The sequence below is a fragment of the Nelumbo nucifera genome, chromosome 6 (assembly GCF_055504915.1).
Source record: "Nelumbo nucifera cultivar China Antique chromosome 6, China Antique-T2T, whole genome shotgun sequence".
Classification (NCBI taxonomy): Eukaryota; Viridiplantae; Streptophyta; class Magnoliopsida; order Proteales; family Nelumbonaceae; genus Nelumbo; species Nelumbo nucifera.
In genome coordinates this window covers 34250210-34322298 of record NC_142654.1, presented here as the reverse complement: position 1 = coordinate 34322298, position 72089 = coordinate 34250210, and the positions used below count along the sequence as shown (strand labels likewise).

At 38.1% G+C, this 72089-nt stretch overlaps 2 protein-coding genes and 1 pseudogene across 2 annotated transcripts; all 3 read left to right on the top strand.

Annotated features, from left to right (window-relative positions):
• The first annotated feature begins 5530 nt into the window (after positions 1–5530).
• LOC104606447 (protein NRT1/ PTR FAMILY 7.3-like) lies at positions 5531–10569 on the top strand. Its single transcript, XM_010271667.2, has 5 exons — positions 5531–5680; positions 5985–6132; positions 7688–7905; positions 8641–9203; positions 9317–10569. Exons 1-5 carry the CDS (start codon positions 5654–5656, stop codon positions 10197–10199), a joined length of 1839 nt encoding a protein of 612 aa, XP_010269969.1. The 5' UTR covers positions 5531–5653; the 3' UTR covers positions 10200–10569.
• Positions 10570–27191: 16622 nt separating this feature from the next.
• LOC148790754 (large ribosomal subunit protein uL10z pseudogene) lies at positions 27192–27745 on the top strand (annotated as a pseudogene).
• Positions 27746–39355: 11610 nt separating this feature from the next.
• Positions 39356–69082, top strand: COX10 (cytochrome c oxidase 10). The gene is made up of 7 exons (XM_010271666.3): positions 39356–39800; positions 52352–52481; positions 57645–57782; positions 57890–58023; positions 66498–66623; positions 68233–68336; positions 68491–69082. The coding sequence occupies exons 1-7, from the start codon at positions 39445–39447 to the stop codon at positions 68880–68882; spliced, it is 1380 nt and encodes a 459-aa protein (XP_010269968.1). The 5' UTR covers positions 39356–39444; the 3' UTR covers positions 68883–69082.
• The last annotated feature ends 3007 nt before the right edge of the window (positions 69083–72089 follow it).

Here is a 72089-nt window from a genome sequence, read left to right as displayed (position 1 = left end):
AACATATATGCATGCGCATTCGCTAGCTATAGTTACAGATGATGAAACTTTAGATGAACTTTGACATTCACCCCTCGTGAACCTGTGGTGAGGTTACAAAATGGAATCGTGGACTGTTTGATCACTGTATATAGTGGTTCGATTTTTGGTAAGACCCTGTTTATAGTGCTTTATGTCATAATGTTCTTCCCTTCATCTGGATAACGTATACGACCATTTTTTACTAATTAAGTTCATGATTTGCCACTTGGCTATACTTCGCCTTGTGTTGTGTTGTGACATAATCCACCATTAGCAAATGAAGCAATAATTCGATAGTGGATATTGAATGCCGAGTACTCTGTGTCTTGGATACAGTGATGATTGGTATGTGATTTCTACTAACTCTAAGTGACTGTTGATTAGTCTTTGTATTGGTTGTTTCTTTTCATGCTTCTGTTCTAAGGGACCTTGAGGAATAAAATACCTTATTTTATGGATCGGACTGAGTAGTTAATTTGAATCGAAGGGTTATAATAAGTTAATAAATGCATCTTTCATTGGATTGTTAGAATGAAATACCTAATTTAATAAAAGTAAAGATGTCGAGTTCAATGGATATGGCACTGAACAGAATGGAATGGTAAAGCAGGATTCATATAGTGTAGCAGATTTAATACGGTCGGGAAAAGACTTGGATAGATTTAGATGATTATGATGATAACGACGATAATAATGACAACGACGACGATAATGATGATGATGATGAATATGAAAGAATGAATCATGTTGAATCCATGAAATGACAAAACAAATTAAGGGTACTAAAGTTGATGCTAGAATGAAATACCTAATTTAGGAATAGTGATGATGTTGAAACTAATAGAAATGACCTATCAAACAAGGGTGCTAATTAAAGTTGTGGCACCACGGAGGAGTCTCAACCAATTGACATGTTAAAACGTGCTAATGACTGGGAGGACCAGAGAAGTTGTCTTTGTGTGCCTTAATCAATCAATGATGTATCAAGCTCCAGAAGACCCTTAATCTAAGTAACTTCTTCTATGGATGACGATAATCAGGTCGTCTCCTGACTCTGATGTTAACGAAAGTGACAATTTCTTAATTTTTTTTTTCTTTTTGTGGCCGAAGTGGAATCTGACACATTGACACACAACGATTTGACTAAATAAAATCTGATAAAGTTGGCGACACAGGAGCCATGGCTGCCGATGATAAGCTGCTTTTTGATAGAAAATTAAGATCTTGTTTTCTGGTTATATTAATGGATATAATATATTGCTGTGAGAATCCAAATTGGATACATGGTCTGCCAGCTGCTGATGATAAGTCGAGCATCAGCTGAATACGAGCAGCTGCTTTTCAGTGTTCCACTTGGTAGCTAGAGTGTTTGATTTAATGTCTCACCTACTTGTTTGAAATTTATTCCTACCCACATGAGAAGACAGATTAAAATATGGAACCTGTAAGTGTAGGACCTCATGTTAATGTAAGACAAGAGAAGCATGACTTAACTCTATCGATTTCAGGACCCATGGTGTCTGAGCTCTGAACCTGTAAACATCCGGCAACTAATTCCCTTTAGCCGCCGGTCGTGAGAACTGAGGAAGGTTTTTAGCGACATAGGCATGCAGTCAAATTAGTCTGCTTCTTACTTGGTGTCAGACTCAGAAAGAAAAGAATCAGCTACCCTCTCATGTACATCAACCAAATTGCAGACCAGATAACGATGGCATCAACTAGTGATGGGTCAATTTTCAATATCTCCGACGAATATTTCCTTTCTTCTCTCTTCCAGCAACAAAGAGTTCCCAGGGTTCCAAGTGCTCAACTCCATTCCAAAGTCATACAGAATAGAATTTCATTTTGATTTATATTCAGTCTGCCATGCTTTTATCATCATCGTCATCCTTAATTGCAATATATAATAAATGGGGCCGGACCGATAGAATTAATTCCTTTCAGCCAGCCACCATCTCATAACTCATTCTTAGAGAGAGAGAGAGAAGCCCCAGCCCAGATAAGAAAGTTTCTATAAATCCAGTCTGCCGACCGACTGTAGTCCCATCACTTGCTGTTCTTTATAAAGGTAAGTTTGGAACATTTTTCGAGTTGGGATTTCCTGTCAATAAAACCCGTTCCAACATCCTACCAACTTGATCTAACACCACACATCTCACTATAAAACTGGGGCATATATATATTTTGTTGGTAGGTGATCCGAATTCCATTTGATCTCTGATTGCCCGCCAATGCAAGTATCATTAGGGTTTATGTAGCATCTAAAGAGCAAACGTCCTCATGATATGTGGGGATTGGCACCTAAGGGGGTATTTCATGGTGTAGATGAGAAATTGGGTGGTGTGGAGCGGTCCACACCACTCATTATGGACAAACTTCTATACAATAAATCATAAATGTTTAATTTTTGCATTTTATATGATAAATAAATTGAAAAAGGCATCGATAACTTAATATTAACCAATAGATATTAATTTTAATAAAAAATATAACAAAATAATTAAAAAATAAAAAAAAATATTATTTTATTGATAAAAACATTAAAAACTCAATATTTGAAAAAAAGAGTGGAGGGAGCACTATTGGGCTTATGCTAGAATTAATATTAAAATTATTTTATTGATATAATATTAAAAAATTAACATTAAAATTTTATTATTTTAACATTTAAAAATTAAAAATAAAAAAATATATATAAAAGAGATGTATTGTATCAAAATAATTAGAATGTGAAAATGTTATTAACCGACAACATCCATGAGATATATGTGTTTCCAAGATTTTGTCTTATGGATGGGGACAGTCCACGATATGTTGTGGACCACTCCCGTCTACAACCAACCGAACATCATAATCATCCTATGGCATAGACCGAAATGGCGGGCCATCCACGAGATGACCACAGTTACAAACACCACTAAGTCTATATGTATAAGGAGTGTATGTAGAGTATGTAGTTAGTGGTTTATCCCCAGAATTTAGTGGCAAGACTAAATCATTAAGCCATTAAATTAGGAGCTCACAACCTACTTATTGATTTGATCACTGAAATTAAGACAAACCAACAAGTTATTCATCGTTGTAACTTGAGCTATTATCAAACAATGCATTAATAAATATAGGTATGGTCATTGGATGCTTATACTGATCATTCTAACAGCTGTTATATTTTAACAGTAATTTCTTGTTGTTTTTAGCTTTTTAAGGGGAATATTGATTTGGGCACGTCCGATTTGTTGATCAGCTGAACACGTACGTCCAAAGTGGAAAGACGAAGAATAAGAAGTATTCCTCTGAGTTCATTAAAAAAAATGTTATACAAGAGTACTTTGTCTATTGAAACATGTATTTGGACTTATTAGTGGTGTGCCCCCTTCATATAAAAAATGGATGTGCCCGCATGTTCTTTTTCTGGAAAAAGCTGCATAATACTTTAATAATAGTCTATATTACTGAATACCAAGGTGAAAAGCATTTTAGGTTTTGCTGATTTTCTCTTTGTTATATATTACTAAGGAGAGAGCTACCTAGCTAGTGGGCAATTAATTACTTTCCTCCATAAACAAAACTGGCAGCCTAATTAGCAATTAACCAGGCATCTTCCTGTACAGAGAGAATATATGGAGGTATTTATCCCATGCATTAAGGTTTTGGCAAATTCAAAAGATCAAAAGTCGATCTTTTTTCTGTTTGGTAATCAAAATCTGGAAAGATGAGAAGACATGTGTGGAAAGACCCAAAAAGATTAAAAATGTCCAATTTTGAGAAGCTTCAAATGAAATTTTGTTGTCTTTAAAAGTCTAATAAACCAAGTCGCTTATCAAATGGTCTTTGTCTTTAAAGGCAGGACCCCAAAAGCTTAATACGTCCTTTGGTCATCTGAGCTGTTGGAAGATCTTTTTAAAAGGACTTGCCGAACAACACCTAGGTAATCTTTAAATTAAGAACCCATTTGGGCACTTGAATCAGTTATGATTTTAGTTTTTTTCTCCAATACTGATTAGGACTAGATTATCACATATTAAGAAGAGATTAGAAGACTAAACACTGGGGTAGTGGCATCCAACTAGGGTATCTAAAAGTACAATCAACTCTATCCTTTGCATAATGTTGTTCTAGACGAATGGAAGATATGCTTCATTGCTTTGTTTGTCCTCAATACTGTTCAGAGAGAACATTCGAAAAAAAAAAAAAAACAAAAAAACAAAAAAGAAAGAAAAACTATTTCAGGAAGGATACTGCAATAAATGGTGTAATTAATAAAACCAGACAGGAAGCATAATCCTGGTTCAATTTGCTTCCTTGTTGATGTTTTAGGTATCTTATTATGTGAGGTCATTGATGCAATTCTTAACAGTGTCAAGATCTAGTTCAGGCAACTCTAGAAAATGATGTCTCCAAGTTTAGATCAATTGCTATTACATCTGAAAACTGATGGACTCTCCTATTAGCTAGATATTAAAGAAAATGTAGACAATATATATATATATATACCTTCTAAAAGACGCTAGGAATATATCTAAGTGTTGGAAAAAAAAGTGAAATGGCATACTAGCTTGCACGAGTGGGAGATGTCTTAGCAACTTGAAGCACAGAAAGTTTGAAAATTAAAGCTGATCAAAAGAAATGTGATGCATTTGCTCTATTAGAAACTCCAACCATTAAATTTAAAGAAGGATCTAGAAAATCCATTTTTTCAGAGAGATAGTGTAACAGTGGAATCCTGTGGTACGAAATACTTGAGGAAAAGATAAAGGTAAAAAGATGCAAAATTAAAAATAATTAATTTTATAATTATTCCCTAGGATAACTTCCCCTTTAACTACCACTCTAGCTCTTTCCAAATTATATAAATAAGTTATATCTTATTATACTTTTCTTTTATTATTATTATTATTATTATTATTATTATTATTATTATTATTATTATTATTATTAAATAAACTGAAAAGGTAAAGTCATGGTATATATTAATTATTAGTAATTATGGACAAAGGTTCAAAGTATTCATACAATACAATGATACATACGTGTGATATGCAAAAATTGCATATATATTGTACAATTTAAAGTGGGAAAAGGTATTAACCATTGAATATGACCACTTGTCCTAAATTCTTGTATGAAAGTTACTAAAAATTAATATGTATCGACCGATACGCATCGATATATTGGCGATATGATAGAGCTTGACTAGGGATTGAGCTTGTCATTCATGAGTTTATTTATCATTTATGAGTCAAAAGACTTGACAGTGAGAAATACAGAGTTGTCTAATTAAATCCGTCTATATCTAACCAACCCAATGAGAGACAATGTGATATTTGAAAGTGACCCCATCTTAGCTTTCATCCATATATACAACAAAAACCCCACGTTCCTTCCCCCTCCACTCCCAAAAAACATCATCTAATATATAATTTTGGATAAATTGGCCATGTGGATCTTCTTTCTTCCTTGTCAGATCTACACCGTCCACTCAACCCCCTCAGCCTCTATATATACACCCAGATCACCTCTCTTCTTTCTCAAACTTGTTCTCTTCTCCCGCTCACCACCTCCACCCACCCCCTCTCCCTCTCTCAGATTTGCTTAGAATCTCAAAATATACAGTTTCTCCCTGAGGTCATCAATGACTTGCTTTAAGGCCTCCAAGAAGGTTAGCTACTTAGCCATGGCTGATATGATTCTATCTTCTTCTTTCTACTATAAAAAACCAGTCATACCTTCTGCGTTTCTTTAGCTCTCCTTCTCCTCACTGTGTTTTCTGTATATTGTTTATTGGGTCAAGCTTTTCATTAATGGGAGGTGACAAGCTTGTGTCTTTGATTTATTTTCTTAAAAGTTCATGAACTGATCAATCTGGTTGATGCACGCATTACTTTACATTCTGGAGACATGCAATGCAGTTAGTATGCTCATCAGTTCCTAATATTAATTCTTACTCAAACAAAATATTGCAGGCTAAGATCAATGAACTGGTAGAGGTAGAGGATAGAGAGATGAAAGCAGGAAAAGAAGATTACACTCTTGACGGAACTGTGGATCTACACGGCCGACCTGCAATCCGAGCAAGAACAGGACGATGGGCTGCAGGAATCCTCTTACTCGGTACTATTCCGAACTGAAGAGAATAATTTAATAACAAGATCAATATATTAAATGTCTTCTTTTCAGTTTCTTTATCATTTCTATTGCTTAAAAAAATTTTTTTTTCCTCGTAAGTAGCTTTCCTAAACCAATCTTTTTAAGATATTTCACTAATAGTTCTTTAAAGGGAAAAAAGTCTGGTTCACCTTCTTCCCCCAAAAGAAGTCCACAGTGCATGATGAACATGTTCTCATTTCTTTCTCTCTCTTCTGTGCTTTTAATTTGCATAAAATAGCAGCTTCTTCCATCCTTCATGTACTCTGTATTGCTATATCTGAGAAAGAGACAACAGAAATGAAGGGATTGTTTGGTAAATCAAATGTGTTGCTCTGCTACTTCGTGCTTCTGGGCCTACGCCACGAGAGAGAGACGGAGAGATTCAACAAATTAAGCTTATAATTTGGTCGTTAATGTATGGGTCACCTGTATCGTGACCCATCAACCACAAGAGATATATGATTCAACCTACTTTACATCATATCAGACCACCTTTTTTGCACTAGACATCAAAAGGGACGGTGGTGATGGAATCACATGGATGTCACATGATGGAAACATTCAAGGGAGAGAGGGGAGGGGGGTAAGACAACAAACACATCAAGATGGGTCCCATTAAAAGTTGTCATAGGTTTGATTGAAAACGATCGACCTGCAGATTGAAGGATTCCTACCATTAGATTATCCGCAATAGGCCCCACCTGAAGGATAACTCCTAAGGGAACTCGTCTATCTAGGCTTTCGTGGAACACAGACTGGGTCCTGTTGCATGGACCCACAGAATTGTCTGGAACGCCTAATTTCATGCATGCCTTGCATTGAAAAGCTCACCACACCAAATATTTAACTTAGGGCCCGTTTGAGAGGGCTACCAAAATTAGTTTTACTGGAAGTTTATTAATTTCTCCCCTCAAAAGCTCTTTTTCGGTTTATTATTACATATAGCTTGACAGCTTTCCATGTGAAATCTACCAAACCGCTTCACGAAAGCCCTCCCAAACAGGCACTTAAGATTACGTAAAGTAGGAAAATTCTGTAAAATTTTTAGACATCAGTTGCATAAATATCTGGACTCCGGAGAGCTCCCAAATATTAATTCATAAAAATCATATGGTTAAAAGTCATACCCAATGGATGGTCTTGATCTTTCGATCATCCATCCAAACACGATGCAAGAGCTCACAGGCTCTTATTCACTCAGGAAACCCTATTTTAATACATATTGACCAAAATGCCCATATAGACTAAGAGCTCACTGTAGCCCATATGCATATCAACCACCTACAATGAATAAAGCCTTCTTCTATATATGCATCTATATCTTATTATTCGTCCACCCATGTTTGATTCATCAAAAATGGAATCAACCTTCTGAGTTGACTGCAGCTCCAACCTGCTTCCTAGGTCTTTGATTCTACATGCTGCTCTATAATTCTTGAACCAGAGAGAGTTTTCCTTTAACACTAAAGACTAACGAATTAAGTTTCTGAATATCTATCTGTTTGACGATCTGCAACAGTGAATCAAGGGCTGGCTACACTGGCTTTCTTCGGAGTTGGGGTGAACTTGGTGTTGTTCTTGACCAGAGTGTTGCAACAGGACAACGCAGATGCAGCAAACAACGTTAGCAAATGGACTGGAACCGTTTACATCTTCTCTCTCGTGGGTGCATTCCTTAGTGACTCCTACTGGGGAAGATATAAGACCTGTGCCATCTTCCAACTTATCTTTGTCATAGTAAGTAAAACCATTAAGAGCTGGTTTCTTTTTCACTAAAGAGATTGACAAAGACAAATGATGATTGAGTTGAATGCAAGGCAACTCATGACTCAGTTCAGCCGACTCATTTCTTTGGCTTAGTTGATCTTACAGGAGGAAGGAAAAGGAAAGAAATAAAAGAAGAAGAAGACCTCTCTGTTTTCCCAAGCCTTTTTACTTGACCCTGGTTCAAACTGGACCTGTAGAGACTTGGCTGAATCATCTATATTAATAGTTTTTCTTAAAGATCAAAAGAGAAAAAAAAAATCAAGGACCGACTTAGCAACCTGGTTGCAACACTTGAGTTGATCTGTTAATTATACAACTCAGATCAATTAGCAGAGAAAGTACCCATGCTTTTGCTCTAAGTGTCTCTGTTAATCACTTGGCTATCAAGTTCATCATGTCCGACGTTATTCAATTTCAAGTCGGCTCAGAACAAGCAAACTCGTCAACTAGCTAGTTGATTGTTTACATATATCATGATTCATGAGTTGCCTTGGAACTTACAGGTCTATATACAGTTATATTCATACTGTCAGTCTCTCTAGTGGGTACTGTCTAATTAAAGCTAGAAATAAAGTTTCATCACCTCCTTTATTATGAAGTTTTAGAACACCAACTGATTGCTTATTTGTTTATCTACTACGAAATTGCTCACAAATTAGTTTATCTTGATAACTAGTTGTTAAAGTGACTGTTTTCTGATGACAGGGCTTGGCATCATTATCATTGTCATCATATCTCTTCTTGGTAAAGCCAAGTGGTTGTGGAAATGAGCAGAAGCCATGTGGATCCCACTCCAACTTCCAAATTGGCTTATTTTATCTATCCATCTACCTGATTGCTCTAGGAAATGGAGGGTATCAACCTAATATTGCCACCTTTGGGGCAGATCAATTTGATGAAGGAGATCCCAAGGAAGGACACTCTAAGGTTGCATTCTTTAGTTATTTCTACTTGGCCTTGAACCTTGGCTCCCTTTTCTCAAATACCATACTGGGGTATTTTGAGGATGAAGGAATGTGGGCCTTGGGGTTTTGGGCTTCAACTGGCTCTGCCTTTGTAGCTCTAGTCTTGTTTCTGGTTGGGACCCCAGGGTATAGGCACTTCAAGCCAAGTGGAAACCCTCTCTCTAGGTTCTGCCATGTGGTTGTTGCAGCAACAAAGAAATTGAGGGCTGAGTTTCCACCAAGTGGAGATAATCTATATGAAGTAGATGGGAAGGAATGTGCAATCACTGGGGGTAGAAAGATACTCCATACTGAAGGATTCAGGTAACTTGACAGATATTATTATTTTATATGGTTTTTCTTTTGATAGCAGGACTTTGGCATCTTAAATCTGTAGACCATATTAACTAATATTTCTCTAATTCATGGGGCACCAGATTTTTGGACAGAGCAGCAATTATTACATCAAAGGATACTACCCCACATAACAAAGGCTGTCACAGTCCATGGAATCTATGCACAATAACTCAAGTTGAAGAAGTGAAATGCATACTGAGACTTCTCCCCATTTGGCTATGCACAATACTCTACTCAGTGGTCTTCACTCAAATGGCTTCTCTCTTTGTCGAACAAGGCGCAGCTATGAAGACTACCATTTCAAATTTCCGGATCCCTCCCGCAAGCATGTCTAGCTTTGACATTTTAAGTGTTGCAGCTTTCATATTCATTTACAGGCGAATTCTTGATCCATTTGTTAGCACACTAAAAAAGGCTTCTGGTAAAGGGCTTACAGAGCTGCAGAGGATGGGTGTTGGGCTAATTATAGCAATAATTGCAATGGTTTCTGCAGGAATTGTGGAGTGTTATAGGCTAAAGTATGCAAAGCAAGATTGCAAACACTGTGAAGGCTCAAGTTCTTTGAGCATCTTCTGGCAAATCCCCCAGTATGTGCTTATAGGAGCCTCTGAGGTGTTCATGTATGTGGGCCAATTAGAGTTCTTCAATGGGCAGGCACCTGATGGATTGAAAAGTTTTGGCAGTGCACTCTGTATGACATCTATTTCACTTGGGAACTATGTGAGTAGCTTACTTGTGACCATGGTCATGAAGATCTCTACTGAAGATAATATGCCAGGATGGATTCCAGGAAATCTTAACAAGGGTCATCTAGACAGGTTTTACTTCCTCTTAGCAGTTTTGACCACTCTGGACTTTCTTGTATATGTGGCATGTGCTAAGTGGTACAAGTATATGAAGCTGGAGGATAAGTGTGTTAATATGGGTGATGAAGATGAGAATGACCAAATCTGGAGTGTCTAGTTTCAAGGATTTCAAATATTATTTCACTGTCAAAGACAAATTACTTGACTGATTAAATAAAAGGGAGTTGGAGACCTTGTACTTAATTTTAGGAACTGTAATTACCCAAAAAAAAAACACGTTCACTCGGCTACTTGTACACACATTTTCACCCCAACCCTACTTAGCCCAAGCAATCTAATTGAGAATAAAGATGACCTCGGTGGCTAAAGTGATTAGGAATGGGAGATATGAGCAGCAGTGATTAAGGTTCTTCTGTTTTCCTCCCCATTGTACACATGTTTCCCTTGCTAAGCCTAATGGGTATATGTTTGTGTGGATTTTTAATGTAAAAGAGTTCAAATGTATGTAGAGCAGCTTAATTTGTCAACATTAATGTCCCATTGTAAATTGCTACTTCTAAAACTACAGCTCCAAAGCATGGAAATGACCCCCAACCCATGAAAATAATGATCTTTCTTTCATAGTCTTCTTCCCCCTAACAATTTCAAGTAGCATGTCAATACCAAGAATTAAAGATTATTCCTTAACAATGAACTCTAATTTTCATTCTCAAGATTCATGGATAGAAAAGGATTACTCAAATTTAACACTCTTTCCAAGGTCAAGCTCTTTTGATGAGGAGAGCCCTTGGGACATGCTCAAGAAGATTAAATGTATGCTGTGAATCATGTATTTCAATGGATATAATTGCAATAGTTTAGACCCTTTCCATCATGCACACCCATCTTTCTGGGGTTAACCAATTCTAGTGATTTGATAACCCGAGTCATTCTCTTGGGATGGTACTAGTTGACTGATCTATCTCACCAACTGAAATCAATCCGCCTATAAGATTTTGAAGCATTGAGATAGAAATTTTGAAACATCAAACTTATGCATATTTCTTCAAGTTTCATGGGGTTGATCAGAAATCGGACTCGAGTTCAATGGCGCAACCTCTGACGAAGTGGGGACACAAGGTGAATGACAGACGAAGTCCACCATCTCACTAAGGTCGGCACTAATGTCCCCGAGCTTCTCATGGGGAATGTGTGGGACTCACCCCTCAAACCTTGCACTCTCTAGCTCCCAAACTTGCTCACTTGCTTTTCACCTCATACAATTATATATGACCAACTCGGCCTAGTCAATCACCACTTTCTCTTTACTAACTTGAGCGTTGAAGTGCACTTCTCCAAAGAATTACCTTGGGGTTTCTGACTTCTAAACCATCATAGTTCATTCAATTTAGAAACAAATCATCTGCTATTTGTCGAAAAGTATCAGATTGGTGTCGTGGATAGGAAACATGGAAAAAAGTCTCTAGATCCACATGCCCAACCTCCTCTAGTGACAATGCCTCCAGTGAACTACTCCACTAGCCACTCCGACCACTCTAGAAACAACTCCACAAAGGGCTTTCACACTAGCAACAATGCATCCCCACCCTGTGAACCGGCAAATGAACCAGACACTTAAAGTAGTTCCACCCACTCTAACATTGGGTCAAAGACCTCCTTGCCACCCTCTACACTAGAGAACTTGATGAGAGGTGATTTGGCCCAACCTAGTAAGTAAAGGACACGTGGATATGACCTGCCAGTGGGATGACAACTCAACAAGGAGAGCCTTGTCAGAAGTTTGGGAGCCAAGGTCTTCGGACACCTCGACACCAAGGTCACTTCGGTCCGAAGTGACACGCAATCGACTCTAGAAACTTCTCAATGGATTCCGAATCTCCCAGGATCATGCCGTATAACGGCAGGTCTTATCCTCTCCCTGCCCGAATCGGGTGGTAACGATAGACTTCATTGACTGATACGTTACTCTCCTTCTAAAGCGGAACGGATCCCATCCATATGGGTCGAGAATCCCGGAGCTGTTTTGTGAGACCCACGACAGCTCAACTATATAAGGACATCAACCCCCCTGGACCCAGGTACGCATGATTAAGTGCATTCTAGCTCTCCTACTTCTCAAACTCTCAGCTCGCATATTACTATTACTGACTTAAGCATCGGAGTGACCCCACCAGGTTAGCCACCCTGGGTTCTTTAATTCCTCATTTTCTTTGCAGTTTAAGAGACCTACTTGGTGACAAACGTCCGAGATGCCCTACAGATAGGAGCATCTAGATTACGCACCATCAATTGGCGTTGTCTGTGGGATACGATCAAAAGGTCATTTCAATCCCAGTCTCAACCTCAACCTCAGTTTCACTCTCAATGGCATCTTCTAGCAATACCGGAAAGGGTTTCGACATGAGCGTCACCGGGGGCCAAGAACAACATACAACCATCCCCCAAGGTTCCTCGGTGACCATCGGTCAGTTCACTATCCCCCTGACAGCTTCGGGGGTCCCATCACTATCTGTGTCACAGACCACCCAACAAGTGAATGTCCTGTTCTCCCAAGTGAACACCACATTCTCAAAGCCTTATGTGATCCCCCCTAGGGTCGGGCATTCACAATTCAACGACCTCGTTCAGAGCATCTGGACGATGCAAATCCAGATGCAACAGATTCACCTGTTCTAGTAGTTCCAACAATATTATTTCTAACAGCAGTACCAGCAGCAGTTCCCACCGCTGCAGCCGAACCAACCAATAGGTCAATATCAAGGAAAGATTCAGAACCAAAATCAGCAACGGACCCATCCGAGCGTCCGTTAGTCTCCCCCCAGGGCGAGAGAACCTCACAGGTATTGGTCCCTCCCAGGGGACGAACCCCACCTCGGGGCAAAGTAGGTGAACGGCGTACTCCCCCAGCCTCTCAAAGGACAAGTCCGAGCTAAGCCAACCCAAGAGGAATAGTCGGCAACTTCCGAAGCAGGAGAACGTAGATCATCATCTCGGGGCCTGAGGTGCGGGCTCAAGAGGAGACCCCTTGGCACCCCGTGACAGCCAACACTGGTCTCGCGATGAAGAAGAAGTGGTGAGAAGGACCCCCGATCCACCTCGCCCAGTCATTTGGAGCAAAATTGAAATACCTGACAACACCGGAGCTGGCAGCACAAATGCCAGGCCAGCAAAGCAGTAGTGGCAACGTCGTAAGACTCGCCGTTCCTCAGCCAAGAACTGCTCGCCAACAAAGCCCAACCAAACGATACATCGAAGTAGAGAAAGAGAAGAGATAAGCTTGGTGGACACAAGAATGGCACCTGCTTTGTTGAGCCAGCCATCCCCCCCATCACCCGAGCTCCTAACGTCCCCGATGCCGAAGGATTTCAAAGTACCACCATTGGACAAGTATGACGGGTCTTTTGACCCATCCCAGATGCATCTTGCTGGTGCCGATGAAGCTTGTATGTGCATGGGTTTCTCCACTACATTCAGGGGTGTAGTTCAAACCTGGTATAGGAACCTCACACTGGGCTCTGTCAAAAGCTGGGTGTAGTTCACAAACATGTTCACAGCTCACTTCATTACTAGTAAGAAGTGCCCAAAGTCATAGGAGAGTCTTCTGAATGTGGTGTAGAGGGACGGAGAATCAATTCGAAGCTATATCAAGCACTTCAATGAGACCTGTTTGCAGATACCGAACCTTGATCCAGTAGTATGCCTTTTTGCTGCCCATAAGGGAATTACCCACAAGGAATTCAAGTGGTATGTCATAGCAAACAAGCCAAAGAACATCACCGAGTTCCTTAGGCTGGCCGATCAATTCATAAACACTGAAGAAGAGATCAATCAGAAGACGAAAAACCAACAAGGTGAAAAGAGGAAGAGAGAAGAAGAAGGAACGAGCAACAATAAGCAAAAAAGAAAAAAGAGCAAGTCCCCGAGGAAAAGAAGCAAATCGCCGTGCTTAAGGAGAAAGTCCCCCTCCCAAAGCTACAGGCCGGGTTGGCGTTCCAAGACCCCTCCTGTAGAGAGAACCAACTACACTCCCCTTAACTCGAAGCGATGAGAGATCTTAATGGCCATCAAGGACTCCTCCATTGTCAGATGGCAACCCAGGCTACGGGGAGACCCAGCGACCAAGAACCCAAATGTTTATGCCACTTTCATCGGGACCATGGTCACAGCACGGAGAATTGTAGAAACCTCCACGACGAGATCGAGGAACTCATCCGCCGCGGATATTTGAAAAACTATACTCTGCGTGAGGAGAAAGGGCAGGGGACCAACAGGGAGATCGGAAGAAAGATGCCCCAGAGACTAGCAAACAGAATGAATAGCCACCTCGGCCGCTACCAAAAGAAAGACCGATCCACGGGGTGATCAACATGATCATTGAGGACGATGCTCGTGGGATTCAGTACCCTAATGATGATGCCCTTGTCGTAAAGCTCATCATCAACGATTTTGAAGTGAAGCGGATCTTGGTGGACTCAGGTAGTTCGGTTGACATCCTCTTCAAAGGGACTTTCGACAAGTTACAACTATAGCAAACCGACTTGAAACCGGCGAATACCCCACAATAGGGTTCAACAGAGAAGAAGTCAGGCCTATCGGTCGGATCACGGTACCGGTGGAGGCGGGCATGTGGCTGAACATCGTGCGATTCGAACATACCTTCCTTGTGGTTGTGACTCTGTCCCCCTACAACGCAATCAAAGGTCGGCCCATCATGCACGCTTTACGTGCAATAGTATCAACCTACTATCTAGCGATGAAGTTTCCAACAGATTACGAAGTAGGGGTCATACAAGGCGATCAACTCGAGTCTTGTAAGTGCTAAGTGGCTACCGTCAAGGGAAAAGCAAAATTGGCGAAAAACGTCGAACTGGAGCAACCAACGGACTGTACCGAGGAGCGAGCTGCCCCAATGGAGGAGATAGTCCACATACCGGTCTCCGAGACCGAGCCGACCAAGACTCTCCAGATCGGTGCCCTGATAAGCGAACCGCTCCGAACACAACTAGTAAGTTTCTTACTTAATAATTTAGATGTTTTCACCTGGCCCGTGGCAGAAATGCCCGGAATCGACCCTTGCGTGACAACTCACAAATTAAATGTGGACACTTTAGTCAGGCTAGTTAGACAAAGAAAACACAATCTCGCCCCGGAGCGGTGGAAGGAAGTAGATGTGGAGGTCGGGAAGCTGCTCACCACAAACTTCATCAGGGAGGTCCAATACCTGAGTTGGGTCGCCAACCCCGTGCTGGTGAAGAAGGCCAACGGCAAATGGCACATGTGCATCGACTACACTGACCTGAACAGAGCCTACCCAAAGAGTTGCTTCCCCTACCCAGAATAGACCGTCTGGTAGACGCGATCTCAGGGCATGAGTTGCTAAGTTTCATGGACGCCAACACCGGCTACAACCAGATTATGATGGACTTAGCTGACCCGGTTAAGACTGCTTTTGTAACCAAACTTGGGTTGTACTGTTATAAAGTCATGCCCTTTAGTTTGAAAAACACTGGAGCAATTTTCCAGCAACTTGTAAACAAATTTTTTTAAGGAGGAGTGTTACATTGATGACATGGTCATGAAGACCCAATTTTCTAGATCTTTAGTTGATGATTTAAATGTCATTTTTCAAATTTTAAGGAGGTATAATATGAAGTTAAACCCAAACAAATGTGTCTTCGGGGTCTTGTCGGGCAAGTTCCTCGGTTACATAGTGAACCGACGTGGCATCAAAGCTAATTCGGATAAAATTAAGGTTATTTTAGATATGCGACCACCCCAAAAAATCAAGGAAGTCCAACAACTAACTGACTGGGTAGCTGCCCTAATCTGATTCATGTTTAAATCGGCAAGTCAGTGCCTACCATTTTTTAAGGCACTAAAAAAGAATGAAAATTTTGAATGGACCGAGGAGTGCCAGCTCGTGTTTGATGAGCTGAAAAGGTACCTAAGTACCGCCCCTGTTCTACCTCGACCTGAGGAAGGAGATGAATTGAAGCTGTACGTCTCCGCGAATGACGAAGTGGTCAGCTTGGTACTGGTCAAAGAAGTAGACCGGGTCCAACGACCAGTCTGCTACGTGAGTAAAGTTTTGCAGGATGCGGAAACTAAATATCCCGACATCAAGAAACTGGCGTACGCGCTAGTAGTAGCAACTCAGAAACTACGCTCATACTTCCAAGCCCATACCATTGTCGTCCTTACTAATAAACCTCTGAGGCACATTTTACTTAAGCCCGAGGTGTCAAGGAGGTTGACGAAGTGGTCCATCGAGCTGAGCAAGTATGACATCCGGTTCTAGCCACATCCAGCAATCAAAGCCCAAGTCTTGGCGGATTTTGTGGCAGAATGCACGTTCATCACGTTGGCCCCTGAACTGACTGAGCCCGCTAATGTGTCAATGGCGTCAACCAGTGCGGCTCCGGTCCCGTTTAGAGCAGTACCGGCCTGGGATGAGGAGCCCTGGATCCTCCACGTAGACAACTCGTCCAACTAGTAAGGAAGCGGTGTTGGACTGATACTATACGGCCCGAGCAAGGTGAAGCTAGAGTATGCTCTTCGATTCGGATTCGATGTTTTGAACAACGAGGCAAAGTATGAGGCACTAATTGTTGGGCTCAACTTAGCGAAAGAGATGGGTGTTTAACACCTTGTGGTTTGCAGCAACTCGCAGCTAATGGTAAACCAGGTCAACGGCGATTATGAAGCCCGCGATGCAACTATGGTGGCCTACTTAGCCAAAGTCAGAGAAATCCTACCAGGCTTTCATTCCTATTTCATCAAGCAAATACCGAGGTTTGAGAACGCTGAGGCTGATGCCCTGTCACGGCTAGCAAGTACCAGCGACAACACCATGCGAACTATGTATATAGAGGACCTGCCTCAGCCCAGCATTCTTGGGGGGGCAGAAGAGGTTGCTCCCATGTTGCAAGCGGAACCAAGCTGGATTGACCCACTCGTTGATTATCTGCTCCATGGGCCCCTACCTGCAGAATGATGTCCAGCTCGGAGGGTAGAGAGTCAATCAGCTCGGTACGTCCTTATAGACGGACAACTGTACATGAGGTCCTTCATGCTCCCCTACCTACATTGCTTGTGACCCTCAAAAGCCAAGTTCATACTTCGCGACATCAATGAAAGATTATGCGGAGGACACTTGGGGGGCAAAGCTTTCGCCCAAAAGGCATTAAAGTAGGGCTACTATTGACCCACTATGAAGGCAGATGCACTCGAGCTCGTCAAGAAATGTGATAGCTGTCAGAGGCATGCCAACATCCTCCATCAGCCTGCTGCCGACCTGAAGTACCTAACTAGCACATGGCCCTTCGCGTAGTGGGGAATCGATATCCTTGGTCCATTTCCGCCGAAAACTGGGCAGAGGAAGTTCCTGGTCGTGGCAGTAGACTACTTCATGAAGTGGGTGGAGGCAGAACCGTTGGTAAGTATAACGACCTAGAATGTGCAAAATTTCTTTTGGAAAAACATCGTGTATCATTTCGGATTGCCCAGAGTTTTGATATTGGATAATGGAAAGCAATTCGAGGACATCAAATTCCAGAACTAGTGTGTCGAGATGGGGATTCAGCAAAATTTCACTTCAATAGCACACCCACAAACTAACGGACAGGCCGAAGTGATAAACAGGGCTATTCTCCGCGGACTGAAAGCTCACCTTGTGCGAGCTAAAGGGTTGTGGGTGGACGAGCTGCCTAGTGTTCTTTGGGCCTACCGAACTACCATCAAGATTCCGACCGGCAAAAAACCCTTCAACCTCACATTTGGGACGAAAGCTATGATTCTAGCAGAGATTGAAGTACTGACGTTGCTCCGAACAATGACAAGCTCCGGACCAACTTATACCTGGTTGAAGTACGCGACCTGGCCTACATTCGAACTGCGGCTTATCAATAGCGAGTAGCTCAGTATTATAATGCCCGGGTCAGGAAGTGTATTCCGAATTGGCGACCTGATCCTCCGTAAGGTAATGGTACCTGAGCCCGACAAGGGTAAGCTCTGTTCGAATTGGGAAGGTCCATATCGGGTGAGACAGGTGTTCAAAGAAGGGACCTTTTGAGCTCGAGACCATGGAAGGAAAACAGATACCCCAAGCTTGGAACGTTGACAACCTAAGGAGATGCTATTTGTAAAACTCCAATGCAACTGAAAAATTACTAAGTCCACAAGATCACCGAGCTGATCTTAAAGACGATGAACTGGAGAGAGGACCCTGAGTCACTCCCAGATGCCTAAGAGTTATGGTGCCGAGCTGATAGGGGACCTCGGCATAATATAAGACCCAGTCGCCTCTTCGGCATGGGTAGAGAAGTCCTAGTCGCCTTTTCGGCATAGGCAGCCTAGACCCAGTCGTCTCTTCGGCATGAGCTTACTAAGACCTAGTCGCTTCGGTATGGGCAACCAAAAATCCTAGTTGCTTTGGCATGGGTAAGGGCAAAAGTAGCTCGGGCACAGACAGGTCGGGTATATAGCCTCCAGTGTTTGTTCACCCCCGTGTACAATGACGTTGGATTATTCCTATTCGAGTCTAGCTCGTCAGCTCGGGAGTAATCTATACTTAGAAAAATTTTGCACGCAAGAAATTTTTGAACTGTTGTATTTCATTAATGAGGCACTTCGAGTACATAGCAAAAAAAAAGAACAAGAACAAGAGATTACAACTATAAGACCGAGCTCGGAGGCTCGGGACATTGAGTATATACAGGGGGTCCAAGAAAAGCGGCAAGTTACATCAGTCAACTGGGGGTTCCTCATCCCCAACGGAAGCATCAGCAAGCTGGTCGGTCTCTATATGATCCTCGGCAGCACCACCTCCATCTCCCTCCTTCGCTGTCCCATCACCGAGGAGGTCATCATCGCTCTCCACTTCGGAGCCCAAGTCATTAGCAGCCTCAGCAGCCATCTCCTTTGTGATCTTTGACGTCATGGTGTCACTAAGGTCGAGATGGGGGAATTCACGCCGGGTCAACCATCTGCTGAACTTGAAGCCTTTACAATAGCCCGTTGTTCCGGCTTTGACCAACAAATCATGTTTCTCCTTCACCAGTGCCTCGAGGTTCTCGTTCTCTCTTTTGAGAGTCTCTTTGCGCTCCTCCAGCTCCTTCTTCTCCGCCATCAGCAGAATCAACAATTCCTTCTTAGCTCGGGCGTCCTTTTGCAGCTTGTTGATTTCGTTGCGAGCTAGGTTCAGTTTGGAGTGAGCATTTCGAGAGGACTCCTCGGCCTCTAGAGCTCACTTCAGGTTCACTTCAGACTAGTAGGCCAGGGCATGGATCGTAGAGTTCACCTGCCAAGAGAAGAAACAAAATCTAAGTATGGAGAAAAAGTTATGAAGAATATAGTCCAAAGGTCGGGTACGTACCACCATGCAATGAGTTGCTGCTCTGGCCCTGAGCTGAGCTACCAGTAGATCAGCCCAATGAGTAACCTTCTCAGCAAAGACCGCATCCTTGCTCTTGAGGAGACTGAACTTCGAAGTCAAGATACTCCGAGCTGAAATGTCACCATAGAAGGGGGTGGCCACCTGAGTGTGTTGAGGCTCGAAAGACATGGTCTCCTCGGGCAGGTGGGGGGGAGAAGCTTTACCTTGGTCCTTCTTGACCAAGTCGATGACTGGTGGCTACTCGGCAACCGGAGGATGCTCGAGGACGACGGTGCTGATGCTGGAAGTAGTGGAGCCTTCGTAGAGACGAGCCTTTTTGGGGGCCCTCTTCTTTTTCCCCTTCTTCATGCTCCCAAAAAACTCGTCAGCAGGGATGTTAGTCATGGGAGCTGCAAAAGGTGACGAATAGGGTAAGTCACAAGATCGAAATAAAACAAGACGAAGAAAGCAAGTACGGCAATTGTGATGACGACCTACCAGGAGGACTTAGCTCGGCTTGTACGAGCTTCTCTTTGGTCATGAAGTTCTCGAACTTTAGCCCGAGCTTCGCCCAAGATCGGACTTCCCCCCGTGTCTTTTGGTCCAATCTGACGTCGGGGTCCTGGATGGCAGGCCTCCAGTGAGTTGGAAACGGCCACCCCGTAGTGTTACGGACTACAAAAAAACAACTCTTCTAGGCTGGGACTTTGTTTGGGAGCTCATGGCAACAGTTTGTACTCAGGGCGAGGAGACATATAATAGCTTCGCCTATGCTCGGGGAGAACACAGACTAAATTTTTCTTTATGGGTAAGATCAAGGAAAAGGTGTTGAGGTCTAAGGGTCAGTTATAATCGTGGAAAAGGGAGATGGTACCTACAATGTTATGGATCAAGTTGGGATGGAGTTGGTCTATGGCGATGTCGAAGAATTTGACGATCTCGACTATGAAGGGATGAAGTGGGAAAAGCAGCCCGGCTATGAGCTGCTCCTTGAAGACCACGATCTCGTCATAGCCATGATCCCAAGGAAAATTGACCAAGGGAATGCTATACACTAGGTTATCTGGTAGCCTATACTAAGCTACTAGGGATAAGAGCCCCTCCGCTGTCTTTGAAGACGGGCTGAATCTGTCCGGCAACTGACCCCGACGCGAAGTGGTGGCTGACCTGTTGGAAGCCTCACGTTCTTGATGAGGTGGGTCCACCTCGGATGGGTTGGGGTCCACATCCTGCGCTAAGGTACCCACCTTGGTAGGACGAGACTCTGCAACTTGCGTCGAGGTGCCCACCTCGGCCCTAGCAGACTCGTCACTCCCATCTAAAAGGCTATCTAAACTAACACTAGACATGTTAAGTTAATGGAATAGGACAACAAAATTGGAAGCAAAGGAAAGCGAACTCACCAAGAAGACCGAAGAAAGTAGGACGACCTCAAACACGGGGATAGTGGTCACCGAGCTGGGAGACTTGGACGACGATCTCAAGAAACTCAATCACGCGGTTTGTGGCAAGGAAAATGGGCCCTTCGGCCCTTATTTATAGCCAGCATATCCAAGGTTCAATGGCCAAGATCTGCATGATCCAACGGCTCCTATGAAAACCGGTTGCATGCCACCCGAGGTTGAAATTAGTTGAATGCACGTTTTGACGTCCGTGGAGTTTATAAACAGTGTGATGTCCGCACGTACCTGATACGCGATCTGGGTCATCTCCTAGTCAAGCCAAGTGGTCGTGCAGGTCCGACCAAAGAATCTCCCTCCACACCACCTAGACACCGTGCCAAATCCACGTGGGCTCGTTATGAACTCCCCATGTCGGGTCAGGACCCCTAGCATGAGGAGTGGGGGGAAACTGATGAGGGGTGATTTGGCCCGACCTAGTAAGTAAAAGACACGTGGACACGACCTGCCAGCAGGATGACAACTCAGCAAGGAGAGCCTTGTCAATAGTTCAGGAGCCGGGGTGTTCGGGCACCTCGGCACCAAGGTCACTTCAGAGGTGACACGTAATTGACTCTAGAAGCTTCTCAGTGGACCTCCGAATCTCTCGGGATCACGCCGCGTAACAGCAAGCCTTATCCTCTCCCCGCCCCGATCAAGCGATAATGATAGACTTCATTGATTGGTATGCTACTCTCCTTCTAAAGCGAAACGGATCCCATCCACATCGGCCGAGGATCCCAAAGCCGTTTCGTGATACCCACGGCAGCTCAACTATATAAGGACATCAACCCCCCCAAGACCCAGGTACGCACGATTAAGTGCATTCTAGCTCTCCTACTTCTCAAACTCTCAGCTCGTGTATTACTATTACTGACTTAAGCATCAGAGTGATCCCATCGGGTTAGCCACCCCGGATTCTCTGATTCCTCCTTTTGTTTGCAGTTCGAGCAACCTACTCGGCAACAGACGTTCGATCTACCTTACAACTAGGAGCATCCAGATCACGCACCATCAGAACCTTAACCAGTTAATCAATTCGTGCTAGAACGAAAGGGATAAGATGACAAAGCACACAGGTCGCTATCTAGAACAAGAATGACCAACCTCCTTTACCTCACTACAATGTGAATTCTTAGTAGAATCAAGCACAAAACACCCAAAAGGCCAAAACCCTCAACACTCCAATGCTCGGATCCCTGCCAAGGACCATGCCAAACCCCAAGTCAAGCCTCAGTGTTCTCGTGTAGAATCAATCTCAACTAGGGGCATGAGAGGCAATCAGTCCCCAAAACTGAGCCAAAAGAATTAATGATGGCGTTGGGTCCCACCTCCAGGATATGTGTCAATGGCTCAACACCATCGAGAGGAGCCACCCCTCCCACGGCTTGGGTGACCAAGGAACCAGTCTTCACCAAGGAAAAAATGGACAAGGTTGCCTTGACTAGTTTCAAAACAACCCAATTCAGGGCTCTCATGATGCTACATGACACTTCAGAGGAAACCACCACTTTAATGGTGGTGAAGCAGAAGAGGGATGAGACCCTCTAAGAATTCTTGGTGAGGTTTAACACTAAGTCCATCCAAGTATAAGACTCTCTCTGATGAGACCCTTTGAGAATTCACTTTGTTAGACAAAGTGAATATTAGGGTTTAGACTCTCTCTTATGAAAATTTAACATGTCGGCAGTGGATTTCAACTATATTTGAAATCTGATTTGTAAAATATATTTATATGTTGTATTGTTATTTTATGAAAAAGCAGTGCAAAAGGTTTTAATCCCATATAGGGTGTAACATACACTACATTTTGTAGTTAGGGAAGAGGTTTTTCCCTATGGGTAGTGCTCTAATGATTATGGGCAAAGAGGTTAGGAGTAAGAGACCATTATAAGGCTGATTACCTAATGGGTTTTATTTTGCATAAATCCATTATCCTTGGGTCTTCATAGGGTGGCTGAATCCAAGAATCATTTAGGTGTAAATGTTATGCCCAAATTGAGCCCAAGCTGATTGGGTTAGGGGTTCACTGTCCTAAACAGTGAATTCGGCCTAACCTCTTCTAGAGGTAGGGCCAAACTCTTATGGACTTGTGTAAGACCTTTGTGGGTCTCATGTCATATAATATTCAGGCCCAAGGTGGCTATGCAACACATTGGGACGTGAACCATTAGAGAAAATGGGCCTAACGTCCATTACTAATATGATTAGTTAAGTGATCTTGTCATGTGACTTGAGTTGAAAATGGGCGTAGATCTGGGTATGAAACACCTATCCCCTTAGGAAGATAATGCCTATCAATTAAATATAAACTCCTTATCCAAATTTGATTTGGATCATCTCCTAATTAGATCAGGAGAGTTCTCTATATAAAGGAAAATGAGGGGAGAGTCCAATTCAGCTAATTCTCTCCACTCTGTTGTTCTATTCTCTTCTCCCTTGCCTTCTAGAAACCCTAGTTTGACTTAGCTTTGATAGGGGCTAATTTCTACCAGTCCCCTACTATGCTTTTGCAAGAAAAACACTAGAGCATATCAAGTTCACATACCTAGGCCACATCGATACAAGCAAGTTGGAGACCAGTTTTGATGAAACAGTGTTGCTAAATCGACTTCACATACACACTGCACCATCTTCAGTTGGAGGCTGATTTTGGGACTAACATTGGGCATGAACTAGTACTCTAGGAGCTGCACATTGTGGTCTTCGTATCAGGTATGATCAGTTTAAATTAGGGGTTTCAAATTTGGTCCGATTCAGTGCAAGATCAATCCCAAAATTTCAAATTTTAAAATCATTGGGAAATTTGTTCCTGGGTCAACTTAGAAAAATTTTAAAAATTCAGCCAGCCACAAACCTGATTTCTAACCCTTCCAACATATTTATGAGGACAAAAATATAATTTGAACTACTACTTTTATTAAGTTCATTATATTCATCATCATTAAGTCCTATATTTAAGGTATTAACACCCATTTACTTTCATTAAATCTTATATTTAAGGCACATTAAATAAATGACCATTTTGTAAATTTCTTGACTAAAACACCTCTATTTGTGAATTTAATCCCTCCTTAACTATGTATGCAGAAAATGTAATGTCAATTACTATTACTTTCCACATCATTAAATTTCTTGTCATTAAGGTTTTAACTCTCATCCTCTCTCCTTAGATACTTCATTTGAAGTATTTTTGTTTCTCACCAATAAATTCTACAAAGTAAAACTATATCTAATATTCTTAATAATGTAAAACCTATATTCAAAACCAACAAGAAAAATAATTAAATAAACCACCCTTTTGTTTGAGTGGCAAGTAAATAGTTCAACTATTGGTGTCAAATGGATTAACCAATGTTTTCTCAATTAAATAATAAAAATTTAAAATATAAATATAAATATTACAAAAATTATAAAAAATGCTTTGTAGTGGCAAGTAAATTACTCTTATTTTCCACATCATTAAATTTCCTCTAATTAAGGTATTAACTCTCATCCTCTCTCCTTAGTTACTTCATTTGAAGTATTTTTGTTTCTCACAAATAAATTCTACAAAGTAAATCTATATCTAATATTCTTAATAATGTAAAATCTATGTTCAAAACCAACAAGAAAAATAATTAAATAAACCAACACTTTGTCTGAGTGGCAAGTAAATAGTTCAACTATTGGCGTCAAATGGGTTAACCAATGTTCTCACAAATAAATAATAAAAATTTAAAATATAAATATAAATGTTACAAAAAATATAAAAAATATGAAAAAATTTAAGCACATCTCTAATATTATCTATTTATCATATCAAGCAACATTAAAAGTACTAAATAAAAGTACTTTTATTTGATGGAAATGTAACACAAGATTTAAAACAAAGCCAAAAATGAAACCATTTCCTATTCAAGTGGTGGTTAATGGTTCAATATTTTAGGTCAAATGGATTAACCCATGATATCATAAATACATAATAAAAATTTAAAAAATATAGAGGTACAAAAATTATTAAAAAATAGAAATTTTGTAAAAAAAAAACATTTGAGTGTATCTTTAATATTATGAATTCAGCATATTAAATAGAAATAAGTGTGATAGATAAGAGTTAGTTTTATTAATAATAAAATTATTTTTGCATCTAATTAATGGTCAACGGTCCTGAGGGAGACAAATTAAGTGGGCTTAACTCAAGCTCGAATCAACATAGCTCATAATTTTAAATAGGCTAGCTTCGATTTTCGGTCCTCGACTTAGGCCTAGGATTAAGTTCAAAAGTTTGGGCTTTTTTTTTATTTTTTTGAGTTTGGCCCAGCCCTATCCCTTAGGTAGCTAAAGTTAAGCCTGATTATATACATATAATTATAAATACATATATAGCACATATTTGCATACATGCATTTATATACAATTTTACATATACATTTTATGTCAAATTTTGCATACATGCATGTATATACAATTTCAATGCAGGTTGGAGGTTGGGCCCAAGATAAATAGATTAGGCTTGACTTTGGTTTGAAGCCTAAGGTCCAATGCATAGGGTTGGGCCTGAGTTTAGCTTAAATTCAACCCAACCTACTTGACTTGCATCATAATGGTCCAATTGTTTGGGTAAGTGATTAACCAATGATATCATAATTAAATAATAAAAATTTAAAAAAATAGGTAAAGACACAAAAAAATAAAAAAATACATAAAATTTATAGAAATTTTTGAGATATCTAAGATATTATAAACTATCATATCGAACAAAAACAAGTGTGATAAACAAGAATTATTTCTAGAATTAATTAAGTAAATGTGAAAATTTTAAAGTCACCCAAAAGTGAGATAGTTTTTTTTTCAAGTCAAATAGTCCAACACATTGTCTCATATTATATAATAAAAACACAAAAACTAGATAAAAATAAAAAATATACAAAATACAAAAATTTATGGACATCTCTAATATCATATATCTATCATATTAAAAAAATAAATATGATAACTAAGAAGTACTTTTATTAACGGTGAATATGAAATATAAATCAAAATACACCAACATGCCATGATTTTATTACTTATCCGTTCTAAGTAGTTCTAATAAGGGTCAACATTGAAATTATTAATGTTTATGAAATTACCACGTGCAACGCACGTGCATATTTACTAGTACAACAAGTATATCGATGTAGAATACAAATGATAGTTACAATAATGCCTTTACAAGACTGATATGCAAAATACAAATTAAACTATCTAGATGTAAGAGAATGCACAACACAATATGGGCTATTACACTTGAACAAGTTTCTTAGTGAAATTGAATATAGCACAAATAACTATTCCACTTTTCTCACAAAAATGAAACTCTTTTAACTCAAAATCTCTTCACTATTTTTTGCTCTCTTTTTATTTAGAAATTTACTCTCAATGCAATTCCTCACAATCTTTTGCTCAACTCATATATGAATCGAAGCTACAAAGCATATGACTGTTTTAGTCATTGGGAGAGGATCAATCTACTTTAAGAAACATTCAAGGCTTGATTCCAATGATGTTAAAGGCTTATTGGAAAAGGAAAGAACCATTAAGCCTTCAAATGGTTAAAAGTTGATTTTTCTTTATGAAGTAGTTAACTATTATGACCAAATAGTCAACTACTTCATCCTATTAGATATCTTGAAATTCACTACAAGAAAAAACGTTTATAGTGGCATTTTTATAACATTTTTTCATATAACTATTACAATATAGTCATTTCCAACAGTGGTTGTTGAGAACCATTGCAAGAACTGCCACAATATTCAACATTTTCCCTTCTCAATTAGCATTTGTTCATATAACACCACTACAGGCATATTTAAATTGTATATTTTATTTATAAATATAAAAATAAATACATACCACCACTATTCGTCTCCAAAACTCTTTCACCTCTCTCCTTCTCCCTCCCAACACCATTGATTGAAAAATCTAGGGCTTCCTTGGGAGATTATTTCATTTTCAATGTTGAAGTCCACCTACGGCTCAAATACAATTCTCAGGTTTGTGTCTTCTTTGAACTTTGCTTTTTTATTTCCCTATTCTAAATTTTTTTTCTATTTTCTCTTTTGGTTGTTATTCTAGATTTTTTATATCCCTTTTTGTTCGTATGTGTTGGTGAGCTCTAGTATCGTCTTGGTCCTCCTCCATCAATTCTAGGGTTTTTCTTCTATTTGTCTCTAAGGCTCAGTTTGGGAAGAGTACAAATACAAATATGTACAGTGCAAATACATAGAATATAATACAAAATATAAGGTTTTGCACTCTACATCTTGCATTTGTAGTACTTCCAAACTAAGTCTAAAACTCAAAAGATTGTGCAATGGCGCTTAAGCCTTCGAAGACTGACAAGAAGACCTCATACAATCAAAAGCTCTGCCAACTTCTTGATATGTACATTTGTAAGGGATTTCGTGGTGATTCCATTGTCTTTATGGGAAAGAATACCATGATGAAGAGGTCAGTTTGGCTTCATACCGAGAAGACCAGCAACAAGAATTTTTGGACTCATGTCAGATTTCCTTCTTCTAGGTTCTCAACCTTCCCACCAAGATTAACAAAGGTACTATTGAGGTTGTCACACTTGTTGTGCTAGTAAAGAAAGGAGACAAGTTGGATCTCCCGAGGCAGCTCTTTTGAAAAAGTTAGGGATCAGAACATTCTCTTGTGGATTAAACATTTTGTTTGTATATGGCAATGGGTCTATTTTTAGTCAAGAAGTAGTGCTGGATCTAGATCTCACAAACCTCATGGAAAAGATTGTATCAGAAGTATCTATGGTGGCATTGACACTGGCAGTTTCATACTCAAAACCTTGTAGCAGCACCACACATGTTTATTAATGCTCACAGAAATGTTTCTGAGCAAAATAAGTGAAAGAATACTTAAAAGGAACCTTCAAAGTTTGCAGTTGAGGCTGGTACTACTGCTTCATCTCCTTGAAAGAGGAGTCAACTAGGGCCCAACCCTAAGTTCTAAACCCCCAACCCTAACCCTAACCCAACCCAACCTTCAACCTGACCAACTAGGGGTGATCATTCACTTTATTCAGTTAAAAAACGAACCGAATAAACCAAAATAAAAAAATGAAAATCGAACCAAAGCAAAAATAACCAAACCAAAATTTTCAGTTCGGTTTTCGGTTATTTTGGTTAAAAAACGAATTTAATTAATATATATAATATTATATATTATGAATTTGAATTTCATTATAATACATTATATATAATATATTAATATATAGATATAGCATATTGTACATTAAGTGTTATATATTATATATTATATATTACATATTATATAATAAATTTTAGTTAATTTGGTTTTTTTAGTTAACTGAATTTCTAAATTTGAAAACCAAAACCGAAAACCGAAATTCCTAAAAATCGAAACTGAAATTTCCGATTCGATATTTCGGTTTTAACCGAATAATGCTCACCCCTACGACCAACCCAACCCTAACTAAATTCCTTCAACGCTAACCCAATCCAACCCAAAGTCAATTTCGGGTTGGTTTGGGCTTGGGTTGGGCCCAACCCAACCTTCTTCCCATCCCTTGGAACTTCATAGAATTTCTCGATTTTAGATCTTAACTCAGCTTTTGCTAGATATATTAATCCTATTTTTCATTAGTATTCATTTGTTGACTTTTTTTTGTTATTTTGGTACAAATTTCAGAAAAACAAGTGTTAGAAATGACTATAGTTTATTATGAGTTATGAGTTATGATAGATCTTTTATGGAGGGCAAACAACATAGAGGAGATAAAGAATAAAATTTTCAAAAAGCATAAAATAATGTTATTAAGGTTTTTGTCTTCTGATTAGGATTAAGTGAAGTGATTATCTTAAAAGAAATACATGATACAATGTGGTGGGGGCTATACAAGTATCATGCATCTAAACAATTCAATGTATGTTATATGTTACATATAACATATATTTATATATGACATGTGCTATAGAGTCGGGTTTGGGTTGGATCGGGTTGCCTAAGGGGTCAACCATAACCCAATCTAAAGTGAAGTTGAGTTCATGATTTTCAACCCTAACCCTAACCCGAACATCAACCTGACCCAACCGAGCCCAACTTTTTTGGGTTGGGTTCAGGCCAACCCGGCCCAAGTTGCAGCATTAGGGTCAATAGAGGACTCTGACGAAGATATGGGTTTCAGCTTCTTTGACAAAGTAACTTCTGTTAATTTTGAAAGATGGAAAATTCAAATTAAAATTTTAGTTTCTTCCTTCCCTTTCTTTATTTGTTGAAGGCTTGTTTGACATCGTAGATTTCACTTGATTTTTTAGTTTTGGTGATGTCAGTGTTTCAAAACCAATACAAGCCTAGATTCTTGTTTGGCTTCCTCTTGCCAATTTATTGTGAAATGCCACATCTTCTACACGTGTTCTCTTCGTTGTAAGACTTTTGACTATATCATTATGGCCATCACTATCTCTGTTCAATTACTACAAGTCTATGATAATCATAGTTGTGCATTTTCTGGTTTATAACTCCAAATTGATGCTACCACTATTATTATTAGTAAGTCCTAAACATCTCAAAATAATTTGATAGGTCTTCAATGGATGGAAAATTTTGAGTTTATATTTTATGTTTGTAACTTAAATTATTTTTGTTGGAGTATTGGACAGAGCATTGGATAGAAAACATCTAGAATTGGTCTTAATCACTCTATCAGAATAATTGATATATTATGTTGGAGTATATTGCTTGCCTAATGGTATTACAATTAGCCACTCTCTATCAAAATAATTGATATATTATGTCTTGGCCAAGTTCTAATTTGTGATATTCATAGGAACTCTAGAGATCTAGCTCATTCAAATAGGAAGAGGCCATGTTTTACATCCATTTGATGCATCTAGGAATGGTAATGGGGCAGGGCGAGGACGGGGAGCCTCTCCCCATCCCCATCCCCGCAGGAATCCCCATTCCCCGTGATTTTTTATAATGTTAACCATTTTGTTTTTATTTTTTATTTTATTTAAAAATAAGAATAAAATAATTAAAATTTATAATCCTATTAGAAAGTATTCAAACATATTCAACCATATTTTTAAAAATATTAATATATAGATGTATGTGTACATATATATACATATATAACATATACATATATATTAGTGGGGATCCCACTGGGCAGGGGGTGCTCTCCCCATCCCCGTCCCCGCGGGGGGAAAATCATCCCCATCCCTGCCCTATTTGGGGTAGATCCCCATGGGGATCGAGGAAATGGAGAAAATTGCCCTCCCTAGATGCATCTCAACTTTTTGTATTAAAATAATCATATATTAATGGTGATAAATATTCATGTTTTCAAATATAAAACCTTTACTTTTTTATTCAATGTATGGAAAGGGAATCTTTTTTTTATTTGTAATTCTTGGGTTTGTTCTGAACTTTCTTTATTATTCTCTTGTTAGTTCTATTAGTAAGGGACATTGCTTGGTATAATGGTAAAATTAAAAACTTGCAACATATCACTTCTTATGGGTGTTGTGACTACAATTCATAATTTTTTGACACCATCTATTGATTTCAGCAAGTGAAATTAAGTTGAAGCATTATAAATCAAGAGAAAGAAGTAGCTTTTTGCAAGGAAAATATTTATTAAAGCAAAGCAATAAAAGACTAGATAGAAACAAACTCTTTGCTAAGCATGATAAGCTAAGAAATCAGGGTTTCAAGTGTATCATGAACATTCATATGATTTGGAAGTGGCAAATTAATCCTGTGGTGGGTGAAAGTTTATTCCTACCAAGATGGCCATGGTTTTGCTTCCTTGTGGAAATTCTTGGGTTTGAGCCTGAGGCATAGGCTTATACACTTGAGCTAGGTGGCTTCCAATTTCAATACTCAATAGCATCAGTTAAACCATTGAATTTCTTAACTTGGTCTTTAGATAGTTTGTTGTTATTTCATAATGAATTGTTGCTACCTTGGGAGGTTGGGGAGGGGGAGTTTCCAGTATTCATCACTCTTACCTTCTTTCTAGAAACAAAAAGTATATGCCTAATTTGGTATTTTTTTCATAAAGAATACACATATATAAATCATACTTGATTCATGTCTGAATTTTATGTATTAGGAGTTGAGGAAAAAAGGTGCTTAACTTGCTTGAGTGGGACTTCCTTTTTCTGGTTGTACCACATTATCATTTATTAATTCATTCTTTATCACGGTGTAGTGACAGAGGTGGTCTTGTTGTTAGGGGAGTACTTAAAGGAGACTTGGTTTAAAGATTTTGTATGGTTATCTAAAGTAAGCTATAAAGTTGTTAAAGACATCCATAATTAATTTGTTCTTATACATAGTTACACAACGAAAAATGTTTTTAACTATCTATTACCTTTCTAGAACAGTATTATCTAGATGTTTGAGTTGGGCCTAAATTTTTGAGTACTTTGCAGGTTGGATTTACAATAGGTGTTTGGAAATGTACCAGCATGTGAAATCCTTCCCCACCATTCCATAAGAGTAGTTATGGTTCTCCTACGTTGCAAGTACATGCTAGTTGTGTCCATACTCACTACATCATAATGCTACATTTTTAAGGGTTTTCTCTACATTTGTCACTTCATGATTAGAGAAAAATCGTTTTCCTTTATCTGAAAAATAGAAGTGTATAATTACTATCATTTAATTATTGACCACCCTTTAAATGAGAATTGATTAATAATATTTAATAGCTCAATTAAGAACTAAAGTTTGGTAACCTAGAAAGTCATCTTTTTTGCAAGGCTTAAGAACAAAAGTTTCTCTACTTCTCAATTAGCTATGATCTTGTTATGATATTGAAAAATGTTATCAAAAGAAAACTAGGCTTAAGAACAAAATGTTATCTTCTATATCTAACCAATCTTTTAAACAAATGCATATCTCCAATGTTTCAACTATCATCCAACACCTTGTTTCTTGCACTAAAACAAGATTTCGTTGCTATTGTGAACACTAGAGGGCTTAGTAGATCATGTGCCATGACAATAATTGCTATGCTTTCCACCAAGCTAAAATATCAAAATTATCTATTTTTTCAAATGTGAATAAACTTAAAAAATAATTTTTCAAATGAAAACTAAGTGCGTTGAAAGATGAACTTGAAATAGAAGAAGATGATGAGATAACAATGCCTCTATTTATTAAATACCACATCTTAGGTCTACTAGATATGGTACTATTTTTACTATTTGGTTCAATATGTGGCATTGAACTAGTATTTTTTAATATACATATATGTATATATTATTCATTTCAAATAATATTTGTTTTAATTTCTTTTTTCTTACATATATCTATTTGTATATTTTCATTATATGAATTAAGTATTATTTCTACACCTTCTAGTTTGATACTAGGATTTAATATTGCAACTAAGCAATATAAAGGAGAAATATGTTCCCAATATTTTTTAAATTTAATTTTTATTTTTCAATAACATTTTTTAAAATATTCTTCATTCTATGCTTTGCAAAACACTTGATAATTAAATTTAAGTTAGTAATTAAAATAGAAGAAGTTGGATAATAAATACTAGAAAAATGTTTGTGCAATATTTAAATATTTGTAAAAAAATATTTTATACAAATTTCCATACCCTAATAAAAATCAAGGGCAAATTTCTTAAACTACCCTTATGGTTTAGCTAATTGACTAACTATACCCTTACTATTTAAGTTGCACCACCCTACTATTTCTAACAACTGACTAGCTCTACCCTTACCGTTAACATCCGTTAATGTTCCGTCAAAACCTATACACACGTAATGTATAATTTTTATAATTTTTTTAAAATCCAATTTTTCCCTTAATTCCTCTCCCTTCTTCTTCTTCTTCTTCTTCATTGTTTGTTTCCTTTCAACAACGATAAACTGAACTCTTCACACCTTCTTCACAGTAGTCGTTACCAACAACAATCCAGGGTGAAGATCTATAACTCTCAAGAAATTAGTATAAACTGAAACCGATCATGAGCACAAATAATAACTAAACCAATCATAAGAGTGAGGCAAAAACTAAAAATGGAAAATTTTAATTCAATAAAGATGTCCTGTTTGATACATTTCAATTGTCTTCTTCAAGCCATCGGTGCTTTGGAAACATTTACCTAAAAAGTCAACAACTCTGAAATCATAAGAAACAAAAAAACCAGAGTGGATAGAGAGAACCAACAACCCATTTATTCACTATGGAGTCAACGGTCTAGAGAATCAGGCATGGCAGCCATGCGAAGCTCCTAACCTGGCATCTAGAAGGCTCAATTGCATGAGGTACCTCCAGAGCTTCATATCGGTTACAAATCCTAAATCAAAGCGGTTTTTTGGGTTATTCCCTTCTAGGTTCTCTGAATCTTCGTACAAGGGATTCCATGATAAAAGAGATAGCTGAGAAACTATTTGATATTGCTAAAGCTGATAAGGTTGCTGCATCTACTACTCGTGCAATGGGTGAACAAAGGAGACTAGCCTGTGTAGAAATTGAGTTGTTTAACAAAAGATTCAGAGAAACAGCTTGAGTCATCTATAATAAAGTTGAGGGTATCTAAAGAAAAGAATGCAGTCCTAAGTAAGGAGAGGGTTTGACTGTTAAAGCAAATGGACTCTACTCTTCAAGAGTCCATCCTAAGCCCATTTTTCACTAACTCACCTTCACTAACTTGCTCTCTCGCCAAATCTCAACTGGTTGAATCCTTGATTTTGTCAAAGTTACTAGGAGACTTCGCTGAGGCCATTGTAGACTTCACTAGGGCTCTAGCATCAGAGTTACTAGGAGATCTCAAGCTATCCAACTTTGCTTCTATTCTCTATCGCTACAACAAGTTGCAACGACCCAATATCGCTCGAAAGCCCACTGATTCTCCCAGATTGCTTTTCCCAAATGTTGCTAAAAAATTAAAATTGAAAAAAGATGCTAAAAATAGGGGGAACCCAGATTGCTTTTCTCGGATGCTAAAGCCTAGAAAGCCGTAGTCAACAATCACTCCGAAGATTATAGAGTAGAGTGTCTGGCATATAAAGGGAAGAGAGAGAGTTCGGAGGAGGAAGGGTGTGTCGGGTCGAGAGGAAGGGGACAAGGGTAGCATTGGGTTTTAAAAAATTTTAAACGTCACATGATGTCATGTGTGTATGGGTTTTTACGGAATATTAACGGATGTCAACGACAAGGGTAGAGTTAGTCAATTATCAAAAACAGTAGGGGTAGCATTAGTCAATTTTAAAACAGTAAAGATACATTTATTCAATTAGCTAAACATATGTGGAGTCCACCTATGCAGGACATCTAATAACTTTTCTATATCGTATAGTACTTTCTAACATAACTTTTCTTTCATTATAAAAGTTTGTTATAACTTTTCTATATCGTATAGTACTTTCTAACATAACATATGTGGAATCCACATATGCAGGAATCTAATAGAAAATTTGTATAACTTTTTTCCATATTGATGACATAAATTTTTAAAATCTTATATTCTTATACTTGAACATCTAATGTAAATTGCAATTTTTAAGGGTCCGTTTGGCGTGTCTTTTTGGGAAGATCTTCTGGTAGCTCCGATAGTCAAAAGACGCATTGAACTTTTGCATGAAGATCTGAGCAGCCCGAAGCATGTTTGGCAGATGTGTGTCATTCCGTTCATCTTTTCACGTCTTTCCGCACAAGAATAAACCATGAAAGATGCGAAAAGCTACATTTGGAGCTTCCCAAAATCAGCCCAAAATGGGCTTTTTGCGTCTTTTCGACGTTTCAGCTTTTGGTGGCTAGATCTTTTGTGCGCCAAATGGAAATAGACTGAAAATCGGTCTTCTCGACTTGTAAACAGTCGAAAGACTGCATAGAAAGAAGTGCCAAATATAGCTTAAATTTTTTAACATGTTGCGAAATACTTTCTCACATCTAATATAAAATAATTTTCATTCTAAAAAAGATTTAACATAGATTTTAAATACTTATGGTTAGATCATTATTACATATAGTATTTAAAATACCAGATGAAATAGCTAGACTAGTATATGACCATTATAATTTTGTAAAACTTAAAATTCTTTTAAGTAAAGCCCACGTATCATCAATAAAATGAGTAGTTGCACAGATATAATAAATATTATACCTAGAATACCAAATATCTAAAGTATAAAATAAATTTATAAGAAAAAATTTTCAAAGTATAAATTAAATTTTGTTTATATGGTTCAAAAACTTTTACAATATTTAATGTAGTTGTATTCCTATAAACTTTCCAACTATGTGTGATTAATTGATGTTTGTATAAAATTTTCAAATCTAGTATCTTTGACAAATATAAATGGTTGTTCAACATGTATACCTAGATAATGCTTATCTCATTTTATCTTGTGAATAATGGAAATTAGAAAATGATCCAAACCCATAACCAATTTGTGTTTGGGTTAATTCATTTTGAGCTTGTTGAATATGTTTTTTTAAGTGGCAATGTCACTATTATTTTGATAACTAAAATCACTTTTGCATTTAATGCATATTGCTCTTAATCCCTTTCTTGATAATTTTTTGAGTGTAAAATATTCATAACAATTATTGGTTTTTTCTTTGATGCCTCAAAAACAATAATAAGGACGAGCCTCAATGCCTCATCTTGGTTGCACAGTTCAATAGTACTAGCACTAATTCCAATATCAGTGCTATTGTATTGTGATTGTGTTTGAGATTCATCATAAGTAGGGGTGGCCACAAGCCGAGCTTCTTACGAGCTATTTGAGCTCGGCTCGACTCGGTTTAAACTGAGCTTCGAGCCGAGTGTGGTTTGAGCCAAGCTCGAGCATAGTGAAGTTTGACTCTTGAGGCTTGCAACCTTAGTATAATAAAAAAATAATATTTTATTATATACATATACCTATATAAATATATATATAATATTTTTTATTTTTTATGTATAATAGTAAATCATTTTTATAATTTTTATTTTTTTGTATGTAAAATAAAATTATTTTATATGTATATTTTTTATTTTTAATATGTATAATAAAAATTAATTTTTAATTTTTTATATGTAAAATAAAAAACATTTTATATGTATACTTTTTATTTTTTAGAAAAAAAAAACTTAGCTTGTAGTCGAGCTCGAGCTTACAAGCTTTGAATCGAGCCTAGCTCGAGCTCGAGCCTAACACAGTTTTAGTGAGCCGAGCTCAACTAGCCAAGTATTTGGCTCGGCTCGGTTCAAATCCACCCCTAATCATTCATAGGTAGAGTGTAATAAGGGTTTGAGAGAAACTAACTATTTTAATAAATATTACAATCTAAAATTTATAAAACAACAACTAACATGGTAATTACACTTCAAAGTTTGCCTCTTGAGTCTAGTCCACTAGTTCGATATTTTAACTTGAATGCAAAGCATTTAAGCCTCTCAAATTGCCAAACTCAAGTCATTAACTTAAGACAATTGAGAAAGTTGCAAGCTTTTTTCTTATTGAAATTTAAATAAAAAATAAAAAATTAAGAATATGATAGTATGAGAGCATGAGAGAGATTGATTGTTGTTGTGATCAAAATGGGTAAGAGTTAGGGTATTTATAAGGGTTGAAAATGATTAAACTAACCAAAATGTCCTCTAGCTATTTATTGTTGTTAGGAGTTGTACCTTGATCATTAAAGGTTATTTATCACTTTACTTTTTTTTTGAAAGATAAACCAAATATATTTTAAAGCATAGAAATATGTACAAATTGTTCAACTCTTAGTATCCCATCACGATAGTCATTATATTCAAAATAAGACAAAGGATTAAATTTTGCCTATATGGATACCTTGTAAGCAGGTATATTAAAAGTTGTGTTTACATATTTGAAAGCAACATGGAGGTTTAACAAGGAAATTAAATTCTTGGTTCTTAGCAAAAGCCAGTGGCAGAACCAAGGTAGAGGAGAGTCCTTGTGCAGAGCCTGTATAACTTGTAGATTATCAGAGCAAATGCAAATTTCTTTTTGCCTCCAAACTTGTAATTCCAAAAAGAATTGCAAGATAGCAAAGAGTTTTGCTTAATCAATAGCAAAAGGATGAGATGTTCGTCGTATGATAATTTTCAAAACATTAAAGATTTGCATTTAAAATCACAATGCCGAAAGTAAAGGAAGAATAAGAAATTTTGCCTACATCAATAAAAATGATTATTTCAGTAGTACAATTGATAGACGGATTTAATATATTACTGTGAGAGGGAGAGTGCAATAGATTTTCCAGGGATGAATTTTGAAAAAATCTATTGACTATAGAAAGCATTGCAAGGGAAGAAGTGTTGATTATTAGCAATTTGATAATAAAGATTTATAGAGTAGGTAGTCCAAGAATGCGGAGAAGTAATGATTAAGTTAAGATTCCAAGGATTACCAAATAAGATTGCTCGAGCAAAGGAGCAATTAAGAAAAAGGTGACCATTAGTTTCTTCAGATTGACCACAAAGAATGCACACCTGATCATTAGGTTCTAAAAAGAGAGAAGCTTTCACGGGAATTTATCACTTTACTTAAAATGCCCCCTAAACTAGTTGTTTACAGTTGTTAGGGGGCATTTAAGTCATTTTGTGCACCATGTTTTTGGCAAAATACACAAATACTCCTCCAAAGTAGCTATTTTATAGTTGTAAGAGTTTTTTTTTTTTTGGCATTTAACCCCCTAAAAATGACTATAACCATTGGTAACTATCACTAGGCCACTGATCCACTAGGTTCGGCCATGTTGATATGAGCCCTCATGCAGGGCGGCATGACTGTGTGCCATGAATCCTTAGCCTAGCCTGACACAAGGGGTTGAGCCATGCTTGAGACCACTTGTCATTATATAATGTAAACTTATATTTACCCTCGGTACATAGGGGTGTCAATTGACTGGTTTTGGTTTGGATCCAATCCGGTCCAAACCTTATTAAATCGGATTTGGACGGTCAATTATAATTATTGGATTGGGCCAATCCAAAATAAATTGGTCCATATTCTTATTGGTTTGAATTAAAATTAAACCAAATTTTCAATAATCCGATCATGAGGCCAAACCCTTGTCCAATTTGAAATCAATCAAAACTGAAAACAACATAAAATCACTTTTATGAAAGTACTTTTATGAAAGCACTTTTACAAAAATATTTTTATAAAAGCACTTTTACACGAAAGCATTTATATGAAATCACTTTTACAAAAAAATTTTTACGTAAGTACTTTTATGAAGCACTTTTATAGAAGCACTTTTATGAAAGAACTTTTACGAAAAAACTTTTACAAAAGTACTTTTATAAAAACACTTCTACGAAAGTACTTTTACAAAAGACCTACAAAAATACTTTTATAAAAGTCTATGGAAGTACTTTTTGAAAAGTGCTTTTACAAAAGTACTTTTACATAAGCACTTGCCCGAAGTACTTTCCGAAGGTACTTTTATAAAAACATTTCTATGAAAGTACTTTTATAAAAACACTTCTACGAAAGTACTTTTATAAAAGCACTTCTACAAAAATACTTTTATAAATCTATGGAAGTATTTTTTCAAAAATACGTTTATAAAAGCACTTTTTCGAAGTACTTTCAATAAAGTGCTTTTGTAGAAATACTTCTATGAAAATATTTTTATGAAAGTACTTTTACAAAAATGCTTTTTCAATGCTAAAAATGCTTTTATATAATTTTTGATATTTCATTCGGTTTGATCCAATCCATTTACATTTTAATGGATTGGATTGGATTTGGACTGGATTGGGTCCAGTCCATTTATAAATGGACTCACACTGGACTGGATTGGGGTGGACCAAATCCATCCAATTGACACGAGGCGCACATGCCCTTACATTTGTTATATATAACATATAAAATAAATTTTATACATATAAAACATAAAATATTATACATTTAATATTTTATACATAAAAATTATACGCCAGCCGCCCAGAATCAGGCCCAGCCAATGATCACCCTTAATTGAATTTCTGATTCAATAATTATTATAGGAATTCACATCTGCGCCCTACAATGTCCCACAGCGCATCCCCGCCGTGTATTGGGAACATTTCCCATAGTCCCAGCCCAATACACGGCGGGGATGCGCTGTAGGGAACAGATCTGAACACTTATTGTTACAGCTAAAATCCTAAGCAGCCCAATAAAACGCGAAGACGAGATAATAGCAACCCAGATTTTCTGCCAACGAAACACCTTTCAATCCTCTACCCCAACTTCATCTAACACCGCACATGGCACCATAAGATCGGGATCCACTACAAAAGTGGGACCCGTCATGTTTAAAATGTGTAGTGTAAGATCATGTTGGTAACGAGTTTTGTTGGAAGGTGATCCGGACAAAACAAACGGGTGCCCGTCCGTGTTTAGCGGAGGTCGCAAGCAGAATGGGAGCTCGGTTCAGCTGACCCGTGACCGTATCCAGGTCAGACCCGGCGTGTCCCGAAAGACAACAATTAACAATTCACAGCTCACACGGAAGTCGGAACGTGTTTTGTTGGCTCTCTCCGTCTCTCGATGCCTCCCTCCTCTCTGAGACTCTGAGACTCCTCACCCTCTGACTTTTCTGTGACAGCCATGTTGAGAAACTCAGCGAGTTTCTCTTCCAAACTCTTCTACCTATCAAACACTAGCCCTAACCACTCCATCATCTCCTCCTCAAACCCTCTTCGTTCTGCAGCCCATGGCGTCCAAAGAGGAGTCTTTGCGACCCATCTCTGTTCAACGAGCGCGGGAATTTCTTCATCAGTTGAATCGTTGAAGCCTGGGCTCGAGAAACCTGAGGGAGAAAGAGCATTCCGATTCGTCTCTCCGGTGACTGTCATTAATCCGTCGACGTTAGCCTCTGCATCCGTGTCGAAGGCTAGAGATGCCGTTGAATCTTTTCGGCATTACGGGCGGTGTTATTGGGAGTTGTCCAAAGCGAGGCTCAGGTTAGATTTGACCAAATTGGTTCTACTTTTATTTTCTTTTTAACACAGTGAGATCTAACTAATTGAATTTAATAGGTTTAGGCTTACATATAGTCCAATTGATTTCCATTCTTTGGTGTCTCCATCTGTACAAATGCCTTTTAGTTTAAGAGGAAACTGAAAGGACAAATATATGCAAGTTCATACTTCATTTGCGTAACTACCATACAAACATCTGAACGGTGAATTAGGAATTTATTTGCTTGGTTCCTGGTGGGTGCAATATGCAGATGCTGCACTTTTCTCAATTTGATCTACTTCTCGCCTGCGCCAATTGCGCCAGATAAACAGAACAACTTCTGTTTCGTTTCCGAAGACATCTTCAATCCCAGGAGTCACTGAGTTTCCAATAGAACAGCTTTCAAAATGATCTTAACGCTTAACAATTCTGGGAGGGCGGGGGGTGATGTCTGAGGAACCTCCCTCCTGCTGGTGGATGATTTTGAATGTCACTCTCTGTTTACTAAATCCACAGACAAGCATTTTATACTTATTCAAAATCAAAATCAACTTAGCAACTCAGTCACTCGTTAAATCATTCTGCCACAGTAGAGAGAATCCTGGCATTCCATTTATGCCCCAAATAACTGAAGCCAAAGTGCTTCTTCCCATTTTATTACTTTACTAAGGGTTGTGGAGTGCCACTGTAGATAGAAATCCTCTGCCTTAATCCAATAGGATTCTTAATCTTGCTACCTTTAGGTGCATTATTAATGGTGGATGGCTAGAACATTAACAATATTTTTATTTATGATTTCTTAAGATTCCTTTTGTTGTATCAACACATAACTGCACACTTTCCAACCTTTGTGAATGTACGGGGGGGGGGGGTACTGGTAGCTTTTCGTGACCTAATAAGATGAGTCTTTGCTGTAAGCTCTTGAGTGATGCTTTTCCATTTTTGAAGCTTGTGGGTTTTGTCTTGGTATGTTGGTTTTTAGATTGTGGCCACTAGGAAATGTCACAAAGGAAAAAATTACATCTAGCCGTATGTAATTTTTCCTTTGTCTTCCTTCTATAACAGATGCTAAGAATATTTGTGACATTTTAAGAAGAGGGAAGTGCCCCTTTCGGTTGGAGAAGAGGGAAGCGCCCCTTTCGGTTGGAGAAGGTCTGGGCTCTACATAAAGATTTCAAGTTTAACATGACTTCATGGTGGGAGGAGTGTAAGGTAGATGGGGTGGGCTGGACTTTGTTTTCTTCAGAAGCTGAAGTACCTAAAGAGGAAGTTAAAAATCTGTGGAAAGGATGAACTCAAAGCATTTGCTGAAGAAAAAACAAGTTAATTTGTGAACTGGATGAGTTAGACTGCAAGGAACAAAATGGAAATTTAGATTGGCCAAGGGAGACGAAAAAGAGAGGCTTTAAGGAAAGATTGGGAAAAGGTAGTTAGGAGGGAAGAAGTGTACTGGAGGCAAAGATCTAGAGTAAAATGGCTGAAGGAGGGGGATAACAGCTCAAGATTTTTTCACAGTTATGCTATAGGAAGACAAAGGAAAAATTACATCTCAAAATTGAAGGTGGATCAAAGAGAGGTGGAGGGTCAAGAGGAGACTGTGGAGCATTTCTTAACTTTCTTTAAGGAGTTGTATACAAAGAGCAACAACAGGTCCTTTTCTTTGACTAGCTGGGAAGGAAGTCACTTGTTGGAGGGGAAGCGACTTAATGAGTAGGAAGTCTTTTTTTGATAAATAATATATCACATTTCATTAAAATCAAGAGGAAATTACAGACCCTTGGTAAGGTGCAAGGTGCCGCTTCTCCAAGACATGGAACCCAAAAAAGACAAAAACCATAAGAACTATAGCACTATAGCAAAGGGTACATGAGTGCTACTACAAAATTACAGTTTAGCCCAAAACAGTGTTTCCCTATTTGTCCCTTGTTTTGCCAAAGTATCCGCAAGGGCATTTTCTGATCTCCCCACCCACCGTACTGTAACAGTCATGTTTCTTCTCAGCCATATATATTTCTTGAGCTCATTCTTGTAGATCCAAGCAACCTCCTCTGAATTATTTAGCCACTCCACTACTATCTTGGAATCCCCTTCAACAGCAACTGCTCCATGCCCAATTCTTTTGCAAGAAGAACTCCTTGTATGGCAGCTAACAATTCTGCTCTAACAGAATTCCCAACTCCCAATGGGCCAGAGTAGAGAAGGATAACCTCTCCATCCTCATTTCTCAGGACTCCTCCCAATCCGAGGCCCCTGGGTTGCCCTGGCTGCTCCTATCAAAATTCAGTTTCAGAAAACATTGTGGAGGGGGGGGGGGCAGTTTGTAGAAACCCTGTCCTTTAAGGATGAGCAGCTTGTTACTGCTGTCCAGTTCCTCCATAAATCATTAAAGGAGAATGGATGAAACAGTTCCATAAACTTTAACCAATGTATTGCTCTATTCATGATGCAATCCTTCAAGGCCTGGCTGCTCCTTTCCTTCTGGTGGAATATTCTAGTATTCCTTTCTTTTCTTTTTTCGATAAATTCTAGTATTCCTTTCTTCCCAAACTGCTAGATCAAAGCTGCTCTTACACACCTCTATTTGCTTCTTCGTCTTTTATGGGGCCATGAGAAGGTAGATGAGTTAAACAACATGCTTGTTTCTAATGACATCTCCCACCTGCACCCAAATAAGGAAAAAAGCCGAACCCAAATCTTTGCAGTGACATCGCAAGATAGGAATAAATGATAACAGTCCTCACCATGAGATCTGCAAAGAGTACACCAGTTTGGAGAGATACAAAGAAAGGGTCTTCTCTTTTGTAGGTTATCCATGGTGTTAACTTTCCCATGGCACACTTCCCAACAAAAAGCCATTACCTTAGGGGGAACTGGCCCACACCGGACTTCTTTGGAAGGGAAAGCCTATTGACAGGAGGTGTTGCATAGTGACTTAGAAAAGGAACCACAAGAAAAGAAACCTTTGGGGTGAGGAGCTCAGATCCTTTTATCTGGCAACAAGGGATCCAACCACACTTTTTCAAGGAGGCAAAGCAAATTAGACAAATAATCAACTTCCTCATCCCTTAACCCTCTATGAAAACCAAAGTCCCAAGACAAAGCCAACAGATTTAAAGAAGGAAGGAAATTTGAGATCACCTCATTTTTATACAAAAACAGAAAACAAGGAAGGAAAAAGATCTTTAAGAGGGAGATCCCCGACCCAAATGTCTTCCAGAAAATGAACAGAAGTACCAAAAGAAATGTCATACTTGACACACACAACTGAGGAATTGTGGGAGAATTCCTTCCAAGGTGTTGCCATGTTAGCCCTCCTTGATGCACCAACATCCCATCCATTCTCTGAGCATCCATGAATACTCTTCACTACTTCATGCCAAAGTCCCTCTCTCTCCAAGGGCCACCTCTACAACCACTTCCTAGCAGAGCCAAATTCTTTTTTATCACATTTCCTAGACCTAATCCCCCTTCCTCTTTGCTTCTACCCATAATCTCCCATTTGATTAAATGATCTTTTTTTTTTCCTTTTCCCAGTTTCTAAAGAAAGTCTCTCATCAACTTTTCTAGCTTCTTCGCTTCCCTAGGTGGTATCCTAATGACAAAGAGGTAGTAAGTAGGTAGATTTGTGAGGGTAGCTGTTATCAATGTAATCCTTCCACCCAATGAGATATTATTTTTCTTCCACACTGCTAACCTCCTCTCAAACTTCTCTATGACTAGAATCCAGAACCTACTCTCCCTAGGATTTGCCCCTAACGGAAGCCCTAAATAGGACATAGGCCAAGAGGAAGTAGAACATTCAAGACAATGTGCAATAGCTTCAATCTCCTCATTCTCCAAATTGATCCCTGCTATGCATCTCTTTTCTAAGTTGATTTTTAAATTGAAAATTTCTTCGAAGGCTTTAATCAACTCCTTTAAATTTCCCACCCTCTCACTATAGCCTCCATCACTAAAGATCATTAAATCATCTGCAAACTAAAGATGGGTAACTGGAACTTGGTTTCTGCCTATTCTCCATCCCCTTATGACAATATTCCCTATCAGTCCTAGTGATGATTTGACTGTATACATCGGCTACCTAGGTAAAGAGGAAAGGTGAAAGGGGATCCCCTTGTCTAATACCCCTACAGGTTGGAAAGAAATCCCCTACCACTCCGTCTACTAGGATAACATAGTGACAACAATTGACACAACCCATTATCCACCTACACCACCTTTTCCCAAACCCACATTTCCTCAACACCTCTAAAAGGAATTTCCAATCCACCAGGTCATAGGCTTTCTCTAGGTCTAGCTTACAAATGAATCCTCTTTGCTTGAATCTCTTCATCTCCTCCACACACTCATTTGCAACTAGGATCTAATTGATTATCTGGCGTCTTCGAATGAAGGCCCCTTGGGCCTGACTAATGATGGAAGAGAGGGCTTCTTTAATCCTCAGAGAAAGAACCTTGGCCAATATTTTATAGATACTTGTCACCAAACTAATTTGCTTGAAGTCCTTGGGATGGATAGCATCATATTTCTTTGGGATTAAAGCTAAGAAAGTAGCATTGATACCTCGGCTAACTACATGCTTATTTGCAAACTCGTTAAAATCACAAAGATCATCTTTTATTACCTCCCAACAATCTTCGTAAAATGCTATTGTAAAACCATCTGGGCCTGGAGCTTTCGATCTATCCATCAAGAACATTGCCTGTTTAATCTCTTCTTCCTCAAAGTTCCTTTCCAGCCACCCAATGTTCTCCTCATCAAATCTTGGCCAATCTACCCCTTCCATTTCAAGCCTCTTGTTCAAGGGTTGTCTATAAATCGATTTAATGAGTAGGAAGCTAAGGAGGTGGTGTTCAGTATGGATGGAGACAGGGCTCCTAGTCCAGACGACTTTCCTTTGTTTTTCTATCAATTGTGTTGGGATATAATTAAGTTGGACTTACTAGAAGTGTTCAAGGATTTCTTCAATTCAGCCATTATAAATAAAGGTAGCAACTCAACATTTATCACCTTAATCCCAAAGAAAGAAGGTAAGTAAAGGATTTCAGGTCAATAAGTTTAGTGGGTAACATTTATAAAATTGTGGCTGAATGCTGGCAGGCAGACTGAAGGAGGCGTTGGGAGATTTAATTTCCAATAATCAATATGCTTTTGTAAAAGGAAGGCAAATTATTCATAGTATCTTAGTATCCACTGAATGTGTTGAAGACAGAAGACAGAGAGGCAAGTTTGGAGTGGTCATAAAACTTGATTTGGAGTAAGTGTATGACAAAGTTGGTTGGGACTGCATTCAAAATATGTTGGAGTTAAGAGGCTTTGGAAGAAGATGGATGCATTGGATGAAAGGGTGCCTCAACTCTGCTTGGTTCTCAATGCTGATAAATGGAGAACCTAAAGGTTATTTTCAGGTGAGTCGGGGTCTCAGGCAAGGCTGCCCTCTCTCCCCCTTTCTCTTCACTTTGGTTGTAGACATTCTTAGTCACTTCATTGAGAAAGCAAAAAGACTCAACCTACTGAAAGGATTTGAAGTTGAAAAAGAAGCAACATGGAGGAGGGGGAGAGAGGGGCAAATAGCAATATGGAAGAGGGGCAGATAGGTTGTAGAAAGAAGAGAAGAAAAAGTGGAATCAAATGGAGTAATGCAGGATGTGGCAAGATAGACGGAAGGTTTGGGTGAGAGATTGAAGGTCCTTAATGCAAGTCTAGTGGGAAGGTTCGTTGGGATGGAGATGGAAGAAGAAGAGGTGGAATCATGGGCGGGGTTTGAATGGGGGAAGAGGGAGTTTCGGGTGTTTGAAAGTTGAACGGAGGCTTGTTGCTATTTATGTTTCATTCTAGAGAAGATGCAGAGTGGGTCTTGAGTTTAGAAGAGAAGAAGAGCAGGGAGCTCAATCTGAGGCTAAGCTGGTGGTTCCCAACAGCAGCTTTGATTCAGGCGGGGCGAAGGAGGAGAGCAATGTGGATTGGGGTCCTCAGTATTCCTCTGCATGCGCGGTGTTCCCTTACTTTTAGAGTTATTGGTGATTTTTGCAGTAAGTACTTGAGGTGTGATGATAGAAACAGGAGTTGGAAGAAAGTTGATGTGGCTAGGATCCTGGTGGAAGTAGATGACATTGCGGTTCTTCCAGGATTAGTGGTGCTATGTTTTACAGGTGAAAAATATGAGTTAAGAATTTTCGTGGAAGGTGAAGAGCATGCATTCTTTAGGGCGGAATTTGGTAGTAGTAGGAGTGAAGGTATCAGGGATGTTGAAGAGATAAACAGGAGAGGGATGGAGTTTCAAGTTTAGAGGTCTGGTGGGGAGGGGAAGGGTTGAACTGAGGTGGAAGATGATGAGGTTAGGGGGAGCGGAAAGGGTAAGATGGAAAATTTTGTGGGATAGGAGCTGCTACTTGAGGGACACATGGAAGCAAGAATTAAGAGGGAAGGGGCATTTCGGTCTGATATTGGAAGTCCAACGGTCACATATGAAGGAATTTTAAGATCACTTTATAAATTTGGAGATAAGAGTGGGGTCCACCTTTTTAAGTCTAATGGTTTGACTGGAAATATGAGTGGGAACGAGGCTTGCCTTGGTAAGTTGAATAGATGGAGGGCTGGAAAAATTGAAGACCTTCGTCTTAAACTAAAGATTCAAAATAGAACGACTTTCAAGGTCAAGTACCCGAAGCTTGGGAGGAGAAAAGTTCGTCACAAGGATCAAAAAAGAAAAAATAAGGAATGGGTTTGGAGGATTGTTACATTTGATTGCTCCGGTAAGAAGAGGAAGGTTGATATGGGGTTGGAGGTCCTTCAAAAAGGATTTGTTGAGAGTCGCTGCTCTACTAATCATGAGTTGTTGGACCTATATTGTTTCCATTTGTTCACACCGAAAGGAATTTGGAAGCTACGGGAGTACTGCAATTTCACCAGGTAGTCTATGTTCTCAGCTTAAGTTTTGGTTATTTTTGGGTTGAGCTTCATGAGAGCGTGTCGCGGAGGGCTCTGTTTCCTCTGGGTGATACAAGGACCAAAGAGTGGAAAGAGACGGTGGAGGAGGAGATGGAAGAAGAAGAGGAAAATGGCACAAGGGGAGGAAGTGCATTAAAAGAAGGAGAAGGAGCTAAGGGGGTTGTCGAAAGGTTGGAAGAAGGAAGTTTGGTGTATGTACACGATCAAGAGAAGAAAGGCATAGTTAAAGAAAGCAGTCCGTTGGGGATCTGGAGGCCTTGTAAAAAATTGAGGTGATTGTTGGCAGGGTGGGAGTTGATCTGGGATGGAAGAGGAAAAATGCAATTTTAGATGGCTTCTTGGAAGTGAAGGAAACACTGAAGAAAGTTCAAGCTGCAAATAGTTTCCAAATAGTGCATGTTATGAAAATCTTTTCAAGGCTGAAAGAAGGTTTGGTTGGGGCTGGTCCAACAAATAAATTCAAAAAAAAGTTCATAAGAAAAAGGGGAGGAAAAAGGAATGTGGGATCTTCGATTCTCTAGGGTCCGGTCAAGGAGTGAATTTTGACCATGGAGACAGTCAGGAGGAAGGTCTCAAAGGTGTTGGCTGGGGGGTGCCTCTTTCGATTGGGGTTCTTGAGAAAAGGGCGGGGATGTCCATTGGATCAAAGAACATTGAGAAGGAGGGTGGAGGTTTGGAAGACAAGAAATCTGATGAGGTTTCTCCAATCACCAGGGGAAAAGGAGGCCCGGTGGAGAGTGAGAGTGTAGCTACAAGACATGTCAATTTTGGCAAAAGTTCAGGATTGTTCTTTTGGGACGGTGAGGAGCTTGCTAAACGTGCTTTTGAAGCCTCCAATAGGAGTAAGAAGGGGGGAAAGGCTTAAGAATCGCATCGTAGGAGGAGGAGAGACATGGAATGAGGATGGTGAGGAGCTTGCTAAACGTGCTTTTGAAGCCTCCAATACGAGTAAGAAGGGGGAAAGGCTTAAGAATCGCATCGTAGGAGGAGGAGAGACATGGAATGAGGATGGTGAGGAGCTTGCTAAACGTGCTTTTGAAGCCTCCAATACGAGTAAGAAGGGGGAAAGGCTTAAGAATCGCATTGTAGGAGGAGGAGAGATATGGAATGAGGACTGTGACGGTGAGGTAGAGGGTGTGGTTCAGGAGTTTCAATTTTACTGAAAGTTTTCTAGAGATTGTGTCGCCCTCTTCTTGTTTCTTTTTTATTTTCGTTGTATTTGGCTTGTGTTGTTCCGGGTGCTTTCTCAACACCTGCTGCCATCTTTAATCAGTCTTTTGTTTTAATGAATTTTTTCTTTTTATCCTTCAAAAGGAAAAAGGATAGCAACATTCTAGCCCTATTTTCAGGACCGATAGGAGTTGGTGATTCTACAAGGGGCTGAGATACTGGCTGCAGAACAAGGAGTACAGGTTGCCAACCAACTAGGAGTGGAAAATCTGATAGTTGAGGGAGATCCTAAGGTGGTAGTGGGTTGGTTGTTGAGTCCAGAAACAGTTTTCTGGGGCTATAGGGATCTTCTTAAGAAAGTTAATTGGCTCACAAGGAATATGTCAGTCAGCTTTCAGTGGGTCAGTAGATCAGCAAATGCCATGGCTGATTCTTTGGCCAAACAAGGGGTCTCAAGGGTTGAATTATTTTTGTGCTTCCCTATGATTGTATTCTGTTAAGAGTTTGATTATGCTTTCACCTCCAAGGGGAGGTAACATCCCGTGCCTCCTCTTGGGGTGAATGTACACTTCCTTTCTTATTATTAATAAAATTATTATTCATTTATCAAAAAAAGTGTGAAAAAGGGTTGGCTACGTGGAAGAAAGGTTATTTTTCAAAAGGAGGAAGACTCACCTTAATCAAGACCTCTTTGGCTAATATACCCATTTACTATCTCTCGGTGTTCTAGATTCTGACCAAGATCAAAAACAGAATTGAAAAGCTGTAGTGGTGGGATGGAGGTGGAGAGAAGACAAACCGTTTAGTCAGTTGGGACTTAGTTTGTAGACCAAAGGAAGCTAGGGGTCTTGAAATAGGAAAGATCAAGGAAAGAAGTGTTGCTCTTTTGGGGAAATGGCTATGGCATTATCCTCTCGAATCAATTACTCTTTGGGCCTTGGTCATCAATAGCAAGTATAGAAAGAATGCCAACGGTTGGGATAGCACGGTCTACTTGAATCGAACAAATTCCACTAATCCTTGGAATGGTATTTGCTCAATTTATGGTATCTTTATTTCTTTTATTAGATATCTAGGTGATTCTGGGTGACATTGGGGCACCTAGTTGCCTAGTTGCCTAGGTGATAAAATTTTATAATATAAAATCTAACTTTTGGCTAGTTCCCTAGTTTTATATACCATTCACCATGCATATTAATTGAAAAAATAGCTATTCTCTTTAATAAGAACATTAAATTTCCTCTAAAAATGTGGCAAATCATCATATCTAAAAGATAAAAATCTTTTGCATATATTAACTATAATTAGGATTTAATAGAGAAATTTCATATCAATTAGCAGCTAAAAAAGGTTAACTTATATGATAAATATTCAAGATGGAAAGTAAAATACAAAAAAAAAACAAGGATGGAGTTTCTATTTTATTTAGTTTCAGAGAGAGAGAGACAGAATTGAAAAAAGAAGAATATCTTTATAATTCTATTCTTTCTTTCTTTTTCTCTCCTCAAAACCCTTTGATCATTTAAATTTCAATAGTAAAACATTAAAACAAAGTATATTGATATATATAGCATATAATAAAATGTATTAACACATACATTAATAGGATACAACAATATAAATGATATTATAAAAGGCACCCGCCTTGTCATTTTTGTTGCCTAGGCGGGCACCTAGTTGCCTAGGCGGGCACCTAGTTGCCTAGGCGATGCCTTGACAACTATGGAATGGGGCTAAAATCAAGTTCTGGACTGACCTTTGGTGGGGGGAAAACACATTAGCTATCAACTTCCCCCGCTTATTTAACCTCTCCCAAAACAAAGGAGCTACCTTAGGTGGCGTTTGATTGCACTTTTCATACGTTTGAGGTTTGAAAACGTTGCTTTTTAGACCTTGGACCCATTTGGTGTCTCCTCTTAAAACTAATCTGAATTTTGTTTTCACATCTGAAAATCATAGTGTGCGGGCCGACTCTTAACGCACTCAGACGCATTTCAGAGCCGGTGCATGGTCGAAATTACCCTTCAACTTTTCCTAAAATGACACACTTTACCCCTGTGTAACCCCAACCCAAAAAACCTAGGTCATTCGTGTTTTCGCTCTCAGGGACGGGAAGGAACAATGCCGCTTGTGTTTTCGCTCTCTCGTGAATCCATTCAACCTTTCTCTCTCTCTCTCTCTCTCTCTCTCCCTCTTCTGTGCAGCGGTTGAGTATTAATAATAATAATTAATTATAAATTATTTTTACTAATTATTAATTACTAATAATCTTAATATTTTTTATTAAACATTAATTATTTTTTATTAGTGATTAATTAGTTTTATTAATTTTTATTGTGGTATTTATATTTATTAATTATTTTTAGTAATTATTATCAATTATTATTTTTATTCGTGTTATTTCAATATTATTAATAATTAATTATTTATTAATTTGATTAATTTTTATTAAAATTTAATCATTTTAATATTTTTATTAGTGATTAATTATTTTTATTAATTTTATGTATAATTTCGATATTATTTTGAAATTGATAAGTTATTTTATATGAAATAGTGCTAACTGCATTCACAATTACAAAATAGCCTGTTCCAGGGGTAAAATAGTAAAACAAAGCAATTTCAGATGTTGTAGAATTGATCCAACACAAACAACATTATCTATTCAAATCTTCTAAAAAGTAGAAAAGCATCTATGCTTCTTTTCAGATTTCAGACACTTTTAATATCTTTTTAACTTTTCAGACTTCAGATTTCAGATTTATCAAATGCCACCTTAGCCTCTTGCATTTCAGACACAACCCCCCGTTTCAAGCTGGAATCTAAACCTAAGAAGACCCTTCAGAGATGTAGAGATTAATGATCTTGCAGATCTTTTACATGCCTTAAGAGAGGTCTATGTTTCCCCCTCAAACCAAGAACAACAAATCTGGAAGCTCCATCCTGCTGGTAAGTTCACAACTGATTCCTTTTTCAGAGCCTTGGTGTTGGGTGATACAAGCTCAGGGTTCCCTTGTAGAAGAGTTTGAATAGCTCACATCCCCCCCTAGAGTTTCCTGTTTTGTGCGGAAGGCTTGCCTTCTCGCCCGTTGCCCCATGTCTGCACCCTATGCCTTAGTAGTGGTGAATCAGCTGAAGATCTCCTTTTGTATTGTTCAGTATAACAAGGAAGATCTGCCTTTATTTTCTTAACCTAGTTGGTTACAGCTGGGTTTTCCTGGAACATATTGAAGATTTCTTGAGACAATGGCAAGGAAGAGGGTTAGGTAAAAGGAGGAGAATCTACTGGCACACGGTGGCTCAAGCAGTTTTGTGGGGTGTTTGGGAAGAACGAAACAATTGCATTTTTGACAACAAAGCTAGAACCTTCTGAGACCTGTTTTCTCATATAACTTTTGCAATGTGTGGGTGCTGAATTCGGAGAGTTTCAAAGGAATTACTACGAAAATGCTTCAGCAGAATGTGGTGGAAGTGTTATTCTCCTCACCCAGTCCTTCAAAAGTGAAAAGCCTCCCCCATCTAGGAGAGGAAAATGATGTGACTGTACTTTAATGGAAGTGCAATTGGAAACCCAGGAACAGCAGGAGTTGGTGGTGTGTTTCAGAGGAGGGACGGATGCCCTATGTGGGCTTTTAGTAGACCAATTGGGACTACAAACTCCAATGGCTGAAATTGTTGCTGCTTTAATGGGCTCTGTATTACAAGAGATCTTTCTTGACTGATCTAGCAATCAAAGGAGACTCCAGCAATACAATAAAGTGGCTTTAACGGCCTCTGTATTACGAGAGATCTTTCTTGTTGCTGCTTAAACTCTGTAGCAGATAGCTTAGCTAAATCTGGAATGCACAGGGATAACTTGTACAGTGATATAATCATGCCATTGTAACCTGTGTGTAGCCTCCTTTGTACATCATCTCATGTACTCTTTTTTTTCTTCTATAACAAGTTAACTTTTTTCTCTCTAAAAAAATATTGTAAATTCTAACCTCTTTATGATGAAAAAACATTAATATTTTCTGAGTTTCAATTGTGTTTCCTTGTATATATATGTTGCAACTTACAAACTATAAAGTACTAAGGATCTTTTCCCATCAATATTGAGTGCTTAAAAGCATATAGTTTAGTAAGCCAGGTGGCATTCTCTTTTATATTTTGTAATTGTTAACATTGACTATCACTAGGATGAATTTCTTAATATTCCCCTAGGGGCAACTTTTTAAATAGTTTTATAGGCAAGAAGGGCATGCTTGTAACTTGTTATATATTTTCTGGTTAGCTTCCCTCTCCCTTTCTTTCTCTTTTTTGAGATTTATCTGCTAGAATTAGAAATTCCCTCCCTCCACTCCCAATGTGTACATGGATGCACATATATTGGGTATTTTTATACAACCATTTAATGACTAATTAGATCCCCAACCTTTCCTGTTTGTAGCATGCTAGTGGTTGCAACTTCTGGAGCTGGCTTTGTTCTTGGGAGTGGCAGTGCTATTGATGTTGCAGGACTTTGTTGTACTTGTGCGGGTACCATGATGGTTGCAGCATCTGCTAACTCCTTAAATCAGGTGAGTACTTTAACCATGGTAAAACAAATTGTGCTCTTCCATGATGGTTATCTACTGGATCTAGTAAGCATTCTGATCGGAAACAACAGAATCCATTTCTTGTTAGTACAAGTTGTTTCTGTTACATGACTTCATTTTTGCAAATCTAAACTATACATGGGAGAGTAGGCATCTGGATTGACCATCTGAACTCTTCTTTCATTCATGTCAACCCATACTTTTAATGTATGTTGTCATGCAATATATGTTTTCTGGGATGACATAACATGTGGATAGAGAATAGTTGGCAGATTATGGATCCCTTTGGTCTCATTATCTCATATTCCACATTTGCAAGAAGTGTCAGCACCAATTCATTGCTGTTGCATCTACACAAATGACTGGGCATCTTTTCTAATTTTAGAGTAGTGCATTGATAACAAGATCATTTGCTTATTCTTCGATTTTCGTTTTTTTATACCAGTTTATATGCAAAATTAAGCTTATGAACAAATGCCTTAGAAACAAGAGGTTTTTTAAAATAAGTAGGACTAAAATAGAGTATATGACATGTAGATATAGTAATAATAGGAGTGTAAATCAAGATACACTTAGGATTGGAGGCCAAGAGATAATTCAATGTGATCATTTCTGGTACCTTGGTTCAATAATTCATAACAAGGGAGAGATTGAGGAGGATGTCACCCAAAGAATTAGAGCAGGATGGGCAAATGGAGGGGTGCATCTGGACTTTTATGTGATAGGCAAATACCACTTAGATTGTAAGGAAAATTCTATAAAACGGTTGTAAGGCCAGCTATGTTGTATGAAGCAGAGTGTTGGGTAGTCAAGAAACAACATGTCCAGAAATGCTAAGATGGATGAGTAGATAAATAGAAAGGATAGGATTAGGAATGAAGTTATCCATAGGAACCTAAGAGTAGCTCCAATAGGTGATAAAATGAAAGAGAGTAGACTAGGATGGTTTGAGCACGTGCATAGAAGGGGCTAGAGGAAGTGATTTGTTACACATTGAAGGGGATAGAAGAGCTCGGGGTAGACCAAAAAGGACATGGGCTTTAAATAGAACAGATTGGTAAAACAAAATTCGTGTAGCCTACCCCATATAGTTGGGATAAGGCATGGATAATGATGAGATACCGGTTTATATACTCTAGACATTACCGCTTTTGACATGCAGAATTCCATTGTTTAACATACTTACGCAAGTTAGAATTTATTGTTTAACGTACTTAAAGAGTAAGGTTATATTAATGATAGATTAAATGTATAGGGTGTCGTTTGTTTTTTGTTTCTTCCCTATACCACCGCTACAAAAGTTATCATCTAATTGTTGGCTGATCTCCATATTCATTTGAATGAGACATTCACTCTGGGTACCAAGGATCTGGCCTCTTTAATATGCTTTTGAAGAGACCAAGGGCTCCAGTCCAACCAATAGTCATCCATCCATTGTCCTTACCTTGATCCATGTAAAGTCTAGGGCAACCTCTTTTAACTTAATATCATTGAAGGAGGGACTAAATATACATCTTTGACAAAATAAAAAAGAATCTTGTGGTTTCCATCATCCTTTTTTTTTTTTTGGATGGATATTTTCATCATCCTAAATTCCTGGTTAGTTAAAAATTGCTTCCTGTGGTACTCATGAACTTCTTCAAGCTAAATTAGTGCAGATGGATTTCAGCAAACTTTAATTAAGCCCTAGAAGAATAAAATCAAAACAAAGTTAAAAGGGAAGAATATTCAAAGAGACAAGAAAAGATATAACTGAGGCGAGGTTGAGAAGAAAATTAGAAGAATCCTGTGTGAAAGTGACAATCCAAGAGACCAAGTCAAGGGGTGTGATCGTTATAGAAGATGAGGAGGTAGGAGGTAAAATTGTTCAAGCGACTAAAAATAGTGGTATTCTAGTTGAAGCAACAATTGATATGCATGAGACCAGCCGAGAAAAAAAAAGGGTTGGGGGTAAGCAATCATACCATGAAAACAGTGGGAGGGGTTGGGGTTGAAGATACAGATGGGGGGGGGGGACAGAGTAGGGGAAGGAGAAAGAAAAGGAGAGGGTTTGAAGTTTGAAAAACCAACAGGGGAGACACCAGAAGGAGGAAAGGGGTTAGAAAGTGAACCTGAAAAGGTGAGGAGTGGTGATGTTAGGATGAGGATCATGGTGTCTCAGATGAAAGTGGAAAAGAATGCAAAGGTGAACAGGAGTTGACATTTCAGGGGGTTGATGATGTTGTGGAGATTGAAGATAGTCGAGCAAGAAAAAGAAATCAAGAATGAACCAACATAACAAGATCATGCTCAAAGGTTTATAAAAGAAAATGAAATTATAAAACAAATCGTTGCAGGGAAGAGATCTATTGATTTGGAGACCGTGGTGAATAAAGAGGTAGAGGTGAGTAAGTCTCTGGGTTTGCTATCTTTATAGGTGGAGAGGAATTTGCAAGGAGAACTTTTAAGGAATTGGAAAGTTGGGGGAGATAAGAAAGTTTATCTCCTTTGTAATTAATATTTCTGATTGATCAATGAAATGTATTATTGATAAAAAAAAGGGAAATATGGAAAGGCTATGAGCAAGTCTGATGTAGGCTCTGAAGATACTCACAATGATCTGAGATCAACTGGACTTGTAGGGGTTGTCAATGAAGAGGATGAAGAGTTGGTTCCAGGTCAGATTTTTTAGAAGAACACAGTTTTGGAGTTGGGAAGGATTAATGTGAATTCTAAGTTTCTGAAGGATTTCAGGAAGACTTCTCTGCAGTGAGAAGATTCAGAAGTCAGAAAACATTAAAGTGTTTTGGTTTCAAAAGTTTTTGCTAGATTGAAAGGGGGTCTTATATGGGATTGGGCCAAGCAAGAAGGTGGTGAAATCAAAGAAAGTTTTGAAGAAGTAGAGAGGTCTTGTTCTTGATTGTTTTTTCTCAGGTTGCTGGATAATTAACTTCTGTTAGGGTTTGTTTTCTTTATTTTTCTCAGATGGGGTGGTTTTTTGCTTGTTTGAGCTTGTTGTATGGGAGTTGATGTTTGTGGGGGGCTGTTTAGTTGTTTGGTTGTTTGTTTGGATGTCCTTTGGTCACAGAGTTTGGTGTCTTGAGTGTTTTGCTCATGTATGGTTAGTTTTTGGTTTAGAGTTTTTGGTTTGTTTTTTCTTTCCTTTTGGGTGATTTCTGGTACCTCCATTGTAACCTTCTTTTTTCTTTTAATAAATTTTATTTCATTACAAAAAAAGGAGAATGTCCACAGAAACAGTCCTACTTCTGAGAAGGATTTGGGGTCAGGTTGGGAACTGAGGGCTCTGATCCATATACGGGTCGTAGAGTGGATGAAATCTCTAGAGCTATTCACAGATTATACAGTGGATGACATGTTGAGGAAGTGGGGTGAGATTGTGAACTGTACCCAGACCAAAACAGTGATGAGTGTGTCTTGGACCCCCTCACCTGCGGGTTTCATAAAACTAAACTTTGATGGGAGTTGCAGAGGGAATCCTGGACAATCAGGGATTGGGGGTGTTTTCAGGGATGAGATGGGGCTATTTCTTCCATGTTCTCAGGCCCAATTGGAGTGGGTGACTCTCTCAGAGCCGAGATCCATGCAGTTATGGAAGGAATCTAGAAATCTAGGGAGATGAATATCAGAAAACTCATAATTGAAGGGGGCTCGGAGGTGGTGGTAGGATGGCTGAATAAAGACAACAATGGCTTATGGAATTACATCAATGTGAGGAGGAAATTCAGATGGCTGGTTCGAGAAATGGAAGTTAAAATCAGTTGGGTAAAAAGATCAGCTAATTCTTTTGCGGATGGGTTAGCTAAACAAGGGATGGAGAGGGAGTCAATGTTTTGGGCACAGTTGTAATTTTATTTTTTCTATTTCTCTTTCTCCTTCTCTTTTTTCCTTCCTTGGGGTTTAAGCTGCAGGTGGAAGATAAGAAAGTTTGTCTTCCTCTTTGTAATTATTATTGAGATTATTTAATGAATTGTGTTATTGATCAAAAAAAGAAATTGCACTCATAATTTCCACTGCCATAGTTTTGCATCAGTAAAAATTTATTTGTAGTGCAAGCAGACACAATATTAGGGATCATGTGCCTTTTTGGATTAGTGGAGTTTTCTTGGATGGCAAAGATGTGGTTGTTTTAGGCCCCGTTTGGTGCATCTTTCCGTGCGGTCTTTCGGCTTTTTACAAGCTGGGCAGACCGTGCCGCGGTCTTTTTCCATTTGGTTTGTAACAGATCTAGTCGCCAAAAGTCGGTGCGCTGAAAAAACACGAGAAGCCCATTTTGGGCTGATTTCGGGAAGCTCCAAATGGAGCTTTTTGTGTCTTTCTTGCTTTATTCTCACACGGAAAGATGTGCAGTAGCTAAACTAGCTTCGGGCTGCTCAAATCTTCATGCAAAAGCTCAATGCGTCTTTTGACCGTCAGAGCTACCAGAAGATCTTCCCAAAAAGACTTGCCAAACGGCCCCTTGGTCCACTTTGGGTCCATGGGAGTTGATGCTTTGATGATAGCATAACCCTTTTCCTTTCTCCAAAGCTTCAGGTTGCCCACCATGAGCTTTGAGAGGATTATTGTTGAGGTTGACAGTTAATCTTAATAAATAAAAAGATCCAACCCATGAAAACATCAATCAGTACCCCAATTTACAGGCAAACAACCTTCACAACCAAGATCTGAAACTTCACCTATTTAAACACCAAAAGACAAAACTCGAAACCCAAATAGATAGTGTTAAAAAGGCCAGCCCATATCACAATAGAAAAGGAGGAACCACCAAAAGCCCCTACAGTAGCCAGTGCCAAACTAGATGAACTAACAGCCCCAAAAGAAACTGATATTTACAGATTCCGAACCACCAATCTAAAACCAGTTGCCCTAGAAGTCAGCTTCCACCTTCCATACTCATCTGTCTTGTACAAAATCATCATGATCCTGTAGCCCTCTTTTTTTGTAGGCTGACATTAGCACAACCAAACTTAGTTTTTGGATATGGGAGAAAAAGATTTTTGCTTCTTAAAAAAGTAGGCTATATTTACTTGTTTAATTTTCTGTTGAATAGGCCAATATTTTTTGTTGGAATTTCAAAGCTTCTCTTTTTTTGTGAATCAGCCCAGAGAAACTTGAATTTCAGTTTGATCATCTCATGGTGTATGTTAGGTCTTTGAGATAAACAATGATGCTAAAATGAAGAGAACAAGGCAAAGACCACTACCTTCTGGACGTATCTCAATTCCTCATGCAGCCATTTGGGCATCTACTATAGGTATTGCTGGCACAGCATTACTGGCATGCAAGGTGTGTGGATATTTTATTTACCCAGCTTTGTTTTAAACCTCTTTTCCAAAAGGTTGATGAGATTAGACACTCATGGTTCCAAAACTTATGTGACAAGGTTGTTGCAGACTAATTTCTTGGCAGCAGGACTTGCAGCTTCTAATCTTGCTCTTTATGCATTTGTTTATACCCCTTTAAAGCAAATACACCCAATAAATACATGGGTTGGAGCTGTTGTTGGTGCCATTCCTCCACTTCTTGGGTAACTCCCTATCCCTGAAAGATCAAACATATATTTATATACCATTTTCTGGACAAATATATACCTTTTTTTTCTGGAAGCTTTAATTAGTGCTTATTCATTAGTTGTAAAATCTTTTATTTTGAACTATGAACTTTGCCTTTCCCCATTGTAGTCTAGGCTGTAATTAGTTTTCCTTATTATCTTTTTATGCACGTGTTTCTGTGGAAATTGAAGTTTCTGTAACCTTTTTGATGATTTCATGAAGGGTGCATTTACACCCATATTCCCTACGCTTTTGGAAAAAGTTCACTGGCCTTCCTATTTCTGATAAATGTTTTTGACCTTCCCTGTCATTCTGGGACTGCTACCCCATGTATGGAAGATGTAAAATGACATTAATGTCCTGATGTCCAGTTGGCCAGAAAAATAGAGGTGTTTTCCTTAAACCTGGGGAGTCTGATAAAAGGATTTGAACAACTGGCCATATAAGTGCCTCTTCTTGGTTTTCATTTTTGAAATTATTGGATCCCCATGCCCAACAGTCTTTTCCAGTTAATAATAATGCCAGTGAAGATTCAGAAGAAGTTTTTTCAAGGAATGAAGAAAATCATGGAAATCCGAACTCTGCTGGACAGGTAGGGGTTGTCACCAAAGAAAGCTATATAGAAGAAGCAAAGAGGTTCTCTGTTTCCGCTTTTTTCCTCTTTAGATTTTTTTTGTGGTATTTTGATTGGTACAAATTGGTGGTTTGTTTTGGTCATTTTTCTCTGGCTGAAGAGTTTTTATGTTTATTATTTTGTTTTGATTTTGTTGGTCTGGAGTGTGGTATGGGAAGTTGTTTTTTCTTTTCTCTCAGGTGACTGCTGGTCATCTTCCTTGTAATCTTCTTTTTCTTAATACATATTATTTTATTACTTAAAAAAAGTCTTTCCCAGTTAAAAACTTGTCACTTGTGGCAATGGCCTAATGTACTGTAGACTAAAGACTTTTATTGGCAAACTGAACTTAGAATTATCAATACCTCTGTGATATGCCAATGTAAAAGGAAGGACTAGCATCTATCTCCACATGTCTGGCATTCTTTGCCAGAGTAAAGTTGAGAATGCTACCTGCTTATGTTTTCTTTCCTCTACAATGCCAACATATGGAACTACTTCCTTTGTTTGGCCCTCAAAGGACTTCTCCAGCTTTGGTTTTGGTCCTTTTAGGTTCATTTCCTTTCTCCTCCACAATGATAGTAAGGATCTATTGAGGTAGCAGTTATTTTTGTGGATTACATGGCATGAAAGAAGTACCATAACGTTTTAAGAGGGATAGGATGAAAACATTACTACTGACCTGATGAGCACAAGGGTAACACACTAGGTGCTTACAAGGAAGGAGCTCAAAGGTGAAGGAGGATTCTGCGATTGTTGGCAGGCTGTGACTTGTGATTCTATTTGTTGCAGCTTAGTGATTTAAAAGGTGCACCTAGGTGCACAGGCAAGGTGCATTTTAGGGTATGTGCCTCGCTTAGGTCCTAGGCAGAGTAATTTCAAAACGTGCATGCCTGGTGAAATAATGCACCTTGCTTGTGCGCCTTGCACTTCACTTGCTCATTGAAGCTCCAAAAACCCCATATTTGCTAATGTTGCTCATTCATTTATCCTAATAAAAGATACTTTTAGGAGACACTTAAAGTTATAAAAAGGCGGCTCATAGAATCAAAGAATGCACAATATGGACTTGTTTGGGCTTGCCTTGAGGGGCTTGGTACAAAGGCGGCTCATAGAATCAAGAATGCATAATGTTTAACATCACATTAACTATTTGAAATAATGCAATTGGAAAAAAAAATAAAGAGTTAAGAGTTTACATGCTTCAAAATGTTTTATATGTTATGCTTGATTTTATATTTAATTTTTTATTTTAGATATTTTTTACATGTTATGTTTATGTATTTTAATTTGAGATAATAGGCTTTTTTAATCATTTATTTTAATATTTAAGTTTGTATTTTTAATTAGTAATGTGTTTAATATTTTAATAATTTGCACTTTTTAAAATTTTGCCCTATTTTTTGAATTGTTTTGTAATTTTTTATTTTATTTTTAAATTTTTGCATTTTTGCACCTTGCTTCAAAAAGGTGTGTATTTTACGCCTCGGGCACAAAATGGCCCTTGTTCTATTTTTGCACCTTTTTCTTTTAAAACACTGTAGCAGCTACAGATTGGTCCTACAGGAATCAGCTGGGTGACATTGAGCTTCTATCAATTCTGAATTCTCTTTGGACATTCATGGAGTTCTTAATGTAGGTGAATTTTAGGAGGGGAGACAATTTTGAACTTAGCATTTGGGAGTGGTTTCTTGCTCTCTTTGGTAGCAGGTGATCCCATCTTGATGATGTTTGGAGTTTTTTTTTTTCTTTGATAAGTAGATGTAAGGAGTATCTTTTTTACCTCCTTTTTCAGTCCAGCTAGAAAAAGGGGCAAAATTCTATGGAGATGCACCAAAGCTACTATTCTTTGGATGGTTTGAGAGGAGAGGAATGCAAGAAGTCGCTATCCAAGAAAGCCATAATAGAAAACATCACCATAAAAGTAATATATTGGGTCAAATCTTTGAAAATATTGTGCAGTTTTCTACAAATGACATTATTTTTTTTATTTGTTATAAAAAATGGCATTATTAGAGGTTGATAGGTTATAGCACGTATTGGCTAGAACCAGAATGTTAAAGGAATGGTGCTTTGCCAAATAAAAACCATTTAAAGCTCAACTTTGATGGATGTTCCTTGGGACCCTGGCAATTCAGGTATTAGAGGTGTGGTTAAAGACATCCATGGGGCTGTGATGGTTTTATATTTAAGCTCTATAGGCTTTGGGGACTTTACAAGAGTTGATGATTGTCCTACAAGTCCTAAGGTTGAGGTAAAGACAACAATTAAGGAACACAGCAGTGGAAGGTGATTATTGAGTTGTGTGATATAAGGAACAATTGTCAAGGCACATGGCATTACAGGTCACTTTAAGAGAGATTAGCAGCCTAATAAGGGCCTTGAGAGAAGAATTAAATGGGTGCCAAGCTATGATACCCGCTGTTCATGCCTAGAATACATCAGATCGAATACTTATTAGATATGATACCAAATAGTGCATGGATACATCAAGATGTACTCTATATCATTAAACACATCTAAAATATATAAAGTGGTATCAGGTATGTTTTAACAAATTATGCTATGAAAATATTTGCACATGTTTGAAACATAATTAAATTTGGCAAGACACACGTCTTAAGAAATGACATATAACTTCAGAAACTACATTTAAATGATAAGCATGTTACATGGGATACCTGTACCCATATCTGTGTTCAGAATTTTAGGAAATGGAAAGTTTAATCCCTACTTCCTGTATGGCTGTATCAATGTCTTAGTGGGAAAAAATTTTGTTAGATTTCTCAAATAGCATAACTTACCCAATTAGACTAGTAACTGGGTTTTTTTAGTATTTGGATAGTTCCCATTCAGAATATCTTATAAACATTCTTCTAATTACATGTTTACTATGAGTAAAGATAACCTTTTGGTTCTGATTTAGAAGTGTAAATGAACAGAATAAACCAAGTATATCTTTACTGTGGAATTTTCTAAATTTTGGTGCATATTTCCTCTTTAGTGTGAGAAAAGCCACAAGGAGTGGACAGACAAATAGATTCTTCTTTAATTATTATGAATAAAGCTGTAGATGGTTTCATCCCCCACACAGAATCAAGATTTTGTTAGAAGTTTATGAATTAATGATGTGCATGGAACCATAATCAGCCAAGTTTTATAAACAATCTTTAGGTGGTTTTTCTCCTCACATAAAGTGGAAACCTAATGAGAGTTTTTTTTGTTTGAGAAAAGGTAAACTATAGCATTGTACTTGTGAGTTATGATTTTTTTTTGATAAATAAATTCATTTCATTAAATTAATGATTGGTTACAAGAAAATCCCTTTAGAGGTGCGAGGTGTCGCCTCTCCTAACAGCAAATACAAGAACTATAACAGAAATTACATGAATGTTGATGTTAAAACAAAAGTTACAGTTGTGCCCAGAACAATGTTTCCCTATTTATCCCTTGTTTAGCCAAGACATCTGCAAATGCATTAGCTGATCTCCCAACCCACTGTGCTGTTATAGACATATTTCTTGTCAGCCATTTGAATTTCTTTAACTTATTTTTGTAGCCCCAAGTGACATCCTCTGGATTATTTAACAAGTCCACCACTATCTTAGAATCCCCTTCAATCAGAAGCTGCTCCACGCCCACTTCTTTTGCAAGAAGTATTCCTTGTATTGCAGCAGACAGTTCTGCCTGGATAGAGTTCCCAACACCTAAAGGGCTCGAGTAGAGTAAGACAACCTCTCCAGCCTCATTCCTCAGTACACCTCCCATCCCAAAGGGACCCGGGTTACCCTGGCTACTCCCATCAAAATTCAGCTTCAAAGAACCAAGAGGAGGGGGGACCCAGCTAGTCAATACCCTTTCCTTGTAGGAGGAACAGCTTGCTACGAATTTCCAATCCTTCCAACAATCAGTAAAAGAGAAATGGCTAAATAATTCTAGAGTCTTTAACCAATGTATTGACCTGGGCATAATGCAGTCCTTCAAGGCTTGACTGTTCCTCCCTTTTTCTTGGAAGATCCTGGCATTCCTTTCTTCCCATACTGTCCATAACAATGCTGCTCGCGTGCATCTCCACATTTTCCTTCCTCTTTTATGGGGCCAAGAGAAAAAAGAAGGGTTAGAGATTGTGCTTACTTCTGTTGGCATATCCCAACTATACCCAAAAAAAGATAGAAGCCAAACCCAGAGCTCTGCAATTACACTATGATTCTACTATGAGTATTAGGGGTGATCATTCTTGGCCCAACCCGATCCAGCCCGCAAGTTTTCGGGCCTGCATCAAACTTGGAAAATTCCGGGCCAAGCTTGGGCCTAATACTTTAAGCCCGGCCTGGCTCGCAATGTATATATATATACACACACACACAAATATATTTAATTTTATATTAAGCGTTTATTATTTTATATAAAATATAAAAGTTTTAAGTTTTATTTTAACATATAAATAAATATTTTTGAATTGAAACATGTCAACACTTGAGTCAGTTCAAGTATGAGAATTGTCCTCCTAAGGAAGGCCTTATATAGATGAAGGCAAAGTATTCATTCTAACTCCCTAAGCAATGTCGAAATTGGGAAAACATCAATGGTTGCACTAACTAATTAACGTTATTCCAAGTCCCACTATGCTCAAGAATGGGAATGAAGCCTTGCCTTCATCTATAAAAGGATAGGTAATCCAATCCAAATCAAGCCTAGCAATTAAATGAGGTCCATGCCTTATTTTTTGTGCCATAGGCCTTGTGTAATTTTTTTTGCATGCATTATATTTACATGTTATTTAATTTAAAAATTTAAATAAATAAATTTTTATTATTTGATTTCATGGGCCCAAAGTCATTACTCATTAGGCCTAGAAAGCCCATAACCCCAGCCCCGGCCTAGGCCACGTGTAGTAGGGGTGGATTCGAGTCGAGCCGAGCCGAATAGTATGAGGCTCGAGCTCGGCTCAAGACTATTCTACAAGGCTCGAGATCAAGCTCGAGCTCGGCTCGACTTAGCTCGAGCTCGATTTTGAGAAAAAATATTTTACAAAAATAAAAAGTTATATATATAAATATTTTTTATTTGATATTTAAAAAATAAGAATTATAATAATTAATAATTATAATATTTTTATTACATATATTATTTTCTATATATATATATATATATATTCGAGCCGACTTGCGAGCCTCACGAGTCGATCTCGAGCAGCTCGTGAAAAGCTCGGCTGGTTGCCACCCCTACCGTGTAGGGCTTGGCTTGGGCTTGCAATCTTGGTCCGGGGTGCAGGCCAGGCTGGCCCTGGGTCTAGCTTAAAGCCCTTATCATTGGTGCTAAGACTAGTCCATGATCACCCCTAATGAGTATATACAAGTATAGGTCATGTACATAAGAAGGTGAGTAAGACTATACACAAGACATGCTAGAAACAAGGACTCCTACAAATGCCCAAACCAAGATCTCCCTAGTAAAGTTCTATACAAACAGTGTGCTATCATGAAGAAAGCATGATGCAGAATCTTATAGAACTGTTGTGGGCTGCCAGCGAAGAGTGTAAAGTACCTGCATCCCTATGAATGACCCCTTCCTGTGATGTCGTCTTATTCTCGAATATTTATTGGTTTCTTTCTTTCTATACCCATGTTTCCATAATGGGTGTTTTACTCCAAAGGATTTTCCTTTTTCCCCCATTGCTACAATATTCCACCCCTTCAAGTGCTCCTCCACATTTCTTGAGTGGCACTGGATGCAATTTAGCTACAGTACTTAAAAATTCTACTAACAAAAATATACCTAATGAATATGTGGTCTGCTGTCTCCCTTTCTTGATAACACAACACATTCCATAATCACCCTTTCTGAGACATTTCCCTGATGTTGCAGTTCAAGTTGGAATGCAACCTTCGTAGGAATATGGGGGAACTATATTCTCTTCCTATGAAAGTGTAAGGCGCAAAAAAGTGTAAGGTGCAAAATTAAGAAAAAATAAAAAAATTGCAAAAAAAGTAAAAAAAAATTCAAAATAAATTTAAGAAAATATTAAAAATAGTATAATAAAAAAATCAAACTTTAATTATAAACTAAATATTTTAAAAAAGCCTATTAACTCAAATTTAAATACATAAACATAACATATAAAACATATTCAAACAGAAAAATGTAAAAATAAAATAAAATAATAGCATACAAAACATATTCAAGCATGCCAAGCTTTTTATTTCATTATTTCTTTCTCAATTGCATTATTTCAAATAGTTAATTTGATGCTACATCTTTCATTCCTAATTCTAGAAGACAAGCTGCCATTGTACCAAGCCCCTTGAGGCAAGCCCAAATAATTCCATGTTAGGGTCTTAAATTCTTAATCCCTAAAAAAATGATTTAGTAGTAGGGGAGACGGGTGAGCTAATGTGGATGTCTTCTGGCATACATGGACTTGAACAGGTGAAGAAGATTCTCTAAGAGCAGAAATCCTGTCTTATCACATGCTCAATCCCATAAGCAGTCTATGATGAGTCAGCCTTAGGTTGTCTATAATGTCTCTTCTCAATCTATGCAGTGAAGACTGATGGAGAGTTTATCCTTCTTATATTAATAAAACTCCTTGATTTCTGTTTCTGATCCCCTACCCCTTAATTTTTTTTTTTTTTTAAAAAAAGAGCCTACATTTGTTACACAAGCTAAGTTTGGTTGCATCTCTAGGTCTGGATAAACTAGTAGTGAAGTTGATTCCCAGGGGGTATTAGTGGATGGATGTTTATAATTGATGGCCCATTGAAACTTTAGCACTATATTAGAGAGGAAAGACTCATGAAATCTAAAATTAACAGCCCATTCAGTTTGATTCCAAAGTTGGCTAATAGATTTGCTGATAGCCTTGATAGATGGGAAATTTGAAGGTAAAGTCTGTCATAGGAGGGAAGCAATCCCAGGTTAAGGGCTCATGCTCTAGGTTGATTAGGATTTTTTATGGTGCTTTGGCCCATGCTCTCCTTGTATGAAATCTTTGGATTTATTTGTTGTATTTGTTTTTTTTTTCTCTTTTTTCTTTGGTTAATAAATTTCTTATTGATTGTGTTGCTGGTTTAAGAAAAGAAAAAAAAAGTAGTAAAAGACCGTAAGAAAGGGATTGTAAGGAATTTCCCACTATTAAGAGAAGACTAATGCTCTGGTCAATTAGGCATGAATATATTGTCTCTTCAGAGTCCAAGAAGGTGCCATTCCCATGACATCCAGGGAATCACATGGAGCAGAATTTATGGTTGACTGGTAGCTTAAATTCCACATATCTTCATATACAGATGTGACAATTATGCAGAATTCACTGCATGATCTGTTTATATACCATACCCGTATGGACAATATGGACAAGATCTTTTAATTCGTTGCTGTTCTAAAATTTCCCTCATGGGAAAGGAGATGAAAAGATTATTTGGGCAATAATTCTGGGGCTAGATTTTTAGGTCTGGTCTGAGATGTAAATGGACTATACTGGCAGGGCAACCTGGCATTTTCTTTCTTCCCGTGAAATCTTTTCTCTTGTTGTCATTACATCTTTGGGCAAAGTATTAACTCATTTTTTGTCTGCATAGTGCATAGTTGTCAATATCTTTTCTTGGTTTTGTTGATGAAATCCTTTGAATATTTTCTCTCCTTTGGGTTCTTTAATGGAAGTTGAATTCCGTACTGATTGATCTTATTAATGAAATCATTAATTCCTGTTAGAATGTGAATGGTATTAACATTTCAATTTGAAGTCTATTCTTCAAAAGTGTTATTTATTTATTTTTGCATGCTTGCTGCTTGATTTTCACATAGGATGCGTGTTTTTCCTTGTGATTTGTATTCTAGGTGGGCAGCAGCTTCTGGTCAACTCACAATTAATGGGATGATTCTCCCAGCTGCTCTATATTTCTGGCAAATACCTCATTTTATGGCCCTTGCATACTTGTGCCGTAATGATTATGCTGCTGGAGGGTATGTATTCGTGCTATAATTTTTAGCTTGAATATAATATATGGAATCAGGGACCTTCAAATTAGGTATCAAATAATAATTTAATGGTTCTCTAATCCATTACATCTTATTTTTCAGATGTTTGGAAGGTACTGGTTTATATTTGTATTAAGACAAAGTATGTTGTGTACATGTGAGGATGCACATTAGTATACAAGAAATATAAATAATGAGACAGCCTCCTTCCATAAAAAGTTAAAAAAAAAAAAAACCTATTGATATGAGGAACATCCTTATACAAGAAAACTCCCTCCATATTCTCAAACCTGCAGGTTCATCAACCATATAACTCCTTTTCTTTTTTAATTGGAAATAGTGCTTTATTAATTGGGAAACAAGAGATATACAAAGGAGGTGTTAACCCCAGAAGACACTAGTTAGCCATAGCTACCCGTATCCAAATACACATCTATGTGATAAATAGAGAATTAGGTCCAAATTCCCCATTTTGCCCCCCCCCCCCCCCCCCAATTCAATTGTTGTTTGATTATGCGAAGCCATTAGCATTAGAGGAATCCCCTTAAATGGCCTAAGACTTGACATTGACACTGGATAGCTATGCTAGTGCCTGTGAGAAATCTGATAACCTTTCACCGATGGATCCACTGAATGCCCAAAACACAATCCTATTAAGCTTAACGAGGATTCCTCAAACCTGTCAGACCCCATGTTTGCAAGAGCTCGTATGAAATTGTGGTGGGGAATGTTGTGGAATATCCAATATCCAGAAAACCTATTTAGATGTTCAGGATTGTAAACAAGGTTGGTTTATTGACATAGGATATTTCCTATATGTGAAAGAGTCCTAATGGGTGGTCAAAGCTATGCTGCAGGGTCCCTTTTTTGCCAATAGGTGGCTGTAGGTGTAGGCTTGTGTGAAGATTGGGGGATAATTAGCTCATATGTGAGACTTTGGATCTGCTGCTTGCACAACTATGTATGATGGGCTACATATCCAATCACAAGTGAAACGCCAGTGTTCTGTACACCTGGGACCCAAATGGGTGTGTGTCCCATGTGTACGGAAGACTAGCGTGTCCACTCGTGATTGGTTACTAGCCATTTGTACATAGCCTTGTGAGCAGCAGATCCCGATATGTAAATCCTGAACTTGATGATTATGCCTACTTATATTCTGCCCCGTGTTTCAAAAGCAAGAAGCTTGTGGTTTATTCTTGATTAAAGGCAATTACCCTCTTTTTCTTAAATATTGTATTTTAGAATAAAATTATAACCTTTTTTAGGTGTCAATAATTTTGACATACAATTGCTTTATATTAAGTGTTTATTGTATTATAATCTTGTACTTGAAATATTGAACTTGATAGATTTAAAATGCTATTGTCTTCGGATATTGATGATTTGCCATGTTTTGAGATGAAATTTGATTTCTTTAATAAAGACTATTAATATTATTTTCACTTTATATGCATGCTTATCACATTAAAGATTAATTTATCAATTGATTGCAACATAAACGTTACGTCTATCCGGTGTGGCGCACTCCACAAAATAACCATACCTGTATCCCTTTTAAAACACTGATTATTACCATATGTTGCATTTACAGGTTCAGAATGTTCTCTCTTGCCGATCCTTCTGGTCAGAAAACTGCCTTGGTGGCATTAAGGAATTGCCTATATCTGCTTCCATTGGGATTCTTAGCCTATGACTGTGAGTTACAATGCCTAACATAATGCTTTGTCTATGTGACATGATTAAAATCCAATTATTTCTTCCTTAACAAAGACACCAACAGATTGCAGACGGGAGAAATTTATACATGATTCCTTCCATCTAACCTTCTTAGATGCAAATCTATATGCAGGGGGTATGACTTCAGGATGGTTTTGTCTTGAATCAACACTTCTTACCCTTGCAATTAGTGCTGGGGCAGTATCATTTTACCGAGACCGCACAACTGGAAATGCAAGAAAGATGTTCCATGCCAGTCTTCTGTATCTTCCTGTATTTATGTCTGGGCTTCTATTTCATCGCAAAACTGATGATAAGCAAGGCCTTACAGAAAAGAATCCAGGTGTGCTACTGGGGTTAGCATCATCTGAAACTTGGGCAGAGGAAAGTGAGAATAGTATCCGCTGGAACAGGCCAAAAAGGGAGTCTCATGCAGGCATACAACCACGCCCACCTGTTGCATTTGCATCTGTTGCTCCATTCCCTTTCTTGCCTGCGCCTCTATATGCTAACCCTGATTCATGAGCTACGAGATATTTATTGCTTGTATTTTTATAATCAAATAATAGCAGAATGTTTGCTCTTGTAATTTCTTTGGGCATAAAATAAATTTTGAAGAATTTCTGCTTCAGAGCTAGAGAGGATTAAGCTGTGCTTTGTTGGTTGATGGATCTTTACATCTTTTTGTGGACATTATAGAGAAAACAAGATTCTGATTTTGATCATCGTCTCTCTCTCTCTCCCATGGTAAAATATAGGAGTTTGTTTATAAACAGCTATTCAAGGGGTAACATTTTTCCATGCAACCATTCTCTAATTGTGAATTTATAAGTAGCACTTTGTTGTGCTTGTGGTTTGTGAAAGAAATGGTAGCAGCTGGAAGCAAGGTTTAAAGTATCGGAAGCACAAGGTCTATCGGAAAGGTAATTTTAAGAGACGTATCAAGATACGGTTTGGAAACGTATAGATATAGACGAAAAATCAAGATACGCATGTATACACTAGAAAATTCAAAAATATCTTTAAAAATATGAATAGTAATAAAAATGAGTTTTATGCGAGTATAACTAATTTATTTAAACATAAAAACCATTCTTTAAATGATTTATATAAAGTATCGGGATATAATTAGTAACCATTGAAAAATAATAGAAGAACTAAAATGTTTGTATATATACTAATATTTATTAGTTAATATTTTTTTTTTGAAATTATTTATTAGTTAATATTTATTATATATAGAATTAGATAATATTTATTATGTATATAAGTTAATATATACCTTAATTTTTAATAAATCAATATAACTTGTATTCATCTTATTATTATATAAATATCAACAATCAAATTTATAGCATTTGTTATAAGCAAATGACTTTAAGTATAAAAAACGTCTTTCTAATAAGTAATTAATGTTGGCATAATGGTTAATTAATTTTTGTTATAAGCAAATGACTTGGGTTCAAAACTTGTTGCATTTGGTTTGTGATTTTTAACAAGTTATTTCACTTAAATAACATTTAATGACATTATTAAATGTTGTAATCAATGGTAACTTAAATCAGTATTTAATTAAATTATATTAACATTCAGTGACGTTCCAAACTTTAAGACTTAATTAAAATTGATATTAATGAGAGAGAAGAGATAATTTAAATTTGATATTAATGAGAGAGAGAGAAGAGATAAATTAATTTTAAATTTAAAAAGAAGAGGGCAATTAAATTTGACCCGATATAGATGAAAAAATACGAAACCCTGTAATTAGTCATGTTCCGTGTATTGGAACTCTTTGGCCGTATCGGCCGAAACCCTGTAAATTTGGCCCGTATCAGTCGAAACCCTATAAATTTGGCCCGTATCAGTCGATACGTTGCGAAATTTAAAACCTTGCTTGGAAGTAGGACTGGGACTGCAAATGGATCATATCAGGTTTGGATTTAGATAGGGGTATATCCCTGTGATACGAAACACTGTAAATTCGACTCGTATCGGCCAATACGTTGCGAAATTTAAAACCTTGCCAGGAAGTAGGACTGGGATTGGGGTATATCCAATTTGATAGATACATAAAACATGGATTTGATTATTTGAATCCAATTTGTTTACGTATCTGGATTGGGATATCTGATTTAATTAAAATATTAATAAACCATAAAAAGTTAGAACAAATATACAAAGCTAAATATAAAAAAAAAAAAAAAAGTTTTATCTAAATCCCAATGTCCTCTTAATTCTGAAGAATTTTAATACTAAAAAAATGATATTTTGCATATATGCATGCGTTTGGAACAGTCTAACCCAGCAGCCTCTCCGAGGGGGCTCTGCCTCCTACAGAGAAAATGATCTCTCGACTCAAGAGACTTTATTCCTCCCACAGTCCCACTAGCTGGCTTATATCCTTAAAGACCTAACACTATAATTAACTCCAACGTTCTATTTGTAATAGTCTAATGGACTGTCTAACGTGTCTCTTTGGTGTACTACACCTTATGCGAGGATTAGAGAGGCAAGCCGGAATGGGCTTGGGCTTGTTACTGGCTAATGATTGAGCTGCAGGCCCATCAAGTAGCCATTTTGTGTCCATCATGAGTTTGAAAAGCCATTTTGTGAATGTCCTCATGGTGAACTTTGATATAGTGATATCTGCATCTTAGATCCAGCTTTGAAAAGACTATGGCACCCTCTAGTTCATCAAGTAGCTCATCAATGAGCAATATTGTAAATTGATCCTTAATGATGATGTTGAGAGTGTTATAGGCTATGTAAAAAAAAAAGACTATTGCTCGTTTGTATATGCCCCTTTTCCAACAACTCTTTGATAATATGCTCAACCTCTTAGCATTGATATTGTTGATATCTATATGGATGGGCGTTGGCCAATGGTGCCCCAAGGACGATGGGAACTTAGACCTTGAGGGTCTCACAACTGTTGGTCGGTCTGAAAGTCAGATGGGTCAGGGTTCAACTGTTCTGTGAAAAGATTAGGGCCCATGTGGAGAGGGACTAGTAGAAATAACATTGGTTGACCCAAAGTACAATTAGACTTGGGGCATTGTTCGTTTTCTCTTAATTCCTATCTCTCAAGAGGAATCTTATAACTTCAAGAAGAATATGGGTTTTCATTTCCTCTTATATCTTATTTCTTAAAGTGGAATTTTATAACTTTTTGTTTTCTAATAATACCCCCAAAACACAAATAAAAGTTCTCATATATAGGGTGAAAATGGACATTTGACAGTTTTCAAAATTCAGAACAAACCTTCAGAATTCAAAGGAAAGAAAAATTCAATATACATTTTAATATAACTATTGCACTTTCAGATGTCAGACGTGAGAACAGACCCTTAACGAGTGAGTTCACCAAGGTTGTAAATGTGATGGAGGACTAGATGCACAAAGATATATCGTTAGCCTGACGCAATCACATGACATCAAGACTAATTGGCGTAACCACTAAAGTGTGAGGACTATGTTTGTGCCACAAAAAGCCAAAGGATATAGTTCAACTTGAGAAGCGTGGCTCTGGATTCGCAGCTTCTTATGGTTATGGGGAATAATGAGCCTTGGAGGAGTTGGTTCCTTAAGGGTGGGTGGTGTCTTAATCAAAGGGCCTAGTTCTTATTTAGGCTCTTCCTGATCTGGCTTAGTTTTTCCTCATGAAGGCGGGCCAGACCCATTCCAGTCAATATGGAAGTGGGTTGGCTGTACCATTATTATGTTCTGCCATTT

Coding starts and splice junctions, on each gene's coding strand:
- COX10 (XM_010271666.3), top strand. CDS start 39,445: ATGTTGAGAAACTCAGCGAGTTTCTCTTCCAAACTCTTCTACCTATCA. Junction 57,783..57,889: donor CAGCATTACTGGCATGCAAG/GTGTGTGGATAT, acceptor AGGTTGTTGCAG/ACTAATTTCTTGGCAGCAGG. Junction 66,624..68,232: donor AATGATTATGCTGCTGGAGG/GTATGTATTCGT, acceptor TTGCATTTACAG/GTTCAGAATGTTCTCTCTTG.
- LOC104606447 (XM_010271667.2), top strand. CDS start 5,654: ATGACTTGCTTTAAGGCCTCCAAGAAG. Junction 7,906..8,640: donor TCCAACTTATCTTTGTCATA/GTAAGTAAAACC, acceptor TTCTGATGACAG/GGCTTGGCATCATTATCATT. Junction 9,204..9,316: donor CTCCATACTGAAGGATTCAG/GTAACTTGACAG, acceptor ATGGGGCACCAG/ATTTTTGGACAGAGCAGCAA.